Source organism: Pseudopodoces humilis, chromosome 12 (assembly GCF_049639895.1).
Source record: "Pseudopodoces humilis isolate 2021_Gansu_Grassland_sample_001 chromosome 12, ASM4963989v1, whole genome shotgun sequence".
Classification (NCBI taxonomy): domain Eukaryota; kingdom Metazoa; phylum Chordata; class Aves; order Passeriformes; family Paridae; genus Pseudopodoces; species Pseudopodoces humilis.
The window spans coordinates 6,111,229-6,183,317 of NC_142211.1; the positions used below are offsets into that span (position 1 = coordinate 6,111,229).

A 72,089-nucleotide genomic window follows, 5' to 3' on the forward strand; every position below is an offset into this window, starting at 1 on the left:
TCTTTAGTCAGACAATCGGTACACAATCCCTTAGGTTTGTACTCTCCCCAACAGTGGGTTACTCAAATTTGTTTACAATAAGCACATTTAAAATGTATAAATGGAAAACAATCACAGTTTGCGTTGATGTAACTTATCTGGTCTGCAGCTCTATGATTTTAGAACAATCATGTACTAATTTTTCTGAATAGAAACTGAGCAGGATTTTTGTGCAGTGGTTTTCAATTCCAAACCAGGTGAGCTGATTAAGATGGCTTCATATTTTAGAGGCCTGGAATCAGTCAGCCACTTCTCTGCTTTTTGCTGCAATATGTTTCTCACGTCGTGGGGAGTGTAAACTACCAGGGGAGGAAAAGTTATTTTCTTTGCTTCTCCCACTAACAGAGCCACTGCTACAATTGCTTGTAAACACGTAGGCCAACCCCGACTGATTGGATCTAAGATCTTTGAAGCCTATAGGCTTCCTTTTGTCTGCCCATTCCTGAGTCAGGACTCCCTGTGCTGTTTGTTTACTCACATTCACAAACAACTGGAGTTCTTTATTCGTATCTGGTAGAGTTAGTACCAGGGTAGTCATAAGAACAGTTTTTAATTTCTGGAAATTAGACTCATCCTGTTCAGTCCACTTCAGCCTGTCAGTGTTTAATCTTTCATACAAAAACTTCACTTTTTCACTGAAACCCTCAATCCACTGCCTGCAATATCCCAAGAGCCCTAGAATTTGTCTAATTTGCCTTTTTGTTTTTGGTGCAGGCAATGCAAGGATGCCTGCTACCCTCTCCGGGTCTAATTTTTTTTTCCCTTGAGATATCCAATGTCCGAGATATTTTATTTCAGGCTCTGTGAATTGCAGCTTGGATTTTGATACTTTCAAACCTTTCCTTCCTAGAAAGTTTAACAAGGCAATCGTGCTTTTCCTCACGCTCTCTTCAGTCGGTCCAGCTATTAGCAAGTCATCTACATATTGCAAAAGCTTTGTCCTGTCCTCAAGAGCAAATTGGGTTAACATTTGTTCTAAAGCTTGTCCGAAAAGGTTCGGAGACTCCACAAACCCCTGGGGGAGGACCGTCCACCTTAGCTGTTGCTTACGGTTTGTATCTGGGTCCTCCCACTGAAATGCAAAATAATCTCTACTCCTTTCATCCAGAGGGCAAGTCCAAAAAGCATCTTTCAAATCAATCACACTATACCACACATCTTCTGGTGTGAGTCTATTTAGTAAAGTATAGGGGTTGGCCACCACCGGGAATCTAGTCCGGGTCCTAGTGTTTACCGCTCGTAGGTCCTGGACCAATCGGAAGCTGCCATCCGTCTTTTTTACAGCCAGGATGGGGGTGTTGTGTTGAGACATGCAAGGTTCTAAAGTACCCCCTTTTAGGAGGTCATCAATTATTTGTTTCAACCCCCTTCTCCCTTCCATCGGGATGGGATATTGTTTAACCCTTATAGTGTCCTCAGAGTTTTCGATTTCTATTTTGATAGGTTTGATATCTAGCTTTCCTACCTCTCTCTTTGAATGCCATACTTCAGGGTTTATTTTCTCCTCATCTTTAGGAGTCAACTTAAATATTTTCACCACTAATTTAGAATTTTTTTAATCATGATATTAATTCTTAAAGCGACAATCATGTCCCTTCCCAACAAATTGTAATCTGCTTCTTCCACTAATAGTAAATTCCCTACGCAAATTTTATTTTCAGATTCTATTTCCACATCTTTTATTACAGGCACTTCAAAGGGGTCTCCCTTTGCACCGATTACAAAAACTTTTTCTCTGCTAGCCACACATCCGTATGGCAATTTCTGCAGGGTACTTCTTTCTGCCCCAGTATCCACAAGAAAACTTACCTCCTGTCGTTGGGGTCCCACTTTTAATTTTATCAAGGGCTCCTTGGATGTTCCGGTCCCCAAATTAAAGAGCCCCTGACACCCCTAATCTTCTTGAAAAATTTTCTCATCTTTTATTCTTTGTTTACAATTCCGCTGAACGTGTCTTACCTGTTTACAGTAGTAGCATTCAGGGGGTTCTCTCCATGGGGCCGGGGCTGCCCGGTGAGAACCTCGACTTTTTCCGGGTAGTGTTTTAAACTTACCCTGCATCTGCTCTTGTTTCTGGACCTCTTTCACTACAGTTACTAAAACCTTAGCCTGCAATTTCTGCTTCTCATCTTCTCTCCTCATGTATACTTTTTGAGCTTCTCTTAGGAGCTCCTGGAGGCTTTTATCTTGCCACCCCTCGATCTTTTCTAATTTTCTCCTAATGTCTTACCAAGATTTAGCAACGAATTGTGTTTTTAACAGAACCTCCCCCACAGGAGAGTTCGGGTCAGTCCCAGAGTAAATCTGTAAACTTCGCCGTAATCTCTCGATCTATTCAGTGGGTGGTTCCTCTTTTCCTTGACACTCTCTAAAAACTTTGCTAATATTCTGGCCCCTAGGGACCGCTTCTCTTATACCTTGTACAATTATGCTCCTTAAATCCATCATGTTCCGTCTGCCTTCCTCCGTCTGTGCATTCCAGCTCGGGCTTACACTAGGCCATTTCTGGTTACCTGGCGTCCCCTGTGGATTGCGTCTGTCCCAGTCTCTGATACCGGCTTGTTTAATCATCTCTCTTTCCTCCTGATTAAACAATGATCTCAGGATTGCCATAAGATCGTCAAAGGTATAGATACTACTCCCTAAAAATTCATCTAACCTCTCAGCCACACCAAAAGGGTCATCTAACAACCGCCCCATCTCTTTTTTAAATGCCCTTACATCTCCAGAGTTAAGGGGTACATTCACAAAACCGATCACTCCCGGGGCCGTCGGTACTTCCCTAAGAGGGAACAACCGGTGCCCCTCTTCACTCTCTCCCCATTCATTATCCATCATTCTCGCTCTCAAACGGGTTCTACTTGCGGGAGGGGAATTGGTGATTGTGGGTTGCCTCCCCGTTATCAATTGTGGGAATTCTGCCGCCACCCGGCTGAAGGGAGGAATCCCCTCCGTTGTATGGGAGGGTCCCGGTTGTGGCGGCTGGACCGGCAAGGACGGATAGGGTGATCCCCAGCCTTGTGCAGGAAAAACCTCCGAGGAGGTTGCTGTGGCTACGGTGTTTGCAGGCGGGGAAAGGGGAAGGGCTGCCGGCATCGCTGCTGGCCCCGAGTCTCCCGCTTGAGACACACGTATCTCAGTGGGTTGGTCTCGGGGGCCCAAGGGTGCTGAAGGCACCACTTGATCTGCAGAGGAAGGTCCCGCCGGTCCACGATATGGGGGTGGTAAGTGATCGAGGGGTTCCCAGGACTCAGCTCTCGACTCACGTTTTTCTTTTTGTTTTATTGGGAATAGCCCTACTCTGACATTTACCCAGAGCTTAGCATATTCCCTCTCCTCAGGATCTGAGGGGACCTTGTTCTCCACATAGGAGAATAACTTATTACACGTCTATTTTTCAAATGTGCCTAACACTGGCCAAGTGAGGTGACTTCTCAACTACTGTCCTCTCCAAACCTCCATACAATAATGTATCAATTTTTCCTTTGATTTCCCCTTCCTCTGGGGACAATCTTCCCAGTGTTTTAGCATCCACCCCAAGGGACTTTCCAGTGGGATGTCTGGTGATTCCTCCCCCTGATCGGAGGAATCTTTCCCTGTGCTTCTTCTTTGAAGCTTACTCTTTTTCTGCCCCATACTTCGCAAATATATTTTCTTACCTTTCTTCGACTTCTCCGGGAGTCGATATCTGTTTCTGCGTTGTGTACTTACTCTAGGAATCAAAATTTGCCGATACTCACCTTTCAGCGAGCTGAGCTGAAGTCTCTTGTAATCGGTACTTTTGATCCTCTCCTGGACCTCTACTGGGGTCCGTTAACTAAAAGGGTTTACCAGTTCCCGAGCTCGACAAGACGTATCCTTCCCCTTTTAGTTCCATGCGATCAGTCCCCGAGACACCCTTTGGCCTCAGGTTTTTTACAAGTGTGTGTCGAGAGAAAAAAACTTTCACTCTGTATCGCTTCCTTCGCGGCCGGCCAATTCCCTCGCGGGAGGATGGAAACGCGGCCTTGAAGTCCACACTCGCCTCGTGATCAGATCACGTCTCACACACTCGCCCGATCTCCCACTCAACCAGCAGTACTTACAGCTATTTTCCTGCGTGGGTGTCTTTGTGCACAATAGACGTTTTACGAGCAAAACAAGCCGCGGCTTCACGAAGGCTCCGTGCCTTCCCGAGCTCTCCGATCCGGATCCTTTTCCTTTTTATTGTGGTTTTTAACTCAGCCTAAATTTGGTTCGGATATCGGAATGAACTACGGGGGCTCTCAACTCACCAGGCCGCCAAAATCAGCGGGGGTACCCGTCCTGGGCAGCGAGATTCCCCGCAGTTTCTCCGATCCGAGTCACGGCACCAATCTGTTATAAATGCAAAGGCAAATTTGGGTTAAATAAAAAACAATTTATTATAAAACAATTTTTATAAAAAAAATAAACAATGAGGAAAAACCACAATAAAACAAACAGCGCAGCGCTGGGTGGACAGGGGTCTATACCCAAAGGTATAGGTGTTCCCAAATCCACGAAGGAGGGTAGACTGTCTGGGGTTTTTATAGGGATTTTGTGTCCTGAGGCCAAATTCCAGGCAGGCACCATTCACCAAGGGTCCTTGATTGTTGGATGAATTGATTTCCTGGCGTTGGAGAATAGAGTCAAATAGACGTCCGGGCAGAGTCTCCTCATATGTAAAGAAGTTCTGAGTGTTCCTTGATTTCATTTTCGGTTTGGGCTTTCAGAGTGAAGTATCCAAGTCCGGTGTGGAGTCGACAGATATCTCGGCTGGGCTTCCACTTATTGTCCGGCCTGTTTGCATCTTCAGTCGGGGTTTGCAGGGAGGGGTGCCCAGGTGCGGTGTGGGGTCGATAGCCATCTCGGCCTGGCTCCTTTCTTTGTTTAGCTTAATCATTCGTGTCCTGCTTTTTCTTTCAGGCTGATGAACGTCGCCTAGGGTCGTTACCGCCTGAATGGGTAGTTACTGCTGGGTTTGGGGAAATTCTTCGGCCACACTATATTTTATATACTTTTTACATTGTTATAAATCTAGTTATATACTTATTTATTCTTTCACGAATTTTTATCCAAGGTTACATTTATCACAACAGGGTGGCCAGAAGCATTCCCAGCTGTTTCAGCAACTACAAGGTCAGTTATTAAAGTATTTTTGGAACGAATAATTCTGAGATATGAGATGGTGAAAGCAATAGACTCAGATAGAGGAACTCATTTTACTGGAAAAATTCTTAAAGGAGTAATGACTGCTTTAGGGATACAATGGAACCTCCACACTCCCTGGCATCCCCAAAGCTCAGGCCAGGTTGAAAAGATAAATGGAGAAATAAAAAAAAACATCTTCTGAAGCTAGTGATAGAAACGAAAATGCCATGACTGCAGCTCTTACCACTGGCTCTAGCAAGAATAAGAGCCAGACCCAGGGAAGATATTCAACTATCTCCCTTTGAACTGATGTTTAGAATTCCTTATCCTTGTAATTCTCGGCCTGGAGCAGGAGTAAAGTGATGTATATTTAAAACAATTTGTGGCCTGGATACTGTCTCTTTGTGAAATCTCTTTGACAGGAAACTCAACTGGCACAGACCCTGCCTTTGGACAAGTGAAAACCAAGAAACTGAGTCCTAGTTAAGGAGTAGAAAGAAGCACCACTAGTGGCTAAGTGGCGTGGACCTTTCCAAGTGTTGCTGACCACAGAAACAGCCATGAAGACAGCTGAACACGGGTGGACACATCACACTCGAGTCAAGGTCTCTGAGGCCCCAGAAGTTTAGTCATCTCAGCTGGAAAAGAAGGATGGGACGCCACGACTGACACTCCGCAGGAGTGGACTGGAGCAGTAGGCATGCGTCGACATTGGGGAAAGCCCTGAGTGCCTACCCACAGACTGCCTGCTTAAATACCCTGTCTGGGCATCCCTATTCTCAAATCTCCAGTCACTGGGAGGCAATCCATGCTGTCATTGCTTTCTTTATGCTAAGCTGTTTCTGTGCCTTCACTTGTACAGGTGGTGTAAAAGACAACATGAAAGTGAAAATTAAATTAAGAAATTAGATTATAACACTATTAGAATGTTTCTTTTAATAATTTTACCTTTATATTTTCAGTTAAGTCTAAAGTGGGAAAATAATTTTTTAACCTTAGGAGAAGAAGTAGCAAAAACCTTTAACCTTAGAAATTGTTGGGTCTGCGGAGGGGCATGGAGATCTGAAAACTGGCCATGGGTGGCCAGCCTGGTCGATCCTAAATAGTAAGTTAGCACCCTGAGTGAAGTCCATAATAGAACAAAATTTTAGGACAAAGAAGGAAGTCCATAGCAGCTTCATTCTTCTAAAAGAGGCATATATTGCCTAAATAAAGCAAGAAGCACATACGTAGAAAAGAGCATTTGTGACTAGACTTTATCATTGAGTTTAGATTGTTTGACCCCAACTGCCCTCCTTATGACTGTTCCAGTTGTTGCAACTCTGATCTTTTTACCATGCATGATCCCTTGCTTATTATTATTTTTACCATGCATTATCCCTTGCTTAACTCATTCAACATGTGATCAAAGGAATGCAGGTAGTAGCCGTGCCTACTGACCCAGAGATGGCTACAAAAGGGCCGAGAGTGATGCGACTGCAAATAATTGCAAGGCCAAAAAAGACCCAAGAGAAAGAAATTAAGTCAATGATAACTAAAGTTTGTAAAGGCAATTATTAACAAAAATTAAAAGAGGAGGGATTGAGGGATTGAGAGGAATGATGGGTTTGTCTTTACAAACAAGCTGTGGGTCTGCTGATAAGATGCAGCTATCAGTGAGACACAACAGAAACAATGGGATGGATTCCACTAAAAGATGAAAGCGGCACTGAAAGAGCACCATGAATTCCACAAAAGTTAAGAATTAAGAAGGGATTATGCATTGGGGCAGGGGGGAAGGTATCGCAGGTATCAGGCATTCCGGGAAGCCTGTACCTCTCAAGTACCTCAGCCTATGGGGAAAGAGAGAAGGGACATGCAGCCGGGAATTAGGATAAAAGGGGGGCTGCGCCCTCCAAAAATTTGAGAGACCCCAGGGGAATGCCCCATGGCCTCTCCCTTTATTCGAATAAAGTAAAAGGACTCCTCTCTCTCCTTTTTGGACATAAACCTCTGGTGTTTGTGGATTGATTTTCCTGACAATGCCAAAAGCTTTTAGCAAAGACTTTAACTCTCTGAACTCTTTGCCTTTGAGACTGATGCTTTTATACAATAAATACCTTTCTAGCAACTGTAATAAATGCATATTATGATGTTAGTTTTTCACAAGTATTAAGATGAGTGTTATATGTATAATGTAAGAATGGCCTTTGCTGTGTGAATGTAGTTTTTTTTCTTTTTCTCCTGCTATTAGCAAGAATTTAGGCATAGGTTGATATAGTGTGTTTTAACTGTCTGAGTGGTGTTGTAATCCTTATCCCCGATGGGACCCCTTTGTTCCACCCCCCGTGGTGAGAGCCTGCTCGTCTCAAGGCACAGGCGGCCGAGGGGGTCCTGGAGTGGATACAACACGGACTCAAAGTATCTAGACACAGGAGGCTCAAACTTGCTGGAGTAATCCCGGATTTATTGTCTGTCGTTCATCCGGGGCAAGAGAGAGACCGAAATGCTCTGGGTCTCATCTCTTATACCAGGGGACAGGGGTGATTAGGGGATGCAGGGAGGTCACAGCCAATGGGAAGGGGGAAGGGAAAGAAGGTTCTCAGGTAGGAACTCACATTACACAACCAGAGGTGAGTTTTACCCTTGGGAGGTATCAAGATTTTTAGATGCACTACAACACCTCACCCTTTTCTGTTATACAAAAATGAGAAACATGGATTTGAGTAAGAGGTAGGTTATTTCTAAAAAAGGAAACAGAATTTTTTTTTTTTTAAAAACATATTCACAGTTACAGTATGCAGGTCAGAGGCTAGAGAGGTTTCTTCTTGCTCTCTTCAGCGGCGTCTTCTCTTGGAAGCAACAGCCACTTGCTTCTCTTCTTGCTGGTGCTGGATTCTTTGGAACAAAAGGTTTTACCCATTTCTGAGGAATCCATCGGGGGCCTGAAGGGGTGGATACACACGCGTAGCCACGCCCCCAGGTGACAAGTTCATAGGGACCCTTGGTTTGCCAAGTTTCAGGGTCTCTGATTAACACCGGTGGATGCTGTGACAATTTAAACTGATCACCACTGTTAAAATGCCGAGTTACAGGAGGATTCATGTTTTCAAATGAGCAGTTTAGGAAGTTAATGGTAAACAGAGCTTTACAGAGTTTCTGTTGGGGAGACATCCACACTGCTTCACTACCTTGCCGGGCTAGGACTTGTTTGAGCATCTGGTGTGTACACTCGATTACAGCCTGACCTGTGGGGGAGTGGGGGATGCCAGTTTTATGTTCCACTCCCCACTGCTGGACAAATCCCAGGAACTCCTTGGATTTATACGCTGGGCCATTATCTGTTTTAATTTCTTTAGGGATTCCCAATACGGAAAAGGCTTGCACTAAGTGTTGTTTAGCATGTACAGACTTTTTTCCTGCATGTGCAGAGGCATACACTGCTCCTGAGTATGTATCAATACTCACATGTACATACTTAAGGCGGCCAAAACTGGCGATGTGAGTGATATCTGTTTGCCACACCTCACAGCTCTTGAGGCCTCGGGGATTAACCCCGATGCCCAATGATGGCACTGCCTGGAGCTGACAATTGGGACAGGTAGCCACGATGGCTTTAGCCTGATCCCGTGTCAGCTGGAACTGACGAATCAGTCCTGGCATATTTTGATGGTATTGCTGGTGACTTATTTTTGCCTGCTGAAACACATCAGGGAGACATACCTTTTCAGCTGGGGCAGTAAGGGAATCAGCCTTCCGGTTCCCCTCAGCGATTTCACCTGGCAACGGGGTGTGCGATGTTATGTGCATCACATAGAAAGGTTGTTCTCGATTTGAAACCAAATAAATCAGTTTCGAAAGCAATCTAAAGAGATGCTCGTTCTCAATGTCCTTGAGAACTGCCTGTTCCGCTCTGGACACCACTCCTGCTACGTAGGCTGAGTCAGTAACTAAATTAATTGGTTCTGAAAATTTCTCAAAGGCTCTCACGACCGCAGCTAGTTCAGCTATCTGGGGTGACCCCTCCACAAACTCAACATCAGCTTCCCAAAGCTGAGTCTGTGGATTTCTCCAAGTCATCACCGACTTGTGGGATGTCCCAGATGCATCAGTGAACACTGTGAGCGCTTTGAGTGGCCTTCGGCTCCTTTTCTCACGAGGAATGAGATGGAATTCCTCATGAAACAATTTGTGTGATGGTGCATGAACTGAAATTTGCCCACTATAGCTGTCCAGAGCTAACTGGAGGTTAGCATTGCTCTGCAGCAGATGCTCAAACATCTCTTTGGTCAGTCTCTCAGGGGAGTTTTTGCCTTCTCCAGAGAGCCTGACTGGGAGGTGAATACACATAAAATCACAACCTGCCAGTTCCCGCAGCCTTACCCTGGCCTTTTGAATCAGCTGAGCCATCAGCTCTTGTGGCTTGGTGATAGTTTTGGGTCTTTGATGGGAGAGGAAGACCCACTCTATGATTAAGAGTGAATCTCTCTGCCCCTTGGCCCATTGGAATATTAACCCATGCAGGTGTGGCAATTTCCCCAGGACAATAAATTTGAAAGGCAGCTCAGGTTTGAAGCGGTGTGCCTGTCTTTCTGTCAAGGCCTTTTGTGCCTTTTCAATTACAGTTTTTGCTTCTGGAGTCAGTTCCCTGGGAGACAGTAATTCTCTCTCCCCTTTCAATAAATTGAGTAGGGGACTCAGGTCCTCATTTGTGAGACCTAGCCATGGTCTGACCCAGTTTAGTGACCCGCATAGAGAATGAAGATCTGCTAGAGTTTTAGGATTACCAATAATTTCCAATTTTTGTGGAACAACAGTCCGTGCAGTAATTTCCAGGCCCAGGTATTTCCAAGGTGGCATCCTTTGAACTTTGTCTTCCTGCAACTGGAATCCAGCAGAGGTTAAAACTTTAACCACTAGGTCAAGGGTGTCTTTCAGTATGTTGTTATTGGGACAGCATATTAAAATATCGTCTATATAATGCAAAATGATAGCCTCTCTCTTTTCAGCACGCACTGAGGACAGCAAAGACCCCACATACCACTGGCAGATGAAGGGGCTGGCTTTCATCCCCTGAGGTAGAACTGTCCAGTGGTACCGTTTCATTGGAGCTTCCCGGTTAATTGTGGGAATGGAAAACGCAAACCTTGGCGCATCAGCTGGATGCAGGGGAATTTGAAAAAAACAATCTTTAATATCTACTACTGCTAGTAGCCAATCTTGCGGTAGCATGGTTGGAGATGGCATTCCTGTTTGGAGAGATCCCATGTCCTGTATTTTTTTGTTTATTTCTCTTAAATCTTGAAGGAGACGCCATTTATCTTTCCCTGGCTTTTTTATTACAAACACCGGGGAATTCCAAGGGCTGGTTGTTTCTACTATGTGTCCTTTAGCCAATTCTTCTTCCACTAATTTTTCTAGCGCCCCAAGTTTTTGTTTGCTGAGAGGCCACTGGTTCACCCAAATTGGATCATTATCTAGCCAAGATAATTTTTGGTCAGGACGCTTTACAGTGGCCTCTATCAAAAATCCTGAGGTGTCTCAGGGATTGTTAGTTTTACCCCCCACTGCGACATGGTATCTCTCCCCCACAAGGGGCACTTGTAGTCAATAACAAAAGGTCGGACACTAGCTATCCTACCGTCCGGACCTTCGATCTGGACGATATCTTTAGCAATTTTTGCCAGTTTCATCCCTCCAACACCCTGTATTTTCCCTGCCACTGGTTGTAGGTCCCAATGTGAGGGCCACACCTTTTCCGGTATGATGGTCACATCTGCCCCAGTGTCAATTAACCCTTCTACATGGAGATGTTCTGATTTATGTGTTAAATTGTATCCCATAATGGGCTTGTTTTCACCCACTACTTCTGCCCAGTAGACTCCCGGTGCTTTGTCATCTACTGGGACTTCTGTTGGAACAGGGATTACCTGGGCTATTACGTGCCCTTTAGCTACATAGAAAGGTGGTTGGGGGCACCTAGCTAAGAGGATGAGGTGTGTTAGGTCTCCCGTGATTGTCATGGGAGCCACCTCAATCTCTATTGGTGTGTGTGCTGTGTCTCCAATAACAAAATACCTACTATCCAGTCCAGCCAGGTCTTGTGAATTATCCTGCAAATCTACTCCAACGACAGTCCAGCGGTCAGATCTGAAACAAAAGGCTTTAGAAGTTACAAGTCTGAATCGCTTTTGCGGTTGCCAGACCTTATTAGGCAAACATTCCTCACAATTATATTTTTGCAGTCTCCCACCCCGCTCCCTTTCCTCCCCTTTTCCCATTAAAACAGAGTCTTTTTTCTGCTGTTTCCCTTGTTGCTGGGTTTGAGGACAGTTCCTTGCAAAATGCCCTGGCCTCTTGCACTGGAAACAGACAATGTGCTGCAGCTGTCCTGGTGACATCTGTGGCTTGTTCATTCCTGGTGTCACTGCTGCTACTGTCCTTGGGTTGTCGGGTTTCTTGTCGTGTACACTGTACAAGTCTGCTTTCTGGGCACACGCTTCAATCATATCTGCTATGGTGGGTGGAGGGTTGATAGGAAGACTCTGAATTATTCTACGACAAGCCTCATTGGCATTCCTTTGGGCCATTTCTTTAAGTAGTTCCGCCTGGGCCACTGGTTCTTTAACTTGTTTCTGTATCTGTAGTCTCAGACGATCTACAAACTGTAAGAAACTCTCACATGGAAACTGGTTAATATTAACATAACTGACTTGAATATCAACTGTTGGTAATTGGTTAAAAATGTTTTCAGCCACATCACAAACTTTATCTGCAACAAACTTTGTTAACACTCTCACTTGATCAGCAGGATTAATCCAATTTCTTTCCCCACATAAATGTTCTAAAGTGATTTCATTGTTCTCTGTATCATGTGCATTTTGATTACTTTGTTTGAGTTCAGCTAGGAGTTTTGTTAACGATCTTTTCCATAAGCTTTCCCAAAGATCATATTCAGAGGGAGTTAGCAAACACCGAAATAAATCTTTAATATCTGCAGGAATTAAATCCTGTGATTTCAATGTAGTTCTTATTATTCCCCTTAAGACTTCACTATCACGACCAAAATCATTTTTAATTTTACAAATATCTTTGATTACTTGATAATTGAAAGGCTGATGTTATAATCGCATTGCTCTTCTGCTGTTACTGTATACTACAGGAGCTGCTGTCAGCATAACTTCATCTTCTCCAGGGCTGGCATTCCCCGGGCTCCTCAGCCCGCCCCCGCCCATGCCGGGCTCCGGGGTGCCTGTTCCTTCCCCACACCTGTGGAGAGACACAGCTCCTGCCCCGCAGGAGCCGGGCGGTGGGCTGCCCCTCCCCACGCCGGGTTCCGGGGTTCCACCCTCCCCCACGCCGGGCTCCGGGGTTCCACCCCCCCCCACGCTGGGCTCCAGGGTCCCGCACACCCCCACGCCGGGCTCCGGGGTGCCTGTTCCCCCGCAGGAGCCGGGCGGGGGGCGGCCCCCCCCTCACGCCGGGCTCCGGGGTTCCCATTCCCTCACCGGGCCCGTGGAGAGACCCAGCCCCACCCCCGCAGGAGCCGGGAGAGGGCCCGAGCCCCACCACTCCAGGCCCGGTAGGCAGGCACCCCCCTATCGGGCAGCAGTGCCGGGACACCCCTCCCCCTGCCCCTCTGCAGCAGCAAGGGGTGTAACTATCTCCCTCCCCGCCCCTCCTCCCCACGGGACAGGGGCCGGAGGGATAGGGGATAGGGTTACAGCCTCGGGGGACAGGGTCATAGGGTGGGGCCAGGCAGGGCTGGGGGGTGGTGCAGGGTGGAATGTCAGGGGGAACAAAGGGGTTGTGATAAGGGTTATGGGTGGGAACCGGTGGGTAGGAGGGATCATGGGTAGAAGAAAGGGAATACACAGGGGGATTCGCCATGTGGCCAGGTAACACGTGGCCAGTGCCATCTTGGCTCTCAGCCATGTGGGGATAGGAAGATACATTTTCTTTAACACTGCAGGGGTATAGGGAGGGAGCCTTTATGGCTTGTGAGGCAGGACTGGGTGACTGAAACAGACACACCGGACTAGAACTTGTATTGTTTGTCTCGGGTATCTTTTTCCTTGGGGGAACAGAGGTTTTGGGGGAAAAGTTAGGAAAGTTAGGTGGATACTGTGGTGTTCGTTTGTCTTCCGTTTTTATTTCTCTGTTAACTAATTCTTTTCAAATTAAAAGAAAAACCGGGAGGAATTTCAGGGCCGATTTGTCTCCTCTTTCTATTTTTAAGGTTAATAAATTTCCAATTTCATCCCAGGCAGTTACTGAATCTAATTTCAACAATTCGATCTGTTTACTTTGCTGAGTCAAATATGATACAAACTGTTTTATCTTATGTTTTGAAATTTTTACATTTGTGGTTTTTAAAAAATTCTGTACTTTTTGTGTATGACTCCTTTCTTGTGTGCAGAGCCGGGCTCCCATTTTGGAGGTCACAGCAGCTCTGCACACAATCTGTCTATTTTCCCTACCACAGAAAACAAAGTTGCACCAAAAGGATTACAATTACACTCTACAGACAGCAGGGAGAATTCCCTCTCCCCCCCCACCCCGTCTCTGCCCACGGCTGGGGGATTCCCCACACACCCGGGACGCTGCCGCTGGGAAGGAGTTACACAGAACACAGTCCCCCCCGGGGTCTGTTTCACTCTCCACCCCTCCCAGCCCAGTGTCGGAGTTCAATCTTACCTTTTTCTGTCGTTTTCTGGCGGTGGAAAGATACTTATTGCCCTGGAATCGGTCCCCTGGTGCTGGAGGATTTTCGACTCCTTTTCAGAAACTTTTTTTGCTGTATTTTTTAAACTGCATCCAAAGTCTCCAAAGAACGGCTCACCCTGGCTCAAATAAGCCTTTAAACGTGGGCTTGTATAGCCCCTACGGTCGGGCGCCACTCTGTTGTAATCCTTCTCCCCGATGGGACCCCTTTGTTCCACCCCCCGTGGTGAGAGCCTGCTCATCTCAAGGCACAGGCGGCCGAGGGGGTCCTGGAGTGGATACAACACGGACTCAAAGTATCTAGACACAGGAGGCTCAAACTTGCTGGAGTAATCCCGGGTTTATTGTCTGTCGTCCATCCGGGGCAAGAGAGAGACCGAAATGCTCTGGGTCTCATCTCTTATACCAGGGGGCAGGGGTGATTAGGGGATGCAGGGAGGTCACAGCCAATGGGAAGGGGGAAGGGAAAGAAGGTTCTCAGGTAGGAACTCACATTACACAACCAGAGGTGAGTTTTACCCTTGGGAGGTACCAAGATTTTTAGATGCACTACAACAGAGTGGGTAGGATAACCTCCAGTGAACAGATGATGAGGCCCAGGGTGCTATCAACACTCACCACCTGTGGAAAAAGGAGCCAAATCCCAAATCAAAGGATGATAATAAAGGAATTAAAACTGCAAAGCCAAGACATGAGCATGCTCTAAAAAGGCAGATCCAAGGAGTGGCCATGCAAAACAGTTCCTGGAAAATTCTGAATATGCATGAAGTCCATGCAGTAGAAATGGTATATAAAGGGTGTTCCCGAGACACCAGATGTGCTCTTGGTAGAGCGCCAAGGCACCCGGCCGTTACTCTTTGCTTTATTTTCTGTGTCTCTTATTGTCTTTATTAAACCTTTTAAATTTTACCAGGAGAGTGAACTTAGTTTTTCACACAACCATCAATCACTCATGTCTCTTTGAAACCTGGAAAATTCCCTAGAATCCCCATTGAAGCATCGACACCCCAAACCATGAGTGCACCTTCCACAGACGTAAAGCGAACAGGGGGATTTGGGACCACTGGAACACCCCAAGTATGCTGGGTACAACCTATATTAGAACAACGCTCCACATGCCAATGTACCCTGACATTAAAAGGACAAAAGATAACACTTGTCGGTTTCATAGACACAGGGGCTGACATTACAGTTATCTCTCAAGCTAAATGGCCCCCACAGTGGTCCTTTGCTGAAGTGCCCCAGGCGCTTTCAAGCATTGGGGGAAGCAGCCATAGCTATCAAAGACACCACTTGATACAGATCAAAAGTCCCAAGGCCTCGCCTCAGTGAAACAGTTTGTGTTACCAGTGCCATAGGTACTACAGGGGAGGGATGTTCTCTCTCAATGGGACTCCAAGGCACCAGACCCTTTGCTTATCATTAAATAATTTATTTTTTTTACCACTCCCAGTCAATCCATGCAAGCATTCAAGAAAAAAAAAAAAAAAAGGTGTAAACAAACTGCAAGTAAATGACAGACTTAACTAAGTCAATTTCTGAGAAATTAGAGACTTAATAAATAGAGAAGAAATTTAGTTAAAATAGGCTTATATGTATCAGGCATTATACTATGTATTGTTATGGTTATTCCCTGTATTTTACAGTGTGTGCAAAAATTAATAGACACGCCATTTAAGAGGGTATTTTTGGTTGAACCGAGAGGGGGCCTTTTCCTATGGGGAATTAAATAGTCCTGTATATGTGCCATACAAGTAAAATCCTATATAAACACTGTTGTGAATTCATGTTGTAAATATTGGCTTTTCACAATTATTCTGATAAATATATATTATATGCTTTCACTATATTCTTTTCTCTCTTAGCAAGTTATAGGCTTAGATAGGAATTCTGAATGGTAAGGATATGTTTCATCTGGACAAGGCAAGACAATGGGAGGATCAAGCTGTGGAAAACAGGCTATTATCAGCAGCAGGAAATGGAGAGCAAACTGTTATCAAAAAGCCGGTACCAGGACGTGGGCAGGGGGGGAAGATAAGCTCAGCTGCCCTCAGAAGAAGGATGAGGGGCCCAGACCCTTATCAACAACTGACCATCTGCAGAAAAAAGGAAACCAGACTCCAAAAGAATGCTGACCAGCTAGAATAATGATGACCAGCAAAAAAATTATGCTGACCAGCAGAAAATAAAACTGTGAAAAGCATGATCCAAGAAGGCAGAACCAGGGAGGGGACATGCTTGAATATGCATTAACCCCTCACAGCAAGGAGGGGATAAAAAGGGTATCCCTGAAATACCAGGTGTGTTCCTGGCAAGGCACCAGGGCACCTGGCCGTTTTAACCCTTTGCTTTATTTCTTATGTCTCCTAATTGTCTTTTATTTATATTAAATTCTTTTTATAATTTATTAAGTGAATCTCGTTTTTAAGAACACCTTGTACACTCAATAAAATTGGGTTCTGATCTCGACTCAGATGTCCCCATCTCTCCATCGCCAATATTTTCCTCTAAGGTTCCCCCACAAATTCTCACCTTCCTTGCTAGGCTTTGGACTAGCTCTAAACCTTGGATTCCTGGTGCCTTAAGAGTGCCTGGACTTCCCAGCAATGAGATAGATCTTACCACGTATTTCATGTGACCACCTGATTTTTTTTACACACAGATTTGCAGTCATTGTGCCAACAGTGAATGTGTGTTTAATGGTGGCACTTACGCTTTCAAAACCCTGTGTATCTACATGTTAAGGTAGGCAAAAATGAGATGCTGAATTTTCTGAACATGGATTACATCCTATTCACTTGGCCCTCCATGCATCATGGACTACATTTTGGCAATTATTAATGCTGCCTTTCAACACTACTGCAGACCCAGGAATCACAGATACTCCAGATATGGGTATTTAATGAGAAGCAAGAAAAAAACAAGAGATATGATTAAACAAATCAGTCATCAGTTCACTGGGACAGTTTTCATCTCCATTACAGCAATCTGTTGGATCCAAAACCTAGTTTTACGTCGTTCATTAGACAATAGCCTTTCTTGCTACTAGTTGGGTTACGAATCAAAATTGCTGTGTAATTGCAAGTCTCAGAGCATAAAGGCAAGAGTTTTTCAGTCCTGGAGGGTATTGTCCAAAGGGGAAAGACAACAGAAGGGAAAGATTACGTATAAGCAATTGAGCCCTACTGAGAGAGCAAAAAAAGTCACTGAAACTGAGATTAGCCAGATCTTATAATGGAAAGAGTCCTGTTGGTAAATTGGCACTTGCAACTAAGAGGTGTGTGCTGGGGAAAAAGAACTCAAAGGATGGGTCAAAACCGACCAGAAGAGGAGATTAAGCAGCATCTGAAGCAAAAAAAAAAATGGTGGTTGGGCCTTTTTGAGCATTTAACTCCTTGAGGTAATTAAGCATGCAGCAATAGCAGTTGCTAAAAAGGAACAGTTCCCAACCTAATCAAATTACATTACTGGAAATTATACCTAGCAAACTCAGTAGAGAAACCCAGTAAATATCAAGTTGAGTTAAATAGCTCAGTTATCATCCTTATTAATAATAAATAATGGCCAGTGTTTCTTTTGTTTACCAACAACTAACATAGTTAATGGCTTTGCACACAACTAACACACCATTTTATTACATTTCAGAGAGTGTATCCTCCTAAAATGCTAATGTGTTAATAATTTATGCTAGTCTTTTTGGAAGGAATCAAAGAGCTCAAACGATTTGAAATAGCATCAGCAAAAAAATATTTATCTCCATCCCTAGTTGTATCAATGTATCTGAACAACTTAGGGCATAATGTACCCCAGCCAAACTGTCTGTAGAATTTCTTATCAGACCCTCTGTAATTCCTCAAGGTTGCTGAAACATAAATTGTTCTAAAATAAGAAAGAAGATGCTGAGAAACAGAAAAACAAGACCACAAGAACCAGATAACGGAGGACATTTGAACACCTGCACTGTGACCAATCACAAAACCTGAGGAGTGCGTGCTCAGCGCGTGGACAGTATAGAGGCACCAATCAAGTGTTATAAATTTGTATTGTGATATTGGCTTTCGCAGATGAATATTATATGTTAAATACTTTTTAGCTATGTATGTACTTTTTTTCTTGCTAACAAGTCTTAAGCTTAAAAGAATTTCCTAGGTACAAGGCAAGGAAACCCCAGAGGGCAAGGACAGTGGGGCCCAAGCTGTTATCAGGAGAACAATAGAGGCCAAACTGTTATCAGCGGAAGATATGAAGCCCAGCTGTCCTCAGGGGAAGGATGATGGCCCGGACTGTTATCTGCCCTGACCATTTGCAAAAAGAAAGGAAACCAAACTCCAGAATAATGATGACCAGCAAGAATAATGATGACCAGCAAAAATAAATGCTGACCAGCAGAAAATAAAAATTGTACAAAAGCATGATCTAAGAAGGCGGAACCAGGGAGGGGGCGCTTTGAATATGCATTAAACCTTCACAGTAGGGGGGGATAAAAAGAGTGTTCCTGAGATACTAGGGGTGTTCCTGGCAACCCGCCAGGGCACCCGGCCGTTTTAACCCTTTGCTTTATTTCTTTTGTCTCCTAATTGTCTTTTTATTTATATTAAATTCTTTTTATAATTTATTAAGTGAATCTCATTTTTAAGACAAGTAATGCATGATTGCGTGAACAGTACAGTGCATAATGTAAACAATAAATGGCTTCTTCTAAATCATATTGGTTCGTTGATCAGAAGTCCCAAGCTCCTGCACCTAGTTGCAGAGAAAACAGGATTTCTTGGCTCAGTTACTTCTCAATTGATTTCTGGTTTCAATTAAAGCTTTGAGTCTGAGAGGCTTAAAAAAAAAAAAAAAGCCAAAACAAACGAGATGGAAGAGAAATCTCCATTCATTGTTTCCGCTTTTTTTTTTTTTCCCTTGCTTTTACATAATCTTTTCAAGCTAAGAGCAGAGATTAAAGTACAGCTCCATTGTTTGGAGAGGTTTTTCTCCTTTTGGCTAAAAAACAAATGGAAATGAAAAAAATTCTCCTTCAAGTGGAAGGAGTTTCTGATGAGGGGAGCAATCTAAGTGAAGGACAAGGAACCACAGAAATGTGTGTGTGAAGCAGCTACTTGCACATTTTCCCATTAACATGCTCCATCCCTGGAAGTGTTCAAAGCACGATTGGACAGGGTTTGGAGCAACCAGATCTAGTGGAAGGTGTCCCTGCCCATGTCAGGGGTGTTGGAACAAGGTGGTCTTTAAGGTTCCTTCCAACCCAAACCATTCTATGATTCCCTAATAGGCATATTTTTTCTTTTTTTCTGTCTATGATAAAAGGTCCTGGATACCAGTTTCTTTAGGTTGAGAGGAATGACAGGTTTGTCTTTACAAACAAGCTGTGGGTCTGCTGGTAAGATGAAACTATCACTGAGAGATAAAAGAAACAATGGGATGGATTCCACTGAAAGATGAAAGGGACACTGAGGAAACACCATAAATTCCACAAGAGTTAAGAATTAAGAGGGGGGTTATACATTAGGGGGGAATCTTAAGTATTAGGCATTCTGGGAAGTCTGTACCTCTCAAGTACCTCATCCTATGGGGAAAGAGAGAAGGGACATACGGCTGGGAAATTAGGAAAAAAAGGAGGTTGCACCCTCCAAATATTTGAGAAACCCCAGGAGAATGCCCCATGGCCTCTCCCTTTATTCAAATAAAGTAAGAGGAATCCTTTGTCTCCTTTTTGGACATAAACCTCTGGTGTTTGTGGATTAATTTTCCTGACAAGGTTTATGCTGTCACTGCCTAACTTTGGCAGCTGACAGCCGATTATATCATATCATTACTGTTATAAATGCAAAGGCAGATTTGGGTTAAATAAAAACAATTTATTATAAAACAATTTCTATAAAAAATAAACAATGAGGAAAAACCACAATAAAACAAACAGCGCAGCGCTGGGTGGATAGGGGTCTATACCCAAAGGTATAGGTGTTCCCAAATCCACGAAGGAGGGTAGACTGTCCGGGGTTTTTATAGGGATTTTTAGCCTTGAGGCCAAATTCCAGGCAGGCACCATTCATCAACGGTCCTTGATTGTCGTATGAATTGATTTCCTGGCGTTGGAGAATAGAGTCAAATGGACGTCCGGGCAGAGTCTCCTCATATGTAAAGAAGTTCTGGGTGGTTCTTGATTTCATTGTGGTTCAGGCCATCTGGATGGGATGGTTGGATCCGGGTTGGAGCTGATGGATATCTCGGCTGGATTTTTCCTTTTGTCTACCTGATGGCTTCCCCCAACGGTAGCCTGCAAGGCGGGGTGTTCAGGTCCGGTGATGAGTATCTCGTCGGAGCCTCTCCTTGTTGGCTTGATGTTTCGTGTCCTGTCTATTCTTTCCCGTTGATGGGCACCGAGCCTGTCCCTGTCAGCTTGATGAGCCTTGTCCTGTCAGCTTTATGAGCCTTGTCCTGTCTATTCTTTTTCGTTGATGGGCGCCGGCTAGGATCGTTATCCTTTGAGTGGGAATTCGCGGCTAGATCTGGGAAGGGCTTGTGTGCCATACTGTACTTTATATTTTATATCATTATTGTTATATACATTTATTTAGATTTCTACGAATTTTTACAAGTTCATTTCTCACAATTACCATAGCCTGCACCAAGTTAGTCCTGGCTGCAGGGGCTATGGGATCAATAATTGTTTCCATTTGGGACCATAATATTCCACACGGGATTGGATTTGTTAGTAGCCCTTTCCCCCACAGTCCTCTTGTCAATATCAAGAGGCTCAGATGCTCTCCCTGTCAATGGTACACTTGCTGGCTCCCAGCTACGCTAGCCTCACACATCCTTTGCCGTGTGACAGACGGACATAGAAGGACATACAGCATGTGTTGTCCCCCCCCCCCCCCGTGGGCCGATAGCTAATGAAACACCTCTGCTTGCTAGAAACAGCCTGCCAGGCCCCCACTACCCCCCTCCCTCCATTCTCCTTCTTCATGGCACCGGGATGGGTGTGTGCCCCCCGCTCCCCATGCATCCCCCATGCTCGTCCGCCATGCATGAAGCTCCCCGCATTTCCCCTTGCTTCCTTCTGTGGGACGGATCTGCCCGCCGGGGGTTGGCTGAGCCATGTGTCTCCCAGTTCCCCCCCTCCACAGGCCGGGCTACCGGTGGCCAAATGTCCTTTGAGCATCAAACATTAGGCCCTAGATTTTCAGGGCCGTTTATTTGAAGAGGAAACGAATCGGAAATGCTTCTCTCAACTGCCTTTTGGAGACATAAATACAGCAGGCAGAGGCAAGGGCAGCACGGGGACCGACAGTGCCCGGTGGGATGCACACACAGTCACACATACACACAGTCACACTTACAATCACACTGACACACACAGCGGGCAGGAAGGACGGGAGGGACCTGATTTCCTAGTGCCCACCGGGGGAACCTGGCGAGGAAGGGGTTTGAGTGTGTGAACGCTCGGCAGGAGCCTTGCGCCAGGGCTGGAGTTAACAATAGTCGCCCGCAGCTGCAGGCTGCATTTGTCTCCCTCCCCCTCAAATCGCCACCTCCCCGATAATATCGGCGATATTCAGACTAAAATACCACTTTCACCCGGAAGGGGAGGGACACCGGGGACCGGAGGGTGACAATCAACGACTTATTAATAATCCTTATTAAGCCATCCAGCGGGGGGAGGGGCCTGCATTGCTAATTACTCCTCCCCTTCTCCACACCCATGCCTCCCTCCTACACTTCTTTGCTCTCCCAAATCGCCGATTTTCGGGGCTGTGTGTCCTTTTCAATAGCAAAACAAGACGGGGAACCCCAGGGCAGCAGAGGTCCCCCTCCTCCCCCCAACACCGCCGCAGAGTCCCATGCACACACGCGCGCACACACACAAACCCCCATAAAGCTACAGTGTTGCTCTTTAGCTGCAATTTACGAAGCGAGAGGGTGGTCGTGTCCCCCACAATTTCCACATGCACACACATAACTGCCACCTACACATATGAACACATATAGGCTATGAAAGGGGGCGGGGGGGATAAGGAGGGGGATAAGGGGGGGATAACTACATTATGCAAACTCCTAAAAAATCCCACCCCCTTTCCAGTAGCAGGGTTTTAACCCCCTCTCACACCCACACCCACACCCATCCAACAGGCACAAAGCATGGGGATGGAAGGGGTCGGAGGAGGAGAGGACTCGCATGCATTGCACAAAGAAAGAATATTTCCCCCTCCCCCCATAAAAACTAAATAAAGCCTTTTCTGCGCCATTGCAAAGTCACAACACGAAAGAAGACGACATTAACTTTTGCATGCAGAAGGGAAAAAGGAGGGGGAGGGGCGAAGGAAAAGGAGAGAGGAGTACGACCTTCCTGCAATCCCGATAATCAAGACAGACCTTTTCTCGATGGCTCAGGTTTTTTGTTGCATGTGTTTGCTTTTTTTTTTTTTTATTTTTCCTTTACTAACTCATATCCCCAAAACGGCAGTGGGAGCTTCTTAGCAGCTTCCTCTTCTTTCCTCCTCCTTCTCCTCCTCCTCCTTCTCTTTTAGATCCCGGCTCCAATCCCTCGCCACAGCCCACAAAGGTGCTTTTGCTTGTGTTGCGGCAAATTCATGGCGGTGTTCATCTGTCAGATGGAGATGAGGGGCCCGCCCGGCCGCGCACGCAGAGCGCAGAGGGAGGAGGGAGGAGGGAGGGGGGAGGAGGAAGGCATGAGGAGAGGGAGATGGATGGACAGACAAATAGACAGATAGCTCGAAAGATAAATGATAGAGAGAGATAAACAGAACGAGACAGAGCGAGAAAGAAGGGGGGTGGGGGAGTGGGGAAGGCATCTTGGAAAGCCGGAATCGCGGAATAAATCAAATTAACACGCAGCACCACGAGCAGTCCCGGCTAATTTTAGCAGGATCCAAAATAAAATGAAAAAGAAAAAGGGGGGTGAGTAGGAGAAGAAGAAGGGGAGGTGGAAGAAAGGTGGGGGTGGGGGGGGAAGGATAAAAAAAAAGGCGAGGAAAAAAAAAAAAATCAATGCACTGGATAAAATCCTGGATCTGAAATTGATGGAGGGAGCTTATCTCTTGCTTCTGGTTCTTGGCTTTTTCTTTTTTCTTTTCTTCTCTTCTCTTCAGTTCTATTTCTATTTCTATTTCTATTTCTATTTCTATTTCTATTTCTATTTCTATTTTTGCTTTCTCTTTTGTGGTGGTGGTTGTTTGAGAGCCTTTGTAAGGGGGGCGAGGTGGGGAGAAATTTTTACGGTTTTGTATTTCCCAGCGAGTTTTCCCCGGGACGGAGAAGGGCTAAGGGGAGGCGGGGAAAAGAACATACTCTTCTCCTGAGGGGGAGGGGGTCGGTGCTATGCACACACACACAGGACCTGTCCTTTTCCCTGGGAAAGGGTGCGCCTGGGCGTGGCTTTTTGTTCCCTCGCTGTATTTCTTTCATTTTGTCTTTTGATCTGGTTCCCTCTGCTCTCCCGCTCTCCCTCACTGAAAGGGGCAGTGATTTGGTTAAGCAGATCTGAGGGGCTGATGGCTCAGTCTCTCTCTTTCCTCTCTTTCTCTCGCTCGCTGCCTGAGTCCTGCAGCACCGGGAGGGGAGAGGGAGAGAATAAATGGTAATGATAAGGCGTGTGGGCGCACACACTCGGTGTGGCTGCAATGCTCAGTCCTAGGTTAATGTACTCAACAGTGCCACTACCTGACACAACAGCAACACTGATGGGGGCAGGGGAAAATAGGATCATGGAATCACAGAGAGGTCTGGGTTGGAAGGAATCTTAAAGACCATCTAGTCCCAATCCCCCTGCCATGAGCAGGGACACCTTCCACTAGACCAGGTTGCTCAAAGCCCCATCCAACCTGGCCTTGAACACTTCTAGGGATGGGGCATCCACAGCTTCTCTGGATAACCTGTGCCAGTGCCTCACCACCCTCACAGTAAAAAATGTCTTCACAATATCTAATCTAAACCTGCCCTCTGCCAGTTTAAAGCCATTCCCTCTTCTCCTGTCACTCCATGCCTTTGTCCAAAGTCCCTCTCCAGGTCTCTTTAAGCCTCTTAAGGTACTGGAAGGTGCTCTAATGTCTCCTTAGAACTTTCTCCAGTCTGAACAACCCCAACTCTCTCAGCCTGGGCTCATAGGAAAAAAAAAATGTGTAGCAACAGATCTATGGCACAGGTCCCAGTCTAACACCAGCTGGGTAGGAGAGTTTTGTGTGGCTCACGAGATGCCAGAACAGCCCTCACCTAACCCTAAGCCTACTCAATAAATTTGGTATGTGCCCTCAGCCCATTGATTTTTCTCATCCTTTGTGGCAAAAGATCCTAGATAAAACCTGCACAAAACTGTTATGCCCTTTTGGATCTCTCCACATGGCAAACATCTGCCATGATGCCTACAAATCCCAAACTCATGAGCTTGGGTAGAGGCAACAGGCTGTGTCGATCTGTTGGGGAAGATGAAACAGGGAAACCTTATGAATATGATTGTTCAGCAAAAGATTCTGAAAATATGAAACCTAGGATCAAAATAGAATTGAAAACTAGCTTTGAGCTATAGGATACTGAGTGCTAGTTACTATATAACCAAAGAACAATAGCCTAGCCAGCTAAAGGAGAATCCCTGTTGATTGAACAATACCCTTCTTCTGATAGAGAAACCAAAGGTCAAGCAGCAAGAGAAGAATTTGAAAAGTAGCTTTTAGAGTTTAAAATGCAACACTGTATGGTAATGTAGTAGTTCTTATAGGCTATATGTAAATTCTATAGAATGTGTGTCGTATATTGGTCACTAGGAATTAGAATATTCACTATAGAAAAAGATATAATGTATTGTAACAAGAACTTAGCTCTCTTATTCCCTGCTCTTACCTGCTCCTCTCTTAATCTCTTCCTCTCTTACTCCTTGCTCTTATCCCCTCTTTCTCTACCCCCTTAATTACCTTCTTCCCTCATGCTCCCCGACTCCTCTCTCCACTCTCCCTCTCCCTCTCTGAGCACGTTTACGCTGTGGCTGGCAGCATAAATGGATCTCTCCCACCCTCTGCCTAAATAATAAACTGCTTATACATGAACAGCCTGACCCTGGAGAAGTCTCTCATCACAAGTGTGTTTTTTACACCAATAACTGGCGCTCAACGTTCAAAAGCCGCTCCACACCTTCTCCATCGGTGAGACACTTCTCCATCACTGGTAAGTAAAAAGAATGGTTTTTCACTCTTTAAGGCTTTCTCGAGTGTGGTTTGCGCTGCTAAGCACCGCAACACCAAGACTCTTTAAACGTGTTCCGCGGCACCCTCTGGTACAGGCTGGCCGTTGCTAAGTAGCGTCGGCACCTGAGCTATAGAGGTGATCTGCTGCGTGGTTGAATTTGGGGCAAGCGTTGCCAAGCAATGTCTGTACCCCTAGTGTTCTGCGAGGTCCCTGAGCACAGGACGGTGTTACAAGATGACATCTCACCTGAGCTATACGGGGAAGCTGCCGTGTGGTTGAGAACCAGGCAAGCGATGCCACACAAAATGTGCGCCCCAAACTCTTTTAAAGTTTTCCACTGCAGCCTTCAAGCACGGAGACACGTTGCTAAGAAGCATCCAAACCGTAGCTTTCAAAGGATTCTGCAGCATGGTTGAGAACGGGCGAGTGTTACCAAGTAGCACCTGCACGGAGCTGAGTGGAGACACCCACGACTCCCTGACCGAGGAGGGAACCAGTCGCAGTGTCTTGAGCACTGATGGAGGTGCCTGGCCAGCACCCATCACCGGAGCTCTGAGAGATAAGCCAGCATCGTTAGCATAGAGGTAACAAACCAGTCTAATCATGGGTCAAAACTGTTCAGCCCCAGACAAAGAGCTGTATAAGCAACTAAAATTTTTACTAAAATCCAGCCCAAGTAATCTGCTTAAACAAGAGCTAAAAAACCTAGCCTGGACCTTATTCAACTTCCCAAATGCCAACTGTTCAGCAGTCTTCAGTAGAGATTTCTGGGACACAGTTGGAAATAAGCTTTTTAATAATATCTCCTGCCGAGATATGGTGGCTGCAGAGCTGATCCCAGCCTGTAGGGCACTTGTAGAAATGTGCGCTGTAAATGCACAACCCACGCTGAGCCCCATGTAAAGAGTAAAATGTGACCTCCGGATCAGTATACAAAGATGTTTACAGTTTGAACAGTAGAATGTTGTCACCATAAGGTGCCTTCTTTGTTAAAAAACCCATGTTGTGTCATGTTTGTTAAACACCAATGTTGTTGTAACAGCCTTGTTAATTGCCACCTGGCCTTGTATATTGCCTCTGCTGCTCCCAGCACCCCCTAATGGCAACTGATGACACTACCCAGTATGTAGATGAGCCAAACTGCCATGGGGGTTAGCACCCAGGGGAAGTGGAATTAACATCTAAAGACTCCTAGAATCAGCGAGCCATGGCACAAACCGGACTCCAAACTACGTTGAGGAGCAAGGGAGAATGTTGCGCAACTTATTGATGTTCCGGACCTCGTTGCCATAACTAAATCTACACTTGCTATCCATGACTACCCTAGATTTACAACGAGGCAGTGTCTTCCTAGGGACTCTCTTGAGGACGGAAGCCCCAGCTCTGCCATGCAGCAAAGCTGAACACCTTCTTCTCTGGGTTGTCCACTGGGAACAGCAGTGGATGAGCTTCCGCCACCTAGAGCTGACCTCAATAAAGGTACTAAAAAGGAGCTGGTCTCCTTGCTTATTCTTTTCACCTGTACCCCGCAGTCCCCGTTTCTCCTGCCCCACTCCCTTCCCTCGCTTTCCCTACCCCGGCCAGTGTGGCTCTCCTTTCCCCCGCTCCAACTTGCGTGGTCCCACCCCCCGACCCTCTCGCCCTCCCTGCCGCCCCCCCCGCACTCGGCAGCTCCCGTTTCCTCTGCCCGAGCCCCCACAATCCCCGTTTTCACCATCCCCCCCCCCCGCGCGCCTTCCCTGCCCTAGCATCTCCCCGCCTTCGCCCTCCCCCTGCCATTCCAGCTCCCCCCGGCATCGCGGTCCCACCCCATTTCACCGTCCCCGCGGTCCTAAGCCCCGCCGCCGCTGCGGCCCCACCCACCCCCAACATCGTGGTCCCCATGGTCCCGCCCTCCCTCACCACCCCCACGGTTCCAAGCCCCACCGCCCCACCCACCCTTGGTATCACGGTCCCCACAGCTCCGCTCCCTACCCCCTGCCACCCCCGCACCCCAGTCCCCCGCACCCCCGCCACAGAGCCGCCGGGTCCAGTGGTCCCACCTTCAGCCGTCCTTCCTGGCCATCCGCCGCTGCCTCTACTTCGCTCGGCGCGCCAGCTGCGTCAACCCAACCGCCTGCTTACCTAGTGCTCCCCCCCCCCCAGGCCATCCGCGCCGCCTTGGCCCCCCACAACCGCCGCTTTCGCAGCATCCGTAGAGCCACAAGCCCCGCTGCCACCGCTGCCGAACAATGCAATCCTGTGCGGTGCCACGCTGTACCCATCACAGCTGTCCGGTCCTGAGCTCCCGCTCTGGTACACCACTCCCCCATGCCACCCCGCGATGCATACGTCATCCACGCATGTGTAGTCACAGCTTCCACCGCCAATGCTACCACCGACGGTGCCGCCCCCGGCTCCCCCCGTGCCAGCTCATCAAGCCATGGAGGAGGAAAGAACAAGCACGAAACCCCGCCTGCGCCGCCGCTATCTTTCACCACGGAACAGTACCCTTCAATGCCGCCACGCCCACTACAGCCACCACCGCCTGGCCCGGCCACTGTCCTGCTCCAGCCACGCCTCTTCGCGCTGCAGCCTCCGCGACTGCCGCCTCCCGACCCAGCCGCACAGCTCCCGCTTGTTAGAGTCTGGAATAGAGAGTGTGTGCCCTTATTTCTGATACCTAGTTATAAGATCCAGAAAAACACTGAATTTCATATAACATGAAATTCATGAGCATGTTTTCATGGTGATACATGAGAACAAATGTTAAAGTTAGATAGAAAAAACCAAAACTGTAAGTGTGTAAATTAGAAAGTTTTCTTAAATCACTGGATGAAAAAGTTAGTTTAGAGAACAGGAGACAAGATGGAGGATTTAGGGTGTTGTCTCTTGTCCCTTCTTCTTTCTTCTTCATGTTCTTCTCCTAGAGGTTTTTGGGTAACAGTAAGTGATTGGACAGAAAATTCCACAGTGCAGCACATAGGTAAAGGGTCATTGGGTCATTAAGAAAAATAATATACATGTCTATTGTTAATTGGGTAAAAATAGGTCTAAAGATTAAAAAACTGCGTATTTCGGAGCCATTTTGTGCATCAGACACGAAGTGCGCCACAAGGCCTTGTTTGTACCATCAGAAGAAAGAAATGTACCAGATTGCAAAGATTAACCTTGTGCAGCCAGCCTAGAGAGACCTGTTAAGTTTTGTGATGATCTTTTAATAAACACGAGAAACAAGATTCTAACAAGCTCAGGAGTTTTCTTCAAATCATAAGAACTGAGATAAGCAGGGCTCCCCACGAGGGAGGATCCCAAAAGTATTCAGTCCAAAAGAGTTTGAGAAATCCAGGAAGAAAAAAAAAATACAGAAGAAATGCAGCAAAATCAGAGAAACAGAAAAAAGATTTTTTTAGAGAAAAATTACAAATGGTGCCCCGTGTTTGTGCTACAGATAATTCACAGAAGCTTCAGTCAACACCTGCAGGATCACAGCAACCAGTTCCTGAAAGAAATCCGTCTGGAGAAAAACATGTGCTATCACATTCCGAAGTTCTAAGGGCCCTGGACTTGGGACATTGGATTCTGCTGGTCAGTAATCTGAAGATAGCCAGGTCTGGTAAGCTCTATACAGTATAGATAATGGGATTGAGTATTTCTAAAGAAAGATTGTTTGAACCCAGGGTATGGGGGAAAAGATAAATATGAGGTTTAAAGAGTTAGGAACCCCGGGAATGTGGGTAGATGAACTGCCCTTTCTGAAAGCACGGGAAACCCAGAAAATTCCCCAGCGGCGTGGTACCCCTGCCCCCATCCCTTCAGAGAATGTGGGGGAGGAGGGAGGAATGCGAGGGAAAACTGAACACCGGGAAGCTTGCGTTACTTCAGAAAGCAGAGTGAGCAGTTTGTTATATTGTTGGAGGTTAAAAAATTGCATGGAGAGATATGATGGTTTATATAGAGTCTTTGGAATTATTGCAGTCAGAAGAAATCGCGGGGGGGGGGGGGGTGGAGAAAAAGTTAGAAAAGTTCCACGCTGTTTCTGAAACCACGCCTTTAGAACAGCCCCCTACCCTGCACCCTCCATGCACGTCAGAGGTGCCAGAGCGAGGGAGGGAGCCGACCCCGCCCTCTGACGAATCTAACCACCTAAAGGTGATGTTCGAAAAGGCTGGTGAAGGTGTGTCCGCCCAAGAGGGGGACACGGGGGTATTCGCTTAACAGGCGACCCCGAAAATACTCGCCCATCAGGCGGAGTTCGAGGCTGCCGAAGAGGAGGGGCTTCAAGGAGCGGCGGGAGACGGCGGGATGGCCGCGCCGCAGACTGACCCCGAGCAGAGGGGGGAGAGATTAGAAAAAATATTACGACGCTGCCGTAGACAGACAGCGAAAGAAAGGGGGCTGGCCAAAGCTACAAAGGCACGGCCCGCAGGGAGACGAGTGTCGCGATCCATGACAAGGAGGACCCGGCCCTCAGGGCGGGGAGATTGGCAGGGCCCCTGTCGAGCCGCGCATGCGCGTTTCGGTGCTGAAGCCGAGCCGGCAAAGTTCGGGAAGTCGGCCCGGCTGGCTCAGTCGGTAGAGCATGAGACTCTCAATCTCAGGGTCGTGGGTCCGTTTTCTAGCACAAGCGGCATTCGCCCAAAAAGGGAATTATCTCCTGAAAAGGAGTTTCTCCCTAAATATAAGTTTTTAGAGTTTTTTCTCAGATTCAAAACCAGCCCGGCGCGGACGGGTTTGGCAGCACACACACACACTGCAGTGTCAGCGGTCAGAAACGCTGTCGCCATGGCAACCACCGGTGAAACAACTAAAGCAACTTCGGTGAAACTGCAGAAAGCAAGCAACAAAAGAAAAAGATAAGAGAAATAACAGAAGGCTGGACATCTCGGAGAGGGAGAAAAAAGAGAGAGTTTTAATTGGACAATTCAAAAATTAGAAGCTTTGTAAATTGCATTCTTGTAATCATGATTGAGTTTTAAAATGAAGTCTATTGAATGAAGTGCCTTCAAAAGTAGATAAAAAAGTTTATAGATATTTTATAGTGAAATATATATAGATGTATTTCTAATGATGTCTGCTAGTTTTGTTTTTACAAATAACATGGAAAATGATGATACTTATGCATCCCAAGAAATTTAAAAGATTTTTGTTCTGTTTCAGTATTCCCAATACATGAAGGTTTTGAAAATGTTATCTTCTCTGTACATCTACTGATAATGTAACATTATATGATATGGAGTGATCATCAAGTATTATTACTGTAGTTACAGTCAATTTCTGAAAGATGCATTTCTTTAAAATTGGATTGAAAGATCATATAGTTAACCCTACAGAAAAAGGATTGAATGACAGGTTTCTTTCATTTTTAACCTGTCATTTGAATAAGTGTATTGTGGATTTAGTTCAATACAGTTTTCAGTAATCTCAAAGTTATGTTAACCATATATTACACATTTGCTTGTTTGTTTTTTTTTACTATTTTAATAAAATAATTTTAATGTGAGTCCTTTTGTTATAAAAAACATGTATAACAGTATATATACCAATTTGGATTTTGGATTTTAGTTAAAAAGTTAGACTTAATGTTTCTGAAAAGTACTACAAAAGCTGAATAGCAACTTGCCAAATCTGTGTTGTTGTATTTTCTTCTCTAGTAAAACTGCACTCTAAAAATCCTAACAAATTTAAGCATATACCGAGCAAATTCTTGTTACAAATGGGTATTTTTAATAACATCTGAAATTATTATGAGTTATTCTCAAAGCCAGACAACATGGAATTGTGATATATTTGTTGCATCCTTATAATCTCTATAGTGAATCAGTGTTACTGCTATATTGTGTTCAAAAAGTATATACCAAATTTTTAGTTGCCTTTTTTATAATAATAGACTAAGTTGTGCTTTCATCTGATATAGATTAAGTGTTAATAGAATTAATCAAAGTTAAATTTCACTATGTTTAAATTTGAGTGTTTTTAAGTTATAAATTTGGTATTTTTTTGATGTTAAGTTTTTTGCTTCCTTTTATCATAATTAATTTATAAAAGGTTTAAATATTGTTGAAATTTAAATTGCTTCATGTTTTACTGAAGACACTTGTTTAAACTGCAAAGTATAGTTTTTTTTCCTATAGAGATGAAGATGACTGCAACTGAAACAGCTGTGATAGAACCCTGGTGAACACCTACTTGTGAATAGAGATGAATGCAATTTGTGACACCCTTGATTTCATTGTAAGTTTTATTGCTTGTTATGATCTCTGCAGTTCTTGTTTTCTATAGGTAACACAAAAAAAATAGTGATTGTTATTTACTAAAATATTTAAAAGTTTTTTACCTTATTTCATTTTTAGTCATTAAGACATGAATGTTTTAAAAATATTATCTTGATTTCTTCAGACACTTACTGATGACATATTCATTATATAATGTAAATTTATAGATTTCTATGATGAGCATTATCTATAAAGTGTCATTGTTGTATTTACAGCCAGCTTTATATATATTTTGACATATCTTTGTGTAATTACCTTTTAGACACGTGTCATTTGAGATTTTTTTTTTGTTTTCTAACTACAGATGCATCTTGGCTAATAAGCTATATAGCTGTTCCTATACAGAGGTTTTTTTTGGTGTTGGTTTTTACTCTTTTCTTTGTTTAAGAAGATTTGCATTTGCCTAATCCAGTGTAGCATTATTATTTTAGTTTCCAGGATTCTAAGAAAAAAAAAATCATTGTTGAAAGTTAAGTGTTATGAAGGAAACTTCAGATTAAATTAACTGGTGAATGGTTTAATTAGTCAATTACCTAAGACATCTGATAATTTGTTTTATACAAATGCCTTTTAAAAGTTTGCAGTGTTTTAACATCTTATAGCTGCTATTTTTAAAAACCCTTGCTTTGAAAACGACTTAAGAGACATCTTTCCAGTTTAAAGCCTAAGGCTCTTGCCAAGCCTTGACTTTACCTGGATGGAGAATTTACCAATAAACCCAGAAGTTTTCTGCATCAAAACAATATTCAGGTCAATTTGACTTGGCAATTAGTGAATTAATATAGGAGCTGAATTTTTACAGTGAGCTTGGAAAATTGTTACCTGGACATGATTTTCTAATCTTCCATTGATTTATCAGCTGTAGCAGACTCTGTGATGAGAGTACATATTTAGTACATTCAGTAATTCATATTACAGATGATTTAGATAAGTTTAATATTGCATAATATTAATTATGCATCTTCTTATCAAGTTTTTAATTTCTGTAAAAGTGTTATTTCCAATATGTATACATGTGCAAGTGTTTTACTTTGATGGTTTTTCATTGTCATTACAAGAAAACAGATATTTTGCTTTTAGAGAGGGGGAGGAAACAGAAGTTGCAGTTCAGAAGAATGAAAACACTATGTATGTATTTTAGATTTTGGAAAAAATGTAAAGATCGTATATCTATTGCAAATAATTCCTGAACAGTCCTTTTTAAACAAGTCTGTTACAAAGCCAATTCCATCAATTATCAGGTATTCTTCTAACAGTACCCAAGCAAAGTTGAGAGAGAATTCTTTAGTTCTGGTCAAAGGTTCAGAAGCAAGAAGATTGAAAATTCATTTCAATTAATAATTTAGAGGAAAGTATATGTTTGTGTATTCACAGGTTCAAAGCACAAGTAACTTCCTAGCAAAGAACATGGAAACTCATCAGCTGCAGAGACAAGCAGACAGCCCGAAGAGCAGAAGAACGAGCACGCAGATGTGAACTGTATCAAGACCACAGTTGACAGCTTGATAGTAAAAGGTTCTAAAATCTTAGAAAATTCAGAGACTTAGAAAAAAAGTTAGGTTTGGAAAGCCCTGGGAAAAGTAGGCCCTGAGAAATGTTAGGCCTTGTGCTTGCTAAAGATCAGGTCAAACTGCACCTGTGTAGTCAGTATATGATAAATGATACAATTGTTAGATGTGATTAGATATAATAATTGTTTAAAGAACATGAGGAACAATGTTAGGGGGCCTAGGGGGGATCACGAGAAATCCATGCTTGGGTAAAAACAATGCATACAATAGAACAATGTAAGTTTAATAATTAATATGTAAGTTGCATAACGATAGAGTATAAAATATGTTCAACTCAAAACCAAGTTGGGTCAGATTTGGGTGTGTGTACCCCTGACACCCAGAGCTCTTCAATAAAGCACCTTCATATAATCATTCCGTCATAATGTGTGATCCTGAACGCAAACATTTTGGCGACCCCAGATAGGACCTTGTGAGTGCTACTGAGTGAACTCACGACCCGATCATGCTCCAGCCGGCACCGAGGGATTCTTGGGGAGCCCATCCGGCTGCGACCGTCTCCACTGCTCACAACGTCCCTGGGAGAAGAGGTAAGGTGCTTTACTTTGGTTTGGGTGCCTGCCAGTTAGACGTGGCGAAAGCTGCGCATAGTTGGGCTAAAGGAATTCCTCTTGCTAAAAGCCTAGGCGCCGTCCGTAAGACGACTGCGAAAGCCTTGCAGGTTCAGCATTTGGTGTTCTGTAGTTGCAACATGGAGAAGGGTTTTGGGCTGCTATGCTCCCATGCCAGGTACTTCTCCTTTGGGGTGCTTATTAGCACATTGGAAACAAGGTAACTTTGAGGAAGAATTACATAAGACTAAGATAATTTCGGCCAGATCTCCCACAGAAAAAGACCCCAGCAACCCCGTCTCATCTGTTGGTAGCTATAACCACCACTTCTCTCTTTCTTTACTTTGTTTTCCTTATCTCTGTCTCTCTCTCTCTCCTCTATCGCATAACCCTTGTTGTTGGCACTAAAATAAAGGTACATTATTGTTGTTATGATTTAAACTGAAATCCCTTTGTGTCCTTTTGCACTCTGAGATCAAACGAACCTCTCACAAGTCCCACTCATGTTAGTGAATCATGACATCTAAATTGGCATCATGGACAGGATTTCTGACAGATAGAAGGGGCTGCAGGTTTGTTGTGCAGTCTGTATTAGGGGAAAGACGTTTTGCTCCAGCCGCACCTAGCCCGACACTCCCAAAAGGGTGAGCGGTGTCTAGAAAGCAAGGGGGGCGACTCGGATTTCCTGCAAACTGCACACACCGAGGTGAAAAGCACCCCACACTCATTTGAGGGCTCTGTCTGCAGAATTTCGTAAAAGATCTCTTAGTGCAAAAGGGTGGGACTGTTTTTGTTGTTGTGTGTATGAATTTTGACTGCTTGGTGTAGCGAAGAGACAACCAGAATTTTAAACTGAAGTGTCGCTCTAATTAGGAACGGCTGGGTAGAGACGACACGGACTCTCAAGGGAGTCAGAACAGGAGAATTCCTTAGTTTATTACTTTAGCTTTGTTTTATAGACTAGTTCGTGGAAAATACAGAAAGGAAACTCTTATTGGTTAGTTAACTGCTACATCACCATCATTGGTCAGTGGTGTACACCACCTCCTGACTTTCTCCTGCAAGGAAAACAAGAGGACAGACAAACGGCACCTGGCAGTTGTTTTCTGTCTCTGAGGATTGTTTTGAAATCCTCCTATGAATTTCTCAGGCTAGCTCTCAGGCAGGACTGAGAAGCCATGGGGCCTGCAGCTTGCTCCAAAGCTAGCATCCATACTGAAGGAGTGCCTCCCAAGCAGATTTGGTCTTTTTACCCATACAGGGAAGCAAAAAGTTGTGTGTGTGTGTGTGTATAGTTTAAGTTTATACCTCCCTGTAGTGGTTTTTCCCTTTGTAAAAATGACTGAAAACAGCAGTGCAAAAGTTAAAGCTGCATTTTGTGCATGTTATGTTCTGTTAGCAAAACACAATGCCAGACCTTCTCCAGGAGGGAAAAGTTGGTGCTTAATAATTGGTTTCATTTGGAAAATGTGATTGATAGAGTATGTTCTTTACAACATGAAACAAAATTTAAACTGGGCAAAAATAAAACTGTACTCTGCTCGGTTTTGGGAGCTTGTCTTACAGCAGCTATAGAAACTTGCTGTAAGTAAAGAAGTGAGGAAAAAGCTACAATAAACTCCCTCCAAAACCTAGTTAAAATTTTGCAAAAACAATTGGATGAAGAAAGAAGTACGATCAATCTGTTGTGAGCAGCCCTCCATGATAAAAATTAAAAATGCTGACTTGCTAAAAGAAACAAGAGAGGGAAACCCCTCTCATTAATCAAATTTACCCTCAAAAAGAGCTAACTTGGATAAAATTGTGGGGAACACTGCTGTTCTAGTTTGAAGCCTCTAATTAAAACAGAATATAACTATATCAATGATAAGGATCTTGATCCGCACATAACCACTAAAAATAGAAGAAAGGAAAAAAAAAAAGAGGAAAAAATAGGAAAAAAAAAAAAGAGAAAAAGGGAGTACAGGCATCTCCCTCATGAGTCAGAGACAGAATACGTATTCTGAGTGTCTCACTGGAGGTGATCAAATTCGATTGAGAGAACAGGAATCCAGTGGGTACTGGGGACATGGAAGAAACAGACGTAACCCATGGTCCCTAACTCGGCACACAGCTTACTGGGCAGAGGGGCTTAACCCCTTGGAAAGGGGGGACTTTATTGCTATAGTTTGTACCCCCAACCAACTACTGAAAAATATTTAGAAAGCTGCCTGCTTACAAATGATACACAAAAGAAAATTAATTGCTGGTTATGAATCACCAATGTTGTTACCTGTGAAAACTGTAATTATGACCCGTTTAATTCAAGGCCTTCCAGAATCACTTAAACCTACAGCAATTTCCTCCAAAAACGTAGCAACTATAACCCCTGTGGATACACTAGATTTCTTAAGAACCCGACTAATTGATCGGGTTCCACTGATCCTGGGTTTACTCCCTTCACCACTCCCTGTCAGCTGACAGGTTCACAACTGCATTCTCCTGCTAGAAACCATAAAATTTGGACATGGAACAAAGTTGCAAAAGAGCTAATTAACTACAGTAGCAATTATGGACCTGTAAAAATCCCAGAAAGAAAAAATCAGAGAAAGCAAAGGGTGTTAGATACATTGGTTCTCTTAATGAAAGCCCAAAAAAGGAGAAAACAAATCTCTAATCGCCAGTATTGGTGGTCACTAAAGATAAAGAAAGGGGTCTCCAAAAACATAATGGATGGCTTATCACTTAAAAGTTGAGTAAAGTAGTCTCTAATTGGCACTGTCCCAGGTTCATTGTATCAAATGCCCCATTGTATAACCCAGCACACCTCCACAGGCTCTGGGCTGTGAGCCAAAGCAGTCTTCTTCTCAGCTTCTGGGAGTGGAGTCCAAACAGCTTTAGAATCAGGGAAACTGGTAACTCTGCCTCTCATGGGTGAGCAGAGAGGTGGAAGTTAGTTGTATTTAAAATGCTCACTAGAAATAACAAAACTGGAGACATACTGATTATAGCAATAGTGGGTCCTAAACATGCACCTATTACTTCTGTAGTTAACACTAGAGCCCAAACTTTATGTTGACCAATATAGACTAGTACAGGATTTGAGAGCAATAATAGAATAACTAAAGATTTTTAAAGACCTGCAAGACATCCCACTGGAGCAACCAGAGTGAGAGCTATTTACGGATGGAAGCAGCTTGGTGAAGAACGGGACCAGATACACTAGATATGCGGTAACAACAGTCAGTACAGTAGTGGAGGCAAGAGCTTTATCACCAAATACATCTGCCCAGAGGGCAGAACTGGTTGCCTCAACCAGAACACTAGAATTGAGTAAAGAGAAATCGAAAAGCAGACTGGACAGCCCAACAGATTGCTCGAGAAGTGCAAACAACAATGGCATTGATACCTTTAAAAGTTAATATATATCTCAATTTAATTTGCCTCCAAAACTGAAATATTCAGTAGAAGATGAGAAATTGGGACATTTGCTAAATGCACAAAAGGTTTCAGAAGAGTGGTATGTAACTGCACAAAGACAAATAGTGTTAACCCCCTTGATAATGAGAGAAGTTCTACAAATTAAACATAACAAATGTCATTGGGGTGCAAAGGCATTGGTAAAATTGCTAAAGCAAAAATTAATCTCAGTACGGATGCTAACAATGGCAAAAACAACTCAGTGGCTAGACACAGGCATAGCTAGGAAAGATTAGGATAGGAATAGAATCAAGATGACACTTAGCAAGAACCCTCTAGTAGAGTGAAATTTGGGTGGGCCCTAGAGCAAATAGCAAACTATCAGAATAGAGAAACAGGTCAGGTAGATAGACTAGCAAGAGTCACCCGGGAAAGATTTAAAGAATTAAACGTACAATTACAACTTATTACTTTTGAAAGAACATGGAAGGTGTGAGGTTTTTTTTAAGGGGACAGATTGATCATTGCTGCATCCACATCCCAAATGTAACTGCAGATGTAGAATATGACATCAATCAGTTGCAACAAACAGAGCATGGAGCACAGGAAGAGCAAAAGGATTTGACTATAAATTGATTAGGCAAAATCTTCAAAGGGTTAGGGTGGAATGTGAGTTCATGGATTAAATCTATTATTGAGAGTGTGATAATCTTACTAACTGTATTTTTAGCAATTTGGTTAGTTTACAGCATCTTAAAAGGAGAAATACAGAAGAAAATGTCCTGGAACCAGAAGATAATAAAGGCACTGATGCAAGACCCACACCCACTATCTTCTGGTTCTCCAGTTCGTGACAACATCCAGGACAACGTTTACATCAATCAAGGATTCGAAGAACACCAAGTATAAACTCAGAAACAAAGGACTGTATCAAGTGAAAACATTTGCACTTATGGTGAAGTGAAAATGCTTTCAAAGGGGGGAATGATAGTAAAAGGTTCTAAAATCTTGGAAAATTCAGGGACTTAGAAAAAAAGTTAGGTTTGGAAAGCCCTGGGAAAAGTAGGCCCTGAGAAATGTTAGGCCTTGTGCTTGCTAAAGATCAGGTCAAACTGCACCTGTGTAGTCAGTATATGATAAATGATACAATTGTTAGATGTGATTAGATATAATTGTAGTTTAAAGAACATGAGGAACAATGTTAGGGGGCCTAGGGGGGATCACGAGAAATCCATGCTTGGGTAAAACAATGCATACAATAGAACAATGTAAGTTTAATAATTAATATGTAAGTTGCATAACGATAGAGTATAAAATATGTTCAACTCAAAAACCAAATCGGGTTAGATTTGGGTATGTGTACCCCTGACACCCAGAGGTCTTCAATAAAGCACCTTCATATAATCATTCCATGATAATGTGTGATCCTGAACTCTAACAAGCTGAACAACTTTGATCCAACATGCAAAAGCAATGAACTTTGGGTTTCATGTGAAAGAGTGAGAAAATTGATATTGTAAAGCTTCATTTGTTAAAGCATGGTGTGAACTGTGTCAAGATTCAGAATCTTGCACGAGAGATAAAGTCCTTGAATATGAAGGTGAATCAGGTATCACCCTTGAGCTGTATCATTTTGTTGATCACTTTGTGATGCCATTTCACCTGCATCACTTCTTTTAGTTAACTCAAAAAAAAGTATACCTTATCTCAGTGAAAATAGATTTTTGTAAAATATTAAATTTTTCTGTGTTAAAACAGAATGAAGATGATGAATGTTACCCCAAATCATGCTTTATACAAAGAGGCAACATCTTAGTGTAACCTTATATCAATCTTAGTTACACCTGATTGTGATTGTTTGACTCATGAAATTTCAGAGAGAGATTTATAGCAACTCAGCTTTCAATTCGAGTAGCTTCAACAGAAACTTTAAAGCAATTAGACAAATAAAGCTACTGGTTAAGTAAGCAACCTAGATCTATTTCTCTAGCATTGAGTGGTTGTCTCATTAAGGACTTTTGGGTTAGGTTCCTTTTCCCTTTGAACTGAAGATTGACGAGAGGGAGGTTATTTTCTCTTGTTCAGTCTCAGTTGTTTATTCTTTTCTTATCAGTATTACAAGGTACAAGGAGCTATGTGCACTATGATAGAAAAGGGGTAAAATGGCTAGCAAAGATCTTCTTCAAGGTCTTTTATATGTCTATTTACCCAATTAACAGATGCTAACTAAATTATTTTTCTTAGTGACTCAATGACTCAACACTTGTGTGCTGCACTGCAACATCTTTTATCTAATTACTTACTAACACCCAAAAACCCCTAGAAGAAGAACATGAAGAAGAAAGAAGAAGGACAAGAGACAACACTTTAAATCTTTCATCTTGTCTCCTGTTCTCTAAACTAACTCTTTCACCCAGTGATTTAAAAAACTTTCTAATCTACACACTTACAATTTTCCATCTAACTTTAACATTTGTTCACATGTATCACCATGAAAACATGCTCATGAATTTCATATTATATGAAATTCAGTGTTTCTTTGGATCTTATAACCAAGTATTAGGAACAAGGGCACACACTCTGTATCTCAGACTCCAACAAGTGGTTAGTTAACTGATGTTCAAAACTGGAGGCAGAGCGCTCTGTAGAACAGAGCAGCAGTTCTGTTGTTGGTGTATAGGGCATGAGTGAAGGAAAAATAACCCTTCTTGAAAAGTAATCAAAGAAAAGGTTTGGGTTGATTTTTTTTTATTTTTTTTTAAAGAGAGGGGCAAATGTTGGAGTCTGGAATACAGAGTGTGTGCCCTTGTTTCTGATACTTAGTTATAAAATCCAGAAAAACCATGAATTTCATATAATATGAAGTTCATGAGCATATTTTCGTGGTGATACATGAAAACAAATGTTAAAGTCAGAAAAAACTGAAAGTGTAAGTGTATAGATTAGAAAGTTTGTTTAAATCACTGGGTGAAAAAGTTTAGAGAACAGGAGACAAGATAGAGGATTTAGGGTGTTGTCTCTTGTCCTTCTTTCTTCTTCATGTTCTTCTAGAGGTTTTTGGGTAGTAGTAAGTGATTGAATAGGGAATGCCACAGTGCATCACAGAGGTGATGGGTCATTGGGTCATTAAGAAAAATAATATACGTGTCTATAGTTAATTGGGTGAAAACAGGTATAAAGATAAAAGAAATGCATATTTCGGGGCCATTTTGTGCATCAGTCACAAAGTGCGCCACAAGGCCTTGTTTGTACCATCAGAAGAAAGAAATGTACCAGATTGCAAAGATTAACCTTGTGTAGCCAGCCTGGAGAGACCTGTTAAGTTTTGTGATGACCTTTTAATAAACATGAAAAACAAGATTCTAACAAGCTCAGGAGTTTTCTTCGAATCATAAGAACTGAGATAAGCAGGGCTCCCCACGAGGGAGGATCCCAAAAGAATTCAGTCCAAAGGAGGCTGAGAAATCCAAGAACAAAAAGAAAAATACAGAAGAGATGCAGCATAAACAGAGAAACAGAAAAAGAATTTTTTAGAAAAAAGTTACACCCGGCCGTATCTGTATACTTTATTTTTTATCTCCTAGTTGTCATTTTTATTAAACTTTTAAATCCTATAAAAATTATGCAAACCTCGTTTTTCACAATTGGGGGCGTCGTCCGGGATAAACACCTCACCTCTGAAGACCACTGAGGGATCCTGAGTGGGAAAAAGCGCGCACCCTGCTGAGTTCAGCAGACCCGCTCCATTTCCCCTGGTGCGAGTCAGCAGTGGCTGCAGGTAAATACCCCGAGGACAAGAAGGAGAAAAATAAAGCAAAGGAAAGGGAAAAGGCTCCCTAAAACCGCGGTATTTAGCTCCATAATTCTTGTGCACGAAGACCCAAAGAAGAAAACGGATTGTAAGTAATCTTTGGGGGATTGGGAAGTGGAGGTTGCAAGATACCCCCGGGGTTACTGGGACTGGGTCTCAGGGGAGGGGTCAGCCCCTCAGGAAAGGGAGCCGAGGGTTTTCCTGGCACAATCCACTGGGAAAATGGGATAAAAGCGGGGATCCCCAACACTTTGCTGGATTAATAGGTACACCCAGGAGCATCTGGGGTTAACAGAGCTGGATTGAGGGGTATACCCAAGAGAATCTGGGGTTAACAGAGCTGGATTGAGGGGTACAGCCAAGAAACCTAAAACGTCCAAGGCCTTATAATACCCATGGGAAGATATTAATAACTTGAAAATAAAAAGTATTTTATTGTTGTTTAGCTTTGAGTAAAAATGAGTGAGAGTGAGTAAAATAGATGTGAATGTGAGTAAATAAATGTGTAGTTGTTAATTTAAAAGTTGATTTTAGTTTGTTTGGAAGGAAGTGGACTGTATTAGGTTGTTTGTGTTGTGGTGAGAGGTTGAGGATTGGTGTGAGACTATCAGGGAGCTCTTTCTGAGCCAGATGTGCAAGTAGAATACAGAGTGGTGCTGGTGTGTGGCATTAGCCGCAGTTAAGGAGGAGTGGGGGGCACCCTGTAGTTACAGCTTTTAAGTCCTAAGACAATTCCCTGTGTGATTGTGTGGTAAGCGTTTGCAGCAGTAAGCTGTGTTTGTTTAAAATTTGAGATTTCAGGAAGAGCAGTGAAGTTTGGAGAAGAGCTTAAAAAGATTCCAAGAAATGCATCCTGGGGAAAAGTGAAGAAAGAACTTAACTGAGAATCTGTTTGGAGGAGCAGAAATGGTAGCTGCAGATTTGTTTTAGTTGGTAAAGGTAGCTGGCTAGCTGACTGGTCTCTCCGGCCTATCTGCGGGGGGGTCATCTGCTCTGCATTGAGCGTGAGTTGTGTCTAGGGCCTTTGATGGCTTTGGGGAAGGTCCCCAAAAGGAAGTGTTAGAATTTGTAGTTGATTCTGAGGCAGAGGAATTTGTGTAGTGGAGATTCTGGAAGGATGTGGTGTAAAGAGTGGCGCGGTGAGGGTGGCAGAGAGAGAGAAGTTTGCGATCCCTTTCATTAGAGCTGTGGAAATTAGAAAGAGAGTGAGAAGTGTCTTGTTGGCTCCGAGAGGGATCATTGGCTTGTGGGGAGAAGAGCTTTCAAACGTGATTAGAGGTGAGAATTGTGCCAGAGAGGGGGGATGTCAAGAGCATCTGGGAGCGCCGGGTTAGGAGTTGCTAAGTTTAGGAGTTGTTTAACTACTTTTATGTAAAGCAGTTGTAGCAAAACCCGGTCCATGTAAGTGGCGGCTGGCGGGGCCCGGCGTGGTGGTTTCCAGTCCTCTCCCACCCGAGAGGAAGGGTGCGGGGCGCAGTTCGTGAGGGGCGCTGCTGGAGCAGGACCTGCTGTGTCTGTGCTGGGGTCTCGAGGGGCGCGGGGTTGCCGGAAGCGCTCGCTGGCCCGGCAGTGGCGCTGGGTGCGGTTTGCTGCTGAGGAGCGGGCTAGCCCAGCAGCTGAGCCCCAGACTGGAGCGCTGTGGGATCCGGGCGCTGCCCCTTGGCTGTGGTGGGAGCTGAGTGTGTTTGAACATGCGAGTCCTGTGTGTGGAGGGACAGCGCAGCAGAGAGAGATAGAGCACGAGCTTTGCCCCCAGGGTCTGCATGCAAGTGACAGCCTATGGGCCCCCCTGCAGGGCGAGCTGCTGAATAGAGCCTGCTCGGCCCAGAGCTGCGGCAGCAGTGGGGGAGAGGAGTGAGAAACAGCCTGAAAAACTGTTGTGAATAAGGGGGGAAAAAAAACCCAAAAAACTAAAACCAAAACCGAGGAACAAACCAGTAGATGATAAGACCAAAGCAAAAGTAATCTTTCTCACTATGTTCTGAAAACCTCGTCAAGGTCTTTAATTTCTTAAAACAAGATTTTTCTCTTTCTTCCTTTCTTTCTCTTACTCTTATTGTTAAAAAGAAAAGGTTTTTGTTCTAAGAAACTGTTAGAAGAAGTTTGTGAAGCTAAACAAGTAAATATTAACCAGAGAGTAAAAAGATAATAAATGTGATTTATTTTAAGTCAAGACTAACCTATCCTTTCTTGTTTAACTAATTTGAACTCACAGAAAGAGATTGGCTCCTATGTTTACTGTTAAATTTTGTTTAACCCAAGAATTTTAAAGAATACTGATGGAAAATTTTGATGTGATGTTTTCACTTTCTCTGTGTTGCTAAGAAATCCTTTTCAGATACTACTGATGTCAGGAAAATTAATCCACAAACACCAGAGGTTTATGTCCAAAAAGGAGACAGAGGAGTCCTTTTACTTTATTCGAATAAAGGGAGAGGCCATGGGGCATTCCCCTGGGGTCTCTCAAATTTTTGGAGGGTGCAGCCTCCTTTTTATCCTAATTCCCAGCTGCTTGTCCCTTCTCTCTTTCCCCATAGGCTGAGGTACTTGAGAGGTACAGGCTTCCCGGAATGCCTGATACCGGTGGCGATACCTTCCCCCCCCCACCCCCAATGCATAATCCCTTCTTAACTTTTATGGAATTCATGGTGCTCTTTCAGTGCCTCTTTGATCTTCTACTGGAATCCATCCCATTGTTTCTGTTGTCTCTGATAGCTACATCTTATCAACTGACCTACAGCTTGTTTGTAAAGACAAGCTCATCATTCTTCTCAATCCTTCCTCTTTTAATTTTTGTTAGTAATTGTCTTTACAAACTTTAGTTATCATTGACCTAATTTCTTGTTCTTGGGTCCTTTTTGGCCTTGCAACTATTTGCAGGGGCATCACTCTGCCCTTTTGTAGCTATCTCTGGATCAGTAGGCACGGCTACTACCTGCATTCCTTTGATCACATGTTGAATGGGTTGTATTAAGCAAGGGATCATGCATGGTAAAAAGATTAGAGTTGCTACAACACATAAGAGGAAAAAAAGCATTTGTTTGACCCATAGGCCACCAGGTAACCATGAAAACATGTCCCATTCTCATCCTTTCCATGCTTGGACCGTTACATGGGCTAACTTTCTTATTTCTTTTGTTATTTGTTTTACTACTTTTCCATTGTCATCTATTTGCAAACAGCAGTTTGAGTCATTAAATTTTCCACACACCCCCCCTTCTTCTGCTAATAAATAGTCTAATACCATCCAATGTTGAAATATTGCATTTCTCATCTGAGTAGACTGGTCAGCAAGAAGGTCAAGAGCTGTAGCTGTCTGGTTGATTATTATTTCAAAGATAGCTTGCAACCTAATTATCCGGTTTAGATTATAAATGGGTTCTCTGGCACCTGATATTAATTCATTTGGGTTCCAGGTGGCTGGTCTATAGTGTTGTATGATTCGTTCAGGTGGCCATTCATCTTTTTCTCACTTTTGGGTGCTTCTTCCAACCAGGGATGTATCAATGGACTGTTTTTCTCTAGTTAGATCATCATATACTTTGATTCTTAACTGATTTCTTTGAACATGTGGTAGCAGAAAGAACAATGGTCTAATATACCTTACATAACATATCCTTGACCAGTTTGGAGGTAGCCTGCGGTAAGTATTTCGGCCACAAATCCAGTAATGCCCCTTTAGAGCCCAGGTCCCATTAGCAAAGGGACCTTTCCAATTTTTATCATCAACTGGTGGGTCAAAATACAGCTTGCTTCCAGGGCCTAGTGGTCCACCAACAATAGTTGCCTCGCCATAAGAATCACAATATTTGCATTTTCAAGCTCCTACATGAGGTTTCCACTTGCAATCACATCCCAGATCTGTTTTATTAGATCTGGACCAGAACTTACTGAAAAGGGTTCGAGTTCCATTCCGGTGTTGCCATTTCCACTGATAGTCTCGGACAACATGTGTCTTACTTGTGGAATTATCCCGGGGGCAGTTTAAAAATAAGGGGTCTAAAAACTTATCCTTCCCCACTGCTTTACAGCCTTCAAAATCTTTTTGGTAATTATGGAAAGAACACCTTATCCAGCTACCATTAGTGAGCTTAACATGCATTTGATTCCATCTGCCTTGATATCTGGAACAGTCATAAGGAGGGCAGTTGGGGGGTCCAACAATTTAAACCTAAAGATAAAGTCCAGTCACAAATGCTCTTTCCTACATATGTGCTTCCTGTTCTGTTTAAGCAATAAATGCCTCTTTCAGAAGAATGAAGCTGCCATGGACTTCTTTCTTTGTCCCAAAATCTTGTTCTATTATGGACTTCACTCAGGGTGCTAACCCACCATTTAGGCTCGACTGGGCTGTCCACCCATGGCCAGCTTTCAGATCCTCCTGGCCTTCCGCAGACCCAACATTTTCTAAGGTTAAAGGTCTTTGCTACTTTTTCTCCTAAAGTAAAAAATTATTTTCCCACTTTAGACCCTAACTTAACTGAAAATATAAAGGTAAAATTATTAAGAGAAACATTCTAATAGTGTTATAATCTAATTTCTAATTTTCAATTTCACGTTGTCTTCTACACCACCTGTGGCAAGTGAAAGCACAGAAACAGCTTAGCATAAAGAGAGCAATGAGAGTGTGATAAATATAACATTGGATAAAAATTCATGAAAGAGAATAAAGAATTATATGTTATATTTGTAATACTGTAAAGATGCAAAATGTAAAATAATCCAGAGATACCTTCCCGAGTCGGGCAGTAACGACCGGCAGCAACGCTTATCAACACAAAATAAAAAGCAGGACACAAGCAATCAAACCAGACAATGAGAGTGGCCCCGTCGAGATATCCATCTGCTCCCGCACCCAAACTGGACACTCCATTCCGGGAAATGCAATCGGAGGACACTCAGAGCCTCTCGCATGTGAAAGGACTCTGCTCCACCGACCATTGACTCAGCTCAACGGATCCGGGAAGTCTATTCAAACTCTTTTGTTGGACGGTACTTACACCGGATTTTGCCCCAGGATACGAAAACCCCTATAAGAACCCCGGACTGCAGTGCCTACTTCGTGGATTTGGGAACTCGGTACCTCTGGGTACAGACCCCTGTCCACCCGGCACTGCGCTGATCTATTTTATTGTGGTTTTTTTCTCTCGTTGCTGGTGCTTGAAATTATTTTATAATAAATCGCTTTTTTATTAACCCTATTTTGCCATTGCATTTATAACAACAGCATGGATTGGCTCCCACTGTCTGGAGATTTGAGAGTAGGGATGCCCGTACAGACTATTTCAACAGGCAGTCTGTGGGTAGGCGTTCAGGGCTTCCCCCGATGTCGACGCACCGCTACTGCTCCAGTCCACTCCTGCGGAGTGTTAGTCACAGCTTCCCATTCTTCTCCAGCTGAGATGTCCAAACCTCTGGGGCTTCAGAGACCTTGACTCGTGTTCAGCTCTCTTGACGGCTGTTTCTGTGGTCAGCAACACCTGGAAATGTCCACGCCACTTAGCCACTAGTGGTGCTTTTTTCCACTCCTTAACTAGGACTCAGTCTCTTAGTTTTCACTTGTCCAAAGGCAGGGTCTGTGCCAGCTGAGTTTCCTGTCGAATAAATTTCACAAGAGACAGTATCCAGGCCACAAATTGTTTTAAATATACATCACTTAACTCTACTCTCACCTCAGGCCGAGAATTACAAGGATAAGGAATTCTAAACATCAGTTCAAAGGGAGATAGTTGAATATCTCTCTTTGGTCTGGCTCTTACTCTTGCTAAAGCTAGTGTCAAGAGCCACACCCATGGCATATCAGTTTCTATCACCAGCTTCAGAAGATGCTTCTTTATTTTTCCATTCATCTTTTCAACTCGACCTGATCTTGTTTTAAAAAAAGACTTTAATAACTGACCTTGTAGTTGCGGAAACACTTGGGAACACTTCTGGCTACTCATAACTGACATACTATTACTAGAAAAATCTCTTCACCCGGGGCATCTCAGTAAAATCCACTTGGTGTCTCTGGAAGGGACTTACAGCCCAAGGCCTTCCCCCCCTGGCCAGTTTCTTTGTAACTTTGTTATTTGTCTTAGCACAAATCAAACAACCATCAACAGCTCGTTTTGCCAGAGCAAAAAGACTCACAGCAGCATACATTTTGAGGAAGGCTTCTGCTATCCCTTGGGAGCCTCGGCACCTCCCCCATGAAGCTGCTTTAGCAACTGCGATGTTAGAACTCTCGGCATCCACTCACCATCCCTTGCAAACTAACCACCTCCCTTTCCCTCTGCCTCACTCTTTACAACTATCTCAAGGTCTTCCAGTGGAAAAGACAACTTTTCTGGCAAGGGGACAGCCACTGGGAGCAAGGGAAATATCCTAGAAACTTCCGGCAACAATGCAGCTTTTCGCTTCTTCATTAACCAGTCTGCTTCACTTTGCCTCTTTTGAGCACCCTGGCTGGTGCCTTCTAATGTGCATCATTGCTACTTCTTTTGGCAAATTCACCACTTCCAACAGGCGGGAGATTAAATTCTCATGAGCTAACGTCTTTCCTTTGCAGGTTAATAAACCTCTTTCTTCTCACAGTTTCTCAAATGCATGTATCACTTCATATACATATTTAGAATCAGTAAAAACATTTACTGTCTTGTTTCGGTATAATTTACAGGCACTCACAAGAGCATACAGCTCTGCGTCTTCTTTCTATCACCTTTGAAGACTCATCAATAAACACGTTTTCCCCCTCAGGCCATGGAATGTCTCGCAAATCATTCTTTGCTCTAGTCTGCAGATCTATTACTTGAATACAGTAATGGAATTTGCCATGGCTCCCCTCTTCAGGGCCATTCAAACAGGAGGCTGGGTTAAAACCTTCCCTGCTTTTAAATTCTAAATCTTCTTGTTCTAATAAACAAGACTCATATTGCAACAACCGAGAGCTGGTCATCCACTTAGAGGCTCTCTCAGTTAACAAAGCTTTAATCTGGTGTGAAACTTTATCAATCAGATAACCCTCCCTTGTCAGCTACCATGAGAGCTGTGGCTGCATAGTTTTGCAGACAATGGGGCTAGCTTCTGGCCACTGGGTCTAACATTTTAGAAAAATAGGCAACAGGTCTCTGTGTTCCCCTATGCTCTTGAACTAAAATTTCTTTTGCATGACTTTGTATAAACATGATCTAGTTCAGCAGCAAGTAATGCCACTGCTTCAAGCCAATTACATTGCATTTCTTTATTTTTTTTTTTTAGTGACTAACCACTCTCTATCTCAATTTTTGCATCAAGTCCATCTTAGGCATAGGGAGGTGACTAACAAATTAACTTCCATTAAGGAAACTCTAATATTTATAACATTTTATAACTTTTAACATTTAGAACTTCTATTAAGGAAAGAAGCAAAATACTTTCCTTTAAAATTTTCTCATAACTTCCACAGAGGAAGTGCATGACAAATACCCAGGCCTTCCATAGGACACTATTTTTACAAGGCTGCAGTTACGGAATTTGCTTTAAGGCTACAACAAACCACAGACTGGTGGGGATGTTCCTCACAAGGTATGACTTGCAGCATTGGCTTCATAACTGAAACTTGCCAATTCTGGCTTTTTACAACAAAACATACAAAAAGCAGAGGGGTATGGTCCCCTCCAAACTGGAGCCATTCTGCACAAAACTTCATGTAGACAAATGAATTAAATGTCTAAATTAATTTACTACAATTTTTACAATTCTTTCAGAGAAAGATGTGTTTAAACTTCTGAGCCCACAGAAGAAACTACAATTCTCACAACTCTTTTGAACGATTAAAAAATTCTTTAGACACTTTTCCCCCTCAAGGATAATTAAGGTGAATCGAGAGGTCTTTGTTTTTACTAAGACACACACTTCTCCTTGATCCAGATTTACTTTAAAAGTTGACAACGGCTCTAGGTTGGTGGATATAATGAGAGCTTTTGACACTCTTAACAATCCATTTCTCTTATCTTCTGGACTTTCTCGGCAGTCCAGTTGTTTTTGGCTTTTTTGCAGACATTGTCGTTTTCAGTGTCTTATGCCTTGAAGACAGCACACTGATCCTTTCCCAACCGCTGTTTGGCTTGGGACTCCCCTGCTGGGGAGAAAAAGCCTCTGCCACTTCCTTGTGCCCGATCCCATCCCTTCTGTCCCGGGGGACCCTTTGGACCTTGCGGTTTTTTCCCTCTTTGGCCTGAAAAAGGCTATCACCTTCGCCTTTCCTCTTTGTGCTCACTCTATTTACTACACACCGAATACCAGAGCCAGTCCCTGTCCTGCCACATTGTCAAACAGCTCCTCCCCGCTCCAGTGCTCCCGGCGGGCACGGCCAGCAGCACCACAGGCAGCCAGGGCATCCTGCAGCCTCAAAGGGCCGGCAGCTGCTGCTGCCCCTGCCCGGGGCCGGTGGGGTCAGGCACTGCCCAGTGCTGAGTCCCAGCAGCCTCACAGGCCCCCAGCCTGTGCTCCTGGTCCTGCACCTCCACTCCTGGTCCCGCACCTCTACTCCTGGTCCCTGCTTCAACCACATCTCTCCACACTCTGCATTAACAAATTCTGTTCCAGCACACTAACACAATCTATCCATCCCTTGCTGTCAAAGACTCTTTCTTGACTCCCCTTATTGCCCCCCGCCCCCCCCACCCCGGGCGTGGATTCTCGAGATCCCTTCTAGTTCCAGGCGTTGATATGATATGCTGCTCCCTTCCCTCTACACCACTGTTGTTTTCAGGTGAAGCTGTAGGAACAGCATTTCCCTGATCCCTTCTAGTTCTGAAAGGTGAGGATACAGGGACTTGCAGCTGGCCTTAGGTCAGCTGGTAACACCAGAAGACAAGACAGGGGGAGGTGCTGAAAAACATTTTAATCTTCACTGTTTTCTTCTTCCCCCTCCCCCCCCCTTTTTCCTCTTCTCCTTTTTTTCTTAACACATAGATTTCTCTTGTTGTTTGTTTAAACCATATCAATCCACATTCCCTTTTAATCCATTTTTTCCAATTCTCCTCTAGATACCTTCACAGAACTCAACACAAATGAATTCTGTTTTCTAAGGTGGCCATATAAGTCCATTTGGCAACTTATACTCTGGCCATACATAATAACAATATTTTACCATCATCTCTATAGTTACCTCTGTGTGAATGCATAATCTGTCCCAAGATCTTAGCATTCTCCCCAAGGGACTCTCCGGGGCTATTATGGGATCGTCATCCCTTTTGCTGATACCCCTTCCCGGCTGTACCCTTGCAACCCTCCATGGGTGCCCTGTTTGACCTGTGCTACCCTCCTTGGATGCCCTCCCAGGCTTCACTCCTGAAGATCCCATTTTACTCACCGGTGAGATTTTCAGTGGTCCTTCCCTGTGGACTCTTCATGGACCCCCCTGGTCCGCCACTCGTCTGTCTCCTGGAAAGTCTCGGGAACCCAATCGATCGCCCGGTGCTGGCGGCCACCAAGGGGAGCTGATCACCGAAACTGGGTGAGGCGCGCCTTCAGCTCCATTCGCTGCCCACCGCCCCAGACGGTGGAAATATCCCGGACGAGCCCCCAGAAATTGTCAGGAAAATTAATCCACAAATGCCAGAGGTTTATGTCCAAAAAGGAGACAGAGGAGTCCTTTTACTTTATTTGAATAAAGGGAGAGGCCATGGGGCATTCCCCTGGGGTCTCTCAAATTTTTGGAGGGTGCAGCCTCCTTTTTATCCTAATTCCCGGGTACTTGTCCCTTGTCTCTTTCCCCATAGGCTGAGGTACTTGAGAGGTACAGGCTTCCCGGAACGCCTGATACCGGCGGCGATACCTTCCCCCCCCCCCCCAATGCATAAACCCTTCTTAACTTTTATGGAATTCATAGTGTTCTTTCAGTGCCTCTTTGATCTTCTACTGGAATCCATCTCATTGTTTCCATCGTCTCTCACTGATAGCTACATCTTATCAACTGATCCACAGCTTGTTTGTAAAGCTCATCATTCCTCTCTGATAACTAAGGCAGCGAGGCTGCAATCTGGACCAAAGAGTGAAGTTGGATTCACACCAATAAAATCAAAAGACTTGAGGACTGGACTATAACACCCAAACCGAGTGATACCAAATGGACGCTTGAGCAGAGACCAGGTGGTAATGAAATGAAACAATCCAAATGATCCAAGGGATGAGCTAAGAACCATGCCTAACTGGGAAGTAAGACCAAGCCTGTATCAGTAGTTTCAAGTGCTGCCTGGACAAATTCTGAGACACCTTCGCTATCCACCTTGGGGAGGAATACTACCGCTCCAAACAGGAGGATCGGGGCTGTTTCGGTTGGGAGATTCTCATATATTTTTGCTTTTGCCTATGATTTGTATAAAGGAGGGGGGAGAATCACAACTTCCATCCATGCCACATCAAATACCTTGTATAAATCATCCCAATATGAGACATGCTAGCTGGATTAAATATAAGTGCTTAAATTGGGGAAAAATGGGTATTGTGGTCCACAAAGTTAAGCCTCTCATTGCAGGAAGTGTTGTGTGCTAAATCTATTAAGAATAACTTAAATGATAACTTTTGCTTTGCAGATGGGAAATTACTAGTGCCTGTTGAGTGGAAAATACCTGAGGAATGGTGGGAAACTACTGTTAAAAGGTGTCAAAAAAGGATTTGCTTAGAAATTAGAAAAGAGGAAGTGACCAGGAAATAGGGGGCAAGACCAGATTGGCCACTACAACCCGCCACCAAGAAGATCATAAAAACACCAGCTGTGAGCTGCAACCTCATAGGCAAGGTGGGTGGGGGTGTAAGCCATACTGGACCCCTATTATTCCTTCTTCTGTCACTTATCCTCTTCCCTTTTGGGACGCCAGCAAAGCCATGTTACAAATGCTATCGGAAGCTTTACATGGAAAGACACCGGGCTTCCTTTCTTATTACCCACACCAATATCAATAGTCACTGCTATAACCCATCCAAGTTAGGTATCTGTATACATAAGGGGAAAAATGTTAGATCACAGAAAATCTTGGAACAAGTAGTAACAGATTGGAAAACAATTGCCCAAAAGGAGAAAAATAGATTTGCTTCACAGTTGCTGCCAGGGGAAAGAACCAAGATTTGATAAAAGAGAGCAAGGGGTAAGTAAAAAGATAAAGCAAACACAGCAACCTAGACCTGTATTAACCTCATATCAGGACCTGTATGCAAAGCTCAAACAGCAATTGAATGGAGAAAATATCTTCATGAAGTGAGAAATACTCCCGCTAAAAGGTATAAAGTTGGTAATAGAACTTCTACATAGTAAGTTCCAGAGAAACCAACTCTGTATTAGACCCAAAAAAAAGTAAAAGAAAAGAATTGTGTATATGATAATAGAACCAGATTCTCCCAATGTAATGGTACAGGGAAAAATCCTTACTCTGGAATCCCAGAAATATCCAAATTTTGGAGAAATATAAATCAACAGAAAAATGACTATTGGAAAGCCCCAGATGGCTTATTTTGGATATGTGGGAAAAGGGCATACCCAAAGCTCCCTTCACAATGGAAAGGGAGTTGTACTCTGGGAATCATTGAACCAGGATTCTTCTTTTTGCCAGGACCAGATGGAGGTGTTTCGGTTCTAGAAGACAGGTGTCTGCTAGGGAGAGCAGGAGCCCCCCATGGGATGAAAGAATGTAGACCCCCTCCCTCCGAATTACTATAATTTTGAAATCAAGGGGCTTTCAGGCAGAGATCTGGGGATAGGAATAACAGTTCTTTACTAGTATAACCAGGCAAACAAACAAACAATAACTACAGCAATAACAAGAACACAGAACCAGGGACCCCGGGACAGCTTTCTTGGCTGAGATGGGATGGGGGAGAGGTTTTGTTTTCACAAACCCCCTCGGGCACTCAGTCCCGGTGCTCCTGCAGGGCTCCGAGGAACAGTCGGCTGGAACAGCAGGGACGAGCTGAGATCCTGGGCCGGTGGCTGAGGTGTATCAGCAGCTCCGTGGCGGTGCCTGGCACTGCCACACGTCCCGGCAGGACAGGGGGTGAGAGGCCACCAACAAATAGGGGAGAAGGAGAAGAAGCAGCAGCTCCGTCTGGGTGATGGCGAAATTCCCTTCTCTCCACCGCAGCAGCTCCGCGACCCAGCACACAAACGTCCTTCCCCAAAGCCGAAGAAAGCCAGCTAAAAAACTGTCCCCACCCTCCTTTTCTGCCCCCTTCCACCCCCCCCCTGGGCCCGGCTACTCTTTGTCCGTTGTCAAGCACCCCTAAGTACCGGTAGCTAGGTTGTCCCAGCACATAATGGGTAAAAATTCCCCGGGCAGGCCAGAAGGACAAAACAAAACAAAAAAAAAAGGACACCTAACCCTCAACACTATCCACCCCGAATTTTTTCCCATACCAAAATGTTACATCAAATATTAAACCTTTAAATTATACACGAACACATACTACTTTAACTATATACATATGTACATGCAGATACAGATACAAGCACAGTGTCATGGGTAGTTCACCCTAAAACCAGGTCCCCTTGGGGTATGCACCGGGTCTCTCCATCTTTTTGCATCACCCACCAAGTGCAACCCGGTCCTTGAGCAAAGACAACACCACGGATTGGACTGTCTTTGCTGGAGGCAGAATTAACCCAAACAGTTTTTCCCAGTGTTATAAATGCAATGGCAAAATAGGGTTAATACAAAAAGCGATTTATAATAAAACAATTTTAATCACAAACAACGAGAGAAAAAAACCACAATAAAATAAATCAGCGCAGCGCTGGGTGGACAGGGAGACGTCTATACCCAGAGGTACAGATTTACCCAAATCCACGAAGGAGGGTAGACTGTCCGGGGTTTTTATAGGGATTTTGTGTCCTGAGGCCAAAACTCCGAGCAGTTACTGTTCAACAAAGAGTTTAGATGGCTGGTTGAATGAATTTCCTGGAACCGTGGAACTGAATCAATAGACGACTGGGCAGAGTCCGTTCGCATGTGAAAGGTTCTGAGTGCTTCCTGATTGTATCCTCGGTTGGACTCTCAGGGTGAAGTGTCCAGGTCCGGTGCGGAGTCGATGGATATCTCGGCTGGGCTCCTCTTATTGTTTGGCCTGATTGCATCTTCAGTCGGGGCTTGCAGGGTGGAGTGTCCAGGTGCGCTGTGGAGTCGATGGGCATCTCGGCCTGGCTCCTTTCATTGTTTAGCCTGATTGTCTGTGTCCTGCTCTTTCTTTCAGGCTGATGAATGTCGCCTAGGGTCGTTACCACCTGAATGGGTAGTTACTGCTGGGTTTGGGGGAAATCCTTAGGCCACACTATATTTTATATAATTTTTACATTGTTACAAATACAGTTATATACTTATTTATTCTTTCACGAATTTTTATCCAAGGTTACATTTATCACACCAGCATACCTCTCATATGTACCACTGGAACCTTATCTCCATCTGTCGTTCTAAAGGGCTCAGATTGGGCAGGGCCTGCTCGGTTAGTGGAACCTCTGGTGTTCACCAACCATGTGGCTTTTGCTAAATTAATCTCCCAGTTCTTGAAAGTTCCCCCACCCAGTGCCTTCAAGCTGGTTTTAAGCAGGCCATTGCACCGTTCAACTTTTCCAGCAGCGGGTGCATGGTAGGGAATATGGTACACCCACTCAATGCCATGTTCCCTAGCCCAGCTGTTTATAAGGCTGTTCTTGAAATTAGTCCCATTGTCTGACTCAATCCTCTCAGGGGTGCCATGCCTCCAAAGGACCTGCTTTTCAAGTCCCAGGATGGTGTTCAGGGCAGTGGCAAGAGGCACAGGGTAGGTTTCCAACCATCCTGTGGTGGCTTCTACCATCGTGAGCACGTAGCGCTTGCCTTGGCGGGTTTGGGGCAGTGTGATGTAGTCAATCTGCCAGGCTTCCCCATACCTATATTTGGACCAACGCCCACCGTACCATAGCGGCTTCAACCGCTTGGCCTGCTTGATCGTGGCACACGTCTCACAGTCATGGATAACCTGAGAAATACTGTCCATGGTTAGATCCACCCCTCGGTCTCGTGCCCACTTATAGGTGGCATCTCTACCCTGATGACCTGAGGCGTCATGGGCCCATCGAGCTAGGAACAACTCTCCCTTGTGTTCCCAATCTAAGTCTATCTTTGACACCTCTATCTTTGCAGCCTGATCCACCTGCTCATTGTTTCAGTGCTCTTCATTAGCCCTACTCTTGGGGACATGGGCATCTACATGACGGACCCTCACAGACAGTTTCTCTACCCTGGTGGCGATGTCTTTCCACTCATCAGCAGCCCAGATTGGCTTTCCTCTGCGTTGCCAGTTGGCCCTTTTCCACCTTTCCAGCCATCCCCACAGAGCATTGGCTACCATCCATGAATCAGTGTAGAGGTATAGCTTTGGCCACTTCTCTCTTTCAGCAATGTCCAGGGCCAGTTGAACAGCTTTGAGTTCAGCAAGTTGGCTTGATCCACCTTCTCCTTCAGTGGCCTCTGTGACCTGTCGTGTGGGGCTCCATACGGCTGCTTTCCACTTCCGGTTCATCCTTACGATGCGACAGGAACCATCAGTGACCAGAGCATAGCGTGTTTCTTCTGCTGGCAGTTGGTCGTACGGTGGAGCTTCTTCAGCCCGTGTCACTTGTTCCTGCTCCTCTTCATCAGTGACACCGAAGTTTTCACCTTCTGGCCAGTTTATAATTATCTCCAAAATCCCAGGGCGATTCAGTTTACCAATACGGGCGCGCTGCGTGATGAGGGCAATCCACTTGCTCCATGTAGCGTCGGTGGTATGGTGGGTAGCAGGAACATCCACCCCAGCACTGGTAGTCGGGGTGCCAGGAGGAGTTGTGCTTCCGTGCCAATCACTTCTGAGGCGGTTTGAACTCCTTCATAGGCAGCTAAAATTTCCTTCTCTGTGGGAGTGTAGTTGGCTTCGGACCCTCTGTAGCTTCAGCTCCAGAATCCCAGTGGTCGGCCTCGAGTCTCCCCAGGCACTTTCTGCCAAAGGCTCCAGGACAAGGCGTTGTTCCCGGCTGCAGAGTAGAGCACGTTCTTCACATCTGGGCCTGTTCTGACTGGGCGAAGGGCTACTGCATGAGCGATCTCCTGCTTGATCTGAGCAAAGGCTTGCTGCTGTTCAGGGCCCCAGTGGAAATCATTCTTTTTTCAGGTAACCAGGTAGAGAGGGCTCACGATCTGGTTGTACTCAGGAATGTGCATCCTCCAAAAACCTATGGCACCTAGGAAAGCTTGTGTTTCCTTCTTGCTGGTGGGTGGAGACATTGCAGCGATCTTATTGACGACCTCAGTGGGAATCTGATGCCGTCCATCTTGCCACTTTACTCCCAGGAACTGGATCTCTCGAGCAGGTCCTTTGACTTTGTTCTTCTTGATGGCAAAGCCGGCTTCCAGCAGAATCTGGATGATCTTTTCTCCTTTCTCAAATACTTCCATTGCCGTCTTCCCCCACACAATGATGTCATCAATGTACTGCAGATGTTCTGGAGCCTCACCCTTTTCCAGGGCAGCCTGGATCAGTCCATGGCAGATGGTGGAGCTGTGCTTCTACCCCTGGGGCAGTCGGTTCCAGGTGTACTGCACTCCCCTCCATGTGAAGGCAAACTGAGGCCTGCGTTCTGCTGCCAGGGGAATGGAGAAAAATGCATTGGCAATGTCAATAGTGGCGTACCACTTCGCTGCCTTGGACTCCAGCTCGTACTGGAGCTCCAGCATGTCCGGCACGGCAGCGCTCAGTGGTGGAGTCACTTCATTCAATGCACGATAGTCCACAGTCAGTCTCCATTCTCTATCAGACTTGCGCACAGGCCAGATGGGGTTGTTGAAGGGTGAGTGGGTTTTGCTGACCACCCCTTGACTCTCTAGTTCTCGGATCATCTTGTGGATCGGGATCACAGCATCTCAATTTGTCTTATACTGCTGGCGATGCACCTTCGAGGTGGCAATTGGTACTCGCTGTTCTTCCACTTTCAGGAGTCCTACTGCAGATGGGTTCTCTGATAGTCCAGGCAAGGTGTTCAATTGCTTAATGTCCTCTGCCTCCACAGCAGCTATTCCAAAAGCCCACCTGAGTCCCTTTGGGTCTTTGTAATAACCATTTTGAAGGAAATCCATGCCCAGAATACACGGGGCCTCTGGGCCTGTCACAACAGGATGTTTCTGCCACTCTTTCCCAGTCAGGTTCACCTCGGCTTCCAACAGAGTCAACTGCTGCGATCCCCCCGTCACCCTAGCAATGGAAACAGGTTCTGCCCCCACATGTCCTGATGGCATTAGGGTACACTGTGCACCAGTATCAACTAAAGCTTTGTATTTTTGTGGCTCTGATGTGCCAGGCCATCGGATCTACACCGTCCAAAAGACCCGGTTTTCCCGTGCCTCTTCCTGGCTAGAGGCAGAGCCCCTCTAGCACTGGTCATCCTCTCCTCCCTGGGCATACATGCTAGAGGTTCCTTCAAGGGGATCATCCTCTTTTCTGTAGTGTCTGGCAGTTTGGTCACGGGAGGTTGAGGCTACCTTCACTTTAGTGGAACCTTTCTGGTTAATGGTTCCCTCCCTGAGTTGACGCACTCGTGCTGCCAGGGCAGAAGTGCGTTTCCCATCCCACTTTCCCATGTCTTCCCCATGGTCACGTAGAAAGAACCACAGCTCAGTTCGTGAGGTGTACCCTCTCTCTCTAGCTGGGGGACGCTGGGCTTGGAGTTTTGGGCTTGTGACCCGCACTGGTGCCATATGGGAACTGCTCTTCCTCATCTCTTCCCTTGTAACGTCTTTTTCTTTGCCTCCTGTGGATACAACTTTTCTCTAGTCTCTCAGCCTCCTTTGGGCTGAATTCTCTGTGGATACAACTTTTCTTTAGTCTCTCAGCCTCCTTTGGGCTGAATTCTCTGTGGATATGACTTTTCCTTAGTCTCTCAGCCTCCTTTGGGCTGAATTCCTCTGGGATCCTCCCTCGTGGGGAGTTCCACTTATCTCAGTCCTTATGATTCGAAGAAAACTCCCGAGCTCGTTAGAATCTTGTTTCTTGTGTTTATTGAAGGATCCTTACAAAACTTAGCAGGTTTCTCCAGACTGGTTACAAGATCAATCTTTGCAATTTGGCACATTTCTTTCTTCTGATGGTACAAACAAGGCCTTGTGTCTCACTTCATGTTTGACGCATAAAATGGCCCCGAACTATGTAGTTCTTTTATCTTTATACCTATTTTTACCCAATTAACAGTAGACACGTATATTATTTTTCTTAATGACCCAATGACCCATCACCTCTGTGATGCACTGCGGCATTTTCTATCCAATCACTTACTATTACCCAAAAACCTCGAGGAGAAGAACATGAAGAAGAAAGAAGAAGGGACAAGGGACAACACCCTAAATCCTCCATCTTGTCTCCTGTTCTCTAAACTAACTTTTTCACCCAGTGATTAAAAAAACTTTCTATCTACACACTTATACTTTTAGCTTTTTCTATCTAACTTTAACATTTGTTTTCATGTATCACCATGAAAACATGCTCATGAATTTCATATTATATGAAATTCAGTGTTTTTTTGAATCCTATAACTAAGTATTAAAAACAAGGGCATACACTCTGTATCTCAGACTCCAACATTCCCTCATTTCCCTCATCTCCTCTTTGATTTCCTTAATCACAGCAGAAATCTTAGCCTGCTGTGGGCCATGGACCATACTGTCGAAATTTCTAAGCCTGGTGGCGACAGAACCCACCGTCTCTCGGCTGTTATCGGCATTAATCGTTGCAATATAGGTGGTGTATTCACGTGGCCCTAGATTTGCCAGACTCCACAACATCTGCCCAGTGCACCTGACTTTGTTGGGGTCATTATCATGCTGTCCACCCCTCCCAAAAAGGACCTCTAATATCACCACTTCTCTCAGCTGTTGGATCCTTTCCTCAATGGTTTTCCAGTCCCTTCTATGATAGTGCTCTTCCATTCTCTCTCTGTGGACAAACCTCTCTCTTACACTCATCAAAAGCCGCTCCCAGAGGGAAAGGGGCCGTGGCTCCCTGACGAATACCTGATTCACACCTGAGTCCTGGGTCAAGGGTCCCACATTCCTTGCCTCACCACCATCCAGCTGCATGCCTGTACCCATAAGGTCCAAGACCCGAAGTAAAAAGGTTGTATAAGGCTCACGCCCCCGCCTCACAATGTCTTTTTGCAAGTTACGGAGACTGTCATATGTCAGAGACTCAGTGATGATTTCAACTTCTGGCTCCCCTGTGGGTTGTGAGGACCCTCCTTTCTTATCCTTATCAACAGGGTGCTGTGATTTCATCTTAGACTTTCTTGTTTCCACAGGGGCAACAGCTGCTGGCTGTGACTGCCCTTGTGGTTCAGCTGGAACCTGGACGGCTGTAACATCTGTGGGTTCCACTGCAGCACCAGCAGACTCTCCCTCTTTGGGGCAGGGGGAGGGTTTCCCAGCAGCTGAGGAAATGCACTCTATCTTCTGGCTCATCTCACGCATCTCCCTCACCAGAACCCCCACCCACTCTGGGTGGTTCATTTCTGAGGTGGGCTGTGGGGCAGGGGCAGGCTCTGGAGCAGCACCCCCTGTCTCTGGGGCTGTGCCAGGCTCTGGAGCAGCACTCCCTGTCTCTGGGGCTGTGCCAGGCTCTGGGGCACCACTCCCTGTCTCTGGGGCTGTGCCAGGTTCTGGAGTAGCATCTCCCGTCTCTTTCCCTTTGTCTCTGAAGGCTAAGTAGAACAGACCTATCAGCAACACCAGCCACTGTATGATGTCATTAGCATCCAGAGAAGATTTTAACCCTTCGAAAACTGGCGGGGTAGGCCCAAGGAACTGGGTGAAAGGTTGGGAGAAAATTTCCCCAGCTGTCTTTTTCTCCCAGTAGGTATCATTATTAAAGTAACCCAAAAACCATCCAGTTAGTGTGTGACAGCTCTGAATCCATGAGCCCGCCATCCAGAGGACGTTAAACATCCATGAATTCCTCACCTTATCAACCCACAAAACAAGCTGGATAATAGCCACAGTAGCCTTAGTTATAGGACCCATATTTAAGTAAGGTACAGCAAATGGGAGAAATATAGCTGTGACCACATGCCCCACGAACCTGGGTAAGCTCAACAACATGGTTCTACCTAACAAGGTTTCTAAATCCAGCACACAAAAGTTAGGTTATTTAAGAACTGTTATTCCTTTTTATGCCCTTTTCTCTCAGTGCCCCACGGATGGGCGCCAAAATCTGTCTCGGTTCTAGAAGACAGGTGTCCGCTAGGGAGAGCAGGAGCCTCCCTTGGGATGAAAAAATGTAGACCCCCCTCCCTCCGAATTATTATAAATTTGAAATCAAGGGGCTTTCAGGCAGAGATCTGGGGATAGGAATAACAGTTCTTTACTAGTATAACCAGGCAAACAAACAAACAATAACTACAGCAATAACAAGAACACAGAACCAGGGACCCCGGGACAGCTTTCTCAGCTGAGACGGGATGGAGGAGAGGCTTTGTTTTCACAAACCCCTCGGGCAGTCAGTCCCGGTGCTCCTGCAGGGCTCCGAGGAACAGTCGGCTGGAAACAGCAGGGACGAGCTGAGATCCCGGGCTGGTGGCTGAGGTGTATCAGCAGCTCCGTGGCGGTGCCTGGCACTGACACACGTCCCAGCAGGACAGGGGGTGAAAGGCCACCAACAAAGAGGGGAGAAGGAGAAGAAGCAGCAGCTCCGTCTGGGTGATGGCGAAATTCCCTTCTCTCCCCCGCAGCAGCTCCATGACCCAGCAAAACGAATGTCTTTCCCCGAAACCGAAGAAAGCCAGACAAAAACTGTCCCCACCCTCCTTTTCTGCCCCCTTCCCCCCCTGGGCCCGGCCACTCTTTGTCCTTTATCAATCACCCACTAAATATCTACAGTTAGGTTGTCTCCACAGCTAATGGGTGAAAATTCCACAGGCAGGCCAGAACGACAAAACAAGAAAAAAGGACACCTAACCCTCAACAGGTGCATAATATGGTTGCTCTCAGTGGAAGAAGAGATAAACTAGCTTTGAGAGCAAGCTATGTAAATTTGGATTTGACACTTTCTTTAACAAAGAATGTTCCGCTTTGTCATCTATTCCAGCAAAATAGGCTGAATCAGTAACCAGGTTTAAGGGTTGTTTCAACTTTTCAAAGGGTCTGACGATGGCTGCCAATTCTGCTATTTGTGGAGATCCTTGAACAATTTGAACATCGGACTCCCACTCCCGAGTGTTAGGATTTTTCCAAGTCAAAATTGACTTGTGGTGTCACTGTTGGACACTAAATGAGTCACATGGATGCAGCTTGAGGTGTGGTGAAAGAAAGAGAATCGTTTATTTGCTCTTTCAGTATTTATAGGTTTCCAACCATGACCAGGGATTGGATAGTCAGGTTAACACCTTCCCAACCGCACCGGCCGTGAGAGACGTCCATCAAAAGGCATATCTTTAATGGAATGTATAAACGCTTATGTTTATAGTTACTTTCCTGGGAAAGTGGCTAGAACTTGTAGAAAACAATATCAAAGGTCTGATTCTCAGGGTGACACTGTGGGATCCTCCAGAGACATCAGTAAATACAGTCAATGCCGTTAAGGGACTTTGACCCGTTAATGATTTTGGGACCAAATTAAAACACGCATTAAATAGTTTATGTTTCAGTAAGTGGATAGAGATTTGACCTGGGTAGCTGTCAAGAGCGAACTGGAGGCGTTCATTGGTCTGGAGCAAAGCTTCTAGACTACCTAATGTCAAAGGTAAATGCACCTGAACTCACACCCTGCTAGGGTCCTGAGGCGTGCTCTGGCCTTTATAATGAGCTGAGCCATCAGCTCCTGAGGTGTTGTGATTGTCTTATTTGGTTGACATGATTGGAACACCCACTCTATGATTAAAAGCTGGTCCTTCAGAGTGGAGTCCCACTGGAAAATGAGCCCATGAAATTTGGGTGACTTACCCAAGATGACAAACTGGAAAGGTAGTGTAGGATCAGTGCGATGGGCCTGTCTTGTAGACAGTGCCTCTGATACCTTTTGGATCGCTACCTGAAATTCAGGTGTGATAGTTCGAGGCGAGTCGAGGTCATCACAGCCTTGCAGGAGGTTGAAAAGGGGTGCGAGGTCCTCAGTCGTGATCCCTAGCAGTGGACAAACACAGTTTATGCTCCCACATAACTGGTGTAGATCTCTCAGAGTTCTCGGCTTCTCTTTGATGGTGAGCTGCTGAGGTACAATGGTCCTTTCACCGATCCAGAGTCCATGGTAGGTCCACAGGCAGGTGTGTTGGATCTTCTCTGTAGCAATCTCAAATCCTGTACCTTCAATGGCTTGAATAGTCTTTTTGAGAACAATCTCCAAATAATAGTCAGTCTCAGTGCATCTCAGTATATCATCCATATAGTGCAAAATTGTAGCATTGGGGAATTTTTCTCGGATGTGCGAGAGAACACAGGCAACAAACATTTGGCAGATAGCTGGAGAGTTTTTCATCCTTTGGGGAAGAATTCGCTATTGATACCTTTTTTAGAGGGGCTTGCCTATTAATTAATGGGATGGAAAAAGCGAATCTTGGGACATCTCTGGGATGGAGAGGGATGTTAAGAAAGCAATCTCTAATATCAATGACTGCCAATTTCCACTCTCCTGGGAGCATTGAAGCTGAGGGCATGCCAGACAGCAGAGAGCCTATGTCCTCAATGACCTCATTGACTTTTCTGAGGTCTTGCAGGAGTCTCCATCTGTCTTTGCCTGATTTACAAATGACAAAGACAGGGGAATTCCAAGGGCTAGTGGATGGAATCATGTTGGGGTCAGAGATGCAAGATATATACCTTTATTTGTAATGCCTAACTCTGACACCCAAGAAAGCACTGAGTTTCACATAGCACCATGGAGACAACGGTTAGAGTTAAGTAGAAAAGACTGAAAATGTAAGTGTGTGAATTAGAAAGTTTCTTGAGTCACTGGGTGAATGGTTTGAAGTTTAGAGTTTAAGGTAGTTTAGAGAACAGAAGACAAGATGGAGGATTTAGGGTGTTGTCTTTTGTCCTTCTTCTTTCTTCTTCATGTTCTTCTCCTAGGGGTTTTTGGGTAGTAGTAAGTGATTGGGTAAAAAATGCCTCTCAGAACACCTGTGTCTTGTTTTGGGAAAGTAAAACCTTATTTACACAAAGAATCTTTGAGAGAAGAAAAAAGTTCCTAAAGACTTTCCCTTGGGAACAATCAGCCCTTGAGAGCTTGAAATTCTCTCAGGTTCAGAAATCATGTCCACAGTGGGGAGCTCCACAGTAGCCCCACCTAAAAATCCTGTGGTGGTGAGGGGATTTCTAGCCTTGTCCCCCATTGAGACAATAGGTCCCTGCCCCATAAGGTGATAGGTGCCCTTACAACAAAAGGTCTCACTGTGGCAATTTGACCTTCAGGGCCTTGAATAAGGATAGTGCATTTGCTCCACATGGAGGTGGCAGCTCCTCCAATCCCAGAGATGACTCCATTGGCTGACACTAGTTCCCAGCTCTCTGGCCACTCAGAGAGGGTGATGATGGTGACATCTGCTCCAGTATCTGCCACACCTGGAAGATAAACCTTGTCCCCTTTGTTAAACAAACCACACTCTATAAGAGGTCTGTCAGGGCCCACCATCTCTGCCCAAAAAGCCATGGGGTTTTCTGGTAAAATATCAGTCCAGGTGGGTACGAGAAAAGCTTGGGCAATGGATGTACCCTTAGGCAAAAACCAAGTTGGGTCTACACATATAACAGTCACAGTAATCTCATCCCCTGGTCCCACAGTTTGTACTTCTGAAAGTACCTGTAAGCAGTCCAGTCTGTTAATAGAGTCCCCTATAATTAAAATGTCCCTTGGTCCATCAGAAGGTCCAAATTTACCAGTCGGAATTTGGTGCATAGCCTCATCATCAAGCTGGATGGAAAGATCGCTTACCAGCATGCATTGTGTCCCTGCCTGAACCTGTTGCTAGGCCTCAGAGAGTTGGAGCTCCCTCTCCTCGTAGGTGTTGTCATAGATGATGTCTCGGCGCTTTGGCTCTGTGAGATGGTGGGGAGGGAAGGGCGGAAGAGCCATCCTGCACTTGGATGGAATTTTTTTTTATGTCACTGGTGAGACAGATGAGGTTGGACCTGCTGGTGATATTGGAACTGGGGACAATGTTTAATATGTTCCTTACAGTCTAGGCATGCAGTGGAGGGAAAAGTAGTGGAGGGGTGTTTTTTGTAAAATGTCTTTATCATGTTCCACCTTGAGGTGGCTCAGTTCACTGCACTTAAAGCATCTCATATTTTGTTTATTCTGTTCTACAAAAGCTTCATCTTCTCTTTTGCTGACTGCCAGGGCTACCATTTGTTCTGTAGTTGTGAGACGGGTACAGGCTTCCACCATTTGTTGAATGGTGGGTTCCGGTTCAGGAGGGATTGTTCGTATGATTTTTTTGCTTTCTGCATTAGCATAGGAAACTGCTAGCTTGTTGAGCGTCTCCTCTTTAGCCTTTGTGTGGGGGCCAGGGAACCCGCTGGCTCCGCGATCCTGGCTCTCCCCTGGAGGCAAGACACCTTTCAGACAGAGAGAGACAATGTATATCGCTCCCAGGGATCTTTGAGTTAGTTATGTTAAACTGTTGTGCCCCATTGGTGTTCCCCCCTGCTGTCCCACCCTGATACATGTATCTCGGGCTCCCCCCACCCCTCTCCTCCCCTATAAATATCCTGGGTTTTCCCCTGTTCGAGAGATTAGCTGTTGCTGGCTCCCTTCACCAAAGCTCTGCCTGAATAAAGGTTTGTGCTTAGCGGAACGCTGGACCAGCTTTCTCGTCCCTGCTTTCCGTGTCGCCTGCCCGCCACCGCTGAGCTGAGATGGAATCACTTGCCTGCCCGAAGCCGCACACACGCGCTTTGGCCCAGCCCTTTCCAGGGCTGCTTCTCTAGAGAAGTCGTGGTGCTCCAGTCTTTCCGTCGCCGCGGCACCTTTGGACAGTCAATTTGCTTTTCAATAGTGTCCTTTAGTCTGTCTATAAATTTAATAAATGTTTCATCAATTCCCTGGCTAATGTCATGGAAACTTTGTTGTGGGGTGGTGCCATCCAGTGTTTAGAATAAAGCATTCTGGTCAGCATTTTTAATCTCCTCTGGAACAGCCCTGGGGCTATATTGTGCCTGTACTTGTGGCTTATCAAAATTGTCATCTCCACTTAACTGCTCTAAAGTTAAATGAGCCTGTCCATCCTCCCTTTTGTAATTATTTAATAATGCTTTTAGTTGTTTTTTTCCAAATTGATTCCCACAGGAGGAGCTCTGTGGGTGAGAGGAGGAGGGACATAACATGGCGTAAATCATATGGCATGAGAATATGAACTGAGAAAGTTACTTGTAAAAGGTTTTTAAAATAAGGTGATCTCCCATAATCTTTACATAATGCTTTCAATTCCCCATATGGAATTGACTCCCACTTTGGGTTCCTCCCTCTTTTAAATATAATTGGGGCTGCTATGATTTGTAACTTTCCAGCTATATCTCAATCACCTTCCCAGGCTGCTTGCTTTTGTATCTCTGCCCAGTGACATCCAGAATCACTATCCGAATCTGAGGAATAATTGCATTCCTCTGGAGAGGAGGAAGCTGTGCTGGCATGGTTAGGAGAACTCCAGCTGGCAGGCACCACCCTGTGTTTGGAATCTGTGGTATCCAAGATAGATACCTTCCGGTCTTTGCCAGCTTCAACTCTGGTACCCATGATGGGATCATGGGAACCTGAAGGGGCTAGATCGGTGGAGGCGGGGGCTGCTCAAGGGAGGAGCTTGTCGATGGAAGGGGAGGGACCCAACGCAGGGCCAGTACTTGATGCAGGGGCGGTACTTGCTGTGAGGGTGGGGCCTGGTGCAGCAGCAGGAGAGGGAAAGGGGGAGGAGCATCACAGGTGGCTGAGGCAGGAAATAGTTGCACCAGATCATTCAAAATGATGGATCTGTCTGCCAAGCCTGTGCCATTTTGAACAATAAAAGTGAATGGAGGAGCTGGGAACATGGACATAGGGAAGGGGGGTAGGTTGGAGCCCAGGATGGCAAAGCCAGTGCCATCCTGAGAAAGGGACAGGAGGGGATGAGAGATGGACATGTGGGGACAGAATCTGTTTCTATTGCTGGTGTGACAGGGGAATCACAGGATTTTACCTTAGTGGAAGCAGATGTGAGACTGACTGGAAGTGAGTGGAAGAAACACCCTATTGTGACAGGCCCAGAGGCCCCATGCATTTTGGGCATAGACTACCTCCGAAGTCGGTATTTCAAAGACCCAAAAGGACTCAGGTGGGCATTTGGGATAGCAGCTGTGGAGACAGAGGGTGTCCAGCAACTGAACAGCTTGCCTGGACTGTCTGAGAATCCATCTACAGTAGGACTTCTGAAGGTGAAAGGACAACAAGTACCAATTGCCACCTCGACAGTGCACCGCCGGCAGTATAGAACAACTCGAGATGCTGTGATCCCCATCCACAAGATGATCAGAGAGCTGAAGAGCTAAGGGGTGGTCAACAAAACCCACTCACCCTTCAACAGCCCCATTTGGCCTGCGCGTAAATCTAAAGGATAATGGAGATTGACTGTGGACTATCGTGCATTGAATGAAGTGACTCCACCTCTGAGTGCTGCCGTGCCAGATATGCTGGAGCTCCAGTACGAGCTGGAGTCCAAGACAGCGAAGTGGTACACCACTACTGATATTGCTAATGCATTTTTCTCCATTCCCCTGGCAGCAGAATGCAGGCCTCAGTTTGCCTTCACGTGGAGGGGAGTGCAGTACACTTGGAACCAACTGCCCCAGGGGTGGAAGCACAGCCCCACCATCTGCCATGGACTGATCCAGGCTGCCCTGGAAAAGGGTGAGGCTCTGGAACATCTGCAGTACATAGATGACATTATTGTGTGGGGGAACACAGCAGCAGAAGTGTTTGAGAAAGGAGAGAAAATCATCCTGATCCTCCTGGAATCTGGTTTTGCCATCAAGTAGAGCAAAGTTAAGGGACCAGCTCGTGAGATTCAGTTCCTGGGAGTAAAGTGGCAAGATGGACGGCGTCAGATTCCCACTGATGTCATCAACAAGATCACAGGAATGTCTCCACCAACTAATAAGAAGGAAACACAAGCTTTCTTAGGTGCCATAGGGTTTTGGAGAATGCATATTCCTGAACACAGTCAGATTGTGAGCCCTCTTTACCTGGTCACCCGGAAGAAGAATAATTTCCACTGGGGCCCTGAGCAGCAACAAGCCTTTGCTCAGATCAAGCGGGAGATCACTCATGCGGTAGCCCTTGGCTGCAGCTTTTCAAGCAAGGCAACACCCTGGTTCAGAAGCCAGCACGGTGGCCCCCCTTGGCCACACAGACCATTTACCCACAAGACACCAATATGATGGATGGCGAAAATGGCATTTATTGCAGGAGAATTTAACATTTTATAACCTATGGTCATTGTGTTACTCCCATCTGCTTTCATCACAGCTAGGTGCTATTGGCTAATTGCAGGGGACATTACCATATTACGGAGAGGGGGTTTACTAACTTTCCGTTACATCCCGAAATCTTCAGAACGCCAGGCCTTAGACTACAACACTTGGCCCAGTTAGGATGGGACCAGATGTGAAGAACATGCTCTACTCTGCAGCCAGGTGCCATGGTCTGTCCTGGAGCCTTTGGCAGAAGGTGTCTGGGGAGACTCGAGGCCGACCATTAGGATTTTGGAGTCGAAGCCACAGAGGGTCTGAAGCCAATTACACCCCAACAGAAAAAGAAATTTTAGCAGCCTATGAAGGAGTCCAAGCTGCCTCAGAGGTGACTGGCACTGAAGCACAACTCCTCCTGGCACCCCGACTGCCGGTGCTAGGATGGATGTTCAAAGGAAAGGTTCCCTCCACCCATCATGCCACCAGTGCCACATGGAGCAAGTGGATTACTCTTATCATACAGCATGCCCGTATTGGTAAACTGAATCGCCCTGGGATTTTGGAAATATTTACAAATTAGCCTGAAGGTGAAAATTTTGGTCTCACAGATGAAGAACAAGAGGAAGTGACAAGGGCTGAAGAAGCTCCACCGTACGACCAACTGCCAGCAGAAGAAACACGCTATGCTCTGTTCACTGATGGTTCCTGTCGCATCGTAGGGATGAACTGGAAGTGGAAAGCAGCCGTATGAAGCCCCACACGACAGGTCGCAGAGGCCACTGAAGGAGAAGGTGGATCAAGTCAACTTGCGGAACTCAAAGCTGTTCAACTGGCTCTGGACATTGCTGAAAGAGAGAAGTGGCCAAAGCTATACCTCTACACGGATTCATGGATGGTGGCCAATGCTCTGTGGGGATGGTTGGAGAGGTGGAAAGAGACTAATTGGCAGCATAGTAGATGGAGACAAAGTCCCAGTGGTACATGTCAGAGGTCTGCTAGGGAAGATGGTTTGGGTCAATTCTACCTCGAGTACAGACAAACCCATTCATGGGGTTGTCTTTGCTCAAGGACCAGGTTGCACATGGTGGGTAATGCAGAGACATGGAACAACATGATGTGTACCTCAAGGAGACCTGATGTTGAGGGTTAGGTGTCCTTTTTTTTTTTTTTTGTTTTGTCCTTCTGGCCTGCCCGGGGAATTTTTACCCATTATGTGCTGGGACAACCTAACTACCGGTACTTAGGGGTGCTTGACAACGGACAAAGAGTAGCCGGGCCCAGGGCGGGGGGAAGGGGGCAGAAAAGGAGGGTGGGGACAGTTTTTTAGCTGGCTTTCTTCGGCTTTGGGGAAGGACGTTTGTGTGCTGGGTCGTGGAGCTGCTGCGGTGGAGAGAAGGGAATTTCGCCATCACCCAGACGGAGCTGCTGCTTCTTCTCCTTCTCCTCTCTTTGTTGGTGGCCTTTCACCCCCTGTCCTGCCGGGACGTGTGGCAGCCACCGCCACGGAGCTGCTGATACACCTCAGCCACCAGCCCGGGATCTCAGCTCGTCCCTGCTGTTTCCAGCCGACTGTTCCTCGGAGCCCTGCAGGAGCACCGGGACTGACTGCCCGAGGGGTTTGTGAAAAACAAAGCCTCTCCTCCATCCCGTCTCAGCTGAGAAAGCTGTCCCGGGGTCCCTGGTTCTGTGTTCTTGTTATTGCTGTAGTTATTGTTTGTTTGTTTGCCTGGTTATACTAGTAAAGAACTGTTATTCCTATCCCCAGATCTCTGCCTGAAAGCCCCTTGATTTCAAATTTATAATAATTCGGAGGGAGGGGGTCTACATTCTTTCATCCCAAGGGAGGCTCCTGCTCTCCCTAGCAGACACCTGTCTTCTAGAACCAAGACAGCACCTATCTCACATTATGCACGTGAGATCACACACTAACCTCCCAGGACCAATTACAGAAAGGAACCGGAGAGCAGATACTCTAGTCATGGCAGTGCAGACCATCCTACCAGACATTTTCAACCAGGCAAACCTGAGCCACCAGTTCTTCCACCAGAATGTGCCAGGCCTTGTTCGTATGTTTAAAATCACAAGGGAGCAGGCAAGAGCAATTGTGGGCTCCTGCCCCAGTTGCCAGGACTTTGCCATGCCATCTATGGAGACTGGGGTTAATCCCCGGGGCCTCAAGAGTTTACAGCTCTGGTAAACAGACATTACCCACTATGATAGTTTGGCATTTAGGAAAAAAAAAGTAGAAACACAGAAGTGAAGGCTTCGAGAGAGACTGCTGGGAGTTTCTTCTCTGCTTGAGACCTGGCCGATAGCTGGCCATTTCTGAGAATTTGTATTATTGTTCACCATTGAAAAGTGAGATCAACTCTGTGAATACCACCATTTAAACCTAAGCCTGGAAGCTTCTGGCTCTTTTTGTTTCCACCTTTGAAAGGTAACAGAACTCTGGCTGGCCCCCGCTTCCTCCCCCCAGGCTGGACAGGCCTAGGGGAAAAGGGCTGAGCCAGGCTCCAGAGGCTCCTGGGAGGGGGACAAAGACTGAGAGGCTTTCCCAGTCCCAGGCAGGGCCGGGCTCTCCCGTGGCCTTGGCCCAGGGCTGGGACACGCCATGGCTGCTCGCCCCCACGGCCCACACATACGGCACCAGGCAGAAAACAGTCCGCTGCCTTTCTAGTGCTGTCGAGCTGAAATTCAACACCATGAATACCTGCCATGGCTTGAGCCAGATTTTAACCCTTTCACTACCCAGATGAGACCTGCAGATTTAATCCCTTTCCAGAGAGAGGAAGGTGAGAGCGATCAACATTTAAAGGGACAACATTAACCATCAAAGTCAGTTAAAGAAGGAGTCGAATTTCAGATGGGAAGAAAATGAAGAGATGCTTTAATAAGCTGAAATATTCTTTTGGTAAGGCCATGGAGATGGACAATAATGTTCTGGAAAACTCCTTTAATTCATGAAAAGACTATTAGGGGAGAATGAACTATTCAAACTGTAGATCTAAGCAAAGGTATCCATTGAGGAAGCTAAGCAGATGGTGGAGTAGCTGTGATCCCATGAGATGCTTGAACAGAGAGAGAGATGAGAGTTGATGAAGACCCTTGGCCCCCAGGGAGAAAAAGAGAAAACCTCTGTTCCCAGAGATGATCACAGAGACAGATGAAGAGAACCTTTGCCTTTGAATAACTCATCCTTAAAATAATACCCCTTGAGTTCATGGCCCATGGACACACCTCTGAGTTGTGTGAAAATGGGAGGAGGGCATGATGGCAGAGGTTTTTTACTTAGCGGCTGCTAATTATGGGAATGAAAAGCCATGAGAAAACTGTTTTTTGTTGTGGAGAACTCTCCATGGAATGACAAGCGAAAGTTCCTCTCCCACAAAGACTGATGAAAAGACTATTGTATAGCTAGTACTGCTTTAACATCTCAAGTTTTGTCTCTACGGTGTCAGTTGGGAAAGGAAAAGGTTGGGTGGGGGGGAGAAAAGTTTCTGGAGGTTTTAATCTAGTTTCTTATTCCTTGTAGTCTTGTTAATAAAGTTTCTTTATTCCTTTTAACTTTTAAGCCTGTTTTGCCCTTCTCCTAATCCATATCTCACAGCAAGAAATGAGTAAGTACCTTAGTGATTCTAGCTAGAGCTAAAACCACCACAGTCCTTTTTGCACTCTGAGATCAAACGAACCTCTCACAACTCCCGATTCTATTAGCAGATTGTAACAGATGGTCTGCTCCTGAGCATTTAAGATTTCCTTATTAAAACATGTCCAACCCTCCTGAACCCCTTTGCCTTTCAGGACTGCCTTCCAAGGGATTCTGTCAACCAGACTACTAAACAGGCCAAAGTCTGTCCTTTGGAAGTCTAAGGTGGTAGTTGTGCTGATATACCTCCTTACTTCTCTGAGAAAAACCCCCTCTCATTTCATGGTCACTATACCCAATGTATGTCCAGTTCTGAGCTCCCCAGTTGGAGAAGGAGCTACTGGAGAGGGTCCAGCAGAGGCCTCCAAGATGATGAGGGGTCTGAAACATCTGTCTTTTGAGGAGAGACTGCAAGAGCTGGGCCTGTTTATTCTAGAAAAGAGAAGACTGAGAAGAGATCTAATTCATGCATATAAATATCTCAAAGGCAGGTGCCAAGAGGATGGGGAATGCTTATCTCTAGTCAATCTGGTTTTTATCCCTTTCCCCCTTCAAATCTAGTTTAAAGCTTCTTCAATGTCTTGCTAACTTCACTGCAAAATTCATTTTCCTTCTTTGAGACAAGTGGATGTCATCTAATAGATCTAAATAGTATCTAATAGATAACACCATCAGGCCTGGTGTTGTATAGTCCGACCCATGATCAAAACCCCCAAAATTCTCCTGGCTCTTCCTCTTTCTTCTCTCATCATTTCCTCCAACTAGAATGATAGAGGAGAACACAACTTGTGGTCCTGATCCCTTAACAAGCCATCCCAAGGCCCTGAATTTTCTCTTGATTGCCCTCAGATTTCTTGTTGCAACTTCACTGCCTACCTTAAAAATCAATAATAGATAATAATCTGAGGGCTGTACAAGGGCAGGAAGCTTTCTCTTCACATGTTTAACCTGGGCAGCAGACTTCCCTAAGAAGTGAGTCTGGTCTGTATATTAGGCCTTCTGTTCCCTTCAGAAGGGAGTCTCTTATGACAGTGACTCATCCTTTTTCCTTTTTGGAAGCAATTTTGACAGAGGGCATAGGCCAACATAACCTCAGCAACACCTCCATGCTAGATGAACCACTGTCCTCATTATTGTTCAGTTCCACTTGCAAAGCCTCATACCTATTATGCCAGGGCACCTTGGAAGATGGGGCAGTCACAGAGGAGACATGCCTGCTGCACTGGGCAAGAACTTGTCCTTAACTCACTGTGTTCAGCCAGACAAAGAGACAATAGGGAATCCTCCATATTGTGCATCCTGTCGGTCTGTTGGATCT

At 45.1% G+C, this 72,089-nt stretch overlaps 1 long non-coding RNA gene across 1 annotated transcript; it reads right to left on the minus strand.

Moving 5' to 3' along the window:
• Positions 1-20,916: 20,916 nt before the first annotated feature.
• On the minus strand, positions 20,917-27,211 carry LOC148183310 (uncharacterized). Its single transcript, XR_015773607.1, has 3 exons — positions 27,141-27,211; positions 25,345-25,650; positions 20,917-22,776 (listed from the first exon to the last, which is right to left on the minus strand). It is a non-coding gene; the product is annotated as an uncharacterized LOC148183310 (long non-coding RNA).
• Between the last annotated feature and the right edge of the window lie 44,878 nt (positions 27,212-72,089).